General features: G+C 36.0%; 1 protein-coding gene across 1 annotated transcript; it reads right to left on the bottom strand.

Moving 5' to 3' along the window:
• Positions 1-26,108: 26,108 nt before the first annotated feature.
• Positions 26,109-65,051, bottom strand: LOC132363375 (dual specificity protein phosphatase 3-like). The gene is made up of 2 exons (XM_059919090.1): positions 64,961-65,051; positions 26,109-26,677 (listed from the first exon to the last, which is right to left on the bottom strand). The coding sequence occupies exons 1-2, from the start codon at positions 65,049-65,051 to the stop codon at positions 26,109-26,111; spliced, it is 660 nt and encodes a 219-aa protein (XP_059775073.1).
• Between the last annotated feature and the right edge of the window lie 7,038 nt (positions 65,052-72,089).

Raw genomic sequence — 72,089 nt, 5'->3', positions numbered from 1 at the left:
ACTTTATATTTCTGTCTTCATGGTGACTTTTCTCATCACCTCATAGCTTTTGGATCACTTTTAATTCATGAGAATAGCCTTTTTTTTAAATTTAATAATGATGACTCATTTTTCAGATATATAAAATTTAGTCCGTTCTAAATCCAAACCACATCTAATGCAACACATCTTCATTCCCCACATCAGTGGTTGGTTGTGGCTTGGAGTCATGCAGTGGGGATGCTATGATGTGTCTCTCCTTCCACTCCCCTTCCTTGTTCTATTATATTCTCCTCCTCCTCCATCCCCTCTCACTCTGCTGCTTCTGGGTGTCCCACACTGTCAGAGGTGAGGTTGGAAGAAAGGAGGCTCAAGTCTCTTATGTGACTGATGTAATCTGGCCATACCTACTGTCAGGAGAGCAGGCAGCCAAGTGCTGGATGTAATTTAGGGTGGATTGTGGCTCTTCCAAGAAAACCTCCATACTACATAATCCCTGATGCCATCCCAGATGAGTTCCTGTGAAACATCAGGGATTATTTGCTGCCCCCTACTGATATACCCCAAAGCCTTCCATTACTAGAGTCCTCTCACCACCATCCTTAGTTGACATTTTGGGAGAAGTTTATCCAGACAATTCAAGCCAAGTTCCCTTCATTAGTGTCCATTTGGCTTGTGATAAACACACCTCTTCTCATACCACGTGGTAGTAATACAGGTAGGCTCTGCTACTGCCTTCTCTCCTTACTCTGCCTTGAGGATGCTTCAGGTAAGAAGCAGGCTTTTGTGTCTATGTTTGTGAGCTCCCTCTCCAAGGGATGCAAGGAAATTTGCTCCATCAGCATTCCCACCAAATTAACCTTGGTGCCATGGCTGACCTAGGTCCCAGCTAGAGGAGTGAAATGCTGACCTCTTCTTCTTGAAGACTCCCTCTAGTAACTATGAGAGGTGCTATAGAGATACATTTGGCTTAGGTTGAGAAAAGTTGGGTGCCTTTATCTCTCCTCTAATGTAGGGAACAGAGAAAAGACATATCACTCCACACAAGACCTAAATCTCTCTACTCTGTCATACAGACTTTCTTTATCACCTATCAAAGTCTAGTTTCCTTTTATATATCCTTAAGGTGGGGGGTTGCAATTAATAGTTGCTAGACTAGTAATCTAGCATATAAATTATAGTATATCTCTTCAGAAACTAAATATATTTTATTTCAGTTTATTTTCAGTTTATTGAAAATTCAGAAACCACAGGAAAAACAATTCAACACCCAAATATGTGTATGTGTGTGTGTGTGTGTGTGTGTGTGTAGAAAAGCTCTTACAAAATAAAATGCTTTGGGGAGGGAGGTCAGAATCTAGGGTGGAAATGATACTCATTTTTCATTGTAAATTCTTTTATTGTGTTACTTTTTATTTAAAAAGACAGCTTTTTAAAAATAAATGAAATTAGGACTTCACTCGAACTACTTTTTACTGGGTTATAAGAAATGTCCTTAGCCATTTTATCCAAAGAAATTGAACATTTAGAAAATTATTGCTAGATCCAAGGCTTTATTTGATGGCAGATTTTTTCCACCAAAACTGGGTGTGAAACTGTGGTAGGGACTGCTAAGTACCAGAGCAGTCCTCTAAAATTGTGAAAAATATCAAAAAGGCCTTTGGGGTTCTGTTCTCCAGAAAATCTGCCAACTGCATTCTCCACCACTGCCAAAGTAGTGCACGCAGTTTCTGAAGGTAATTGTTACTGTTTTCATTCCCTTCTACCAATCGTGCCAGGCCACAGAATGATAAAGTGGCACTAACAATTCCCTTATCTGGTGCCAACAAAGAACTCACACCTTAAGCTGTCACTAATTTTGAACAACACATGTGACTGACTTTTTCAGCTAGAAATACCTTATACTTCACTCAAATTTGGAAAGTAGTAAAATTTTATTAATAAAATAAGACTTTGCCATCAACTCTACCAGGAGATTCAATTATTTTCTTAGTTTCTTTTATATTTACTGTGTTACTGAAATTTATCCTAAAATCTATGAGGAAGTATTTGTATAAACATGTGCATAAGTATACATATATACATATACACACACCATAATTTAATTTATGCATCTATAATAGTGAAAGAGCTCCATGACAGAACTTTCAGTTCTCAATAGAATATAATTAATAACCAGCAGGCCCTAGGCATGCCTCAAAAATAATTATAAAGATTCAAGAGAAAGGCTTAAAAATAACACCAAACACTAAATCCAAAAGTTAATCCATTGCTCTAATCTGGGTGGCCAATGGAGCTGAAAATTAAGAAAGAAAATGTAGACTATACAAACTTAAGAAAGCAGGAAAACACATTTTTTGATAGCTCTTCACACCTGGTAACTCCCAAAAAATAACAGTGTAGGAAGGTGAACCCAGGTTGCTGGTAGTTGACCACTGTGTCTTAGGAGAGAGAGTCTATACCAGGCAAGAGCTGGGGGCAGGGCAGAGAGGAGACTCACAGCCCTAGTTCAGACTGATGATTGTAATTATTTTGCTATTCCACAGGGTACATATTTTAGCCAGCAAGCCAGATGTGTTTGGCCCACACAGTGTGTGTTTGTGTATTTGTTGTTTGGCTGATTTAACTGACATCTAAACATCAAAAGTTCCCGTAAAAAATTGGCTTCCCCATAATAAAAGAACTGCAAGACCTTTTAACTTTGACCCCACAATTCCACATGGCCATAATAGACTGAAACAGACTAGCTATGGCACCCCTCAGCCTTCCTGATGTGGAGACTGAACACTTGTGTAAATTCCTCAGCTTTTATCAGCGCCTGAGTTGGAGAACTCTGATGAAAATCTAATGGTTTGAAGCAGTATTTCATAAAACTTCACAATGATGTTACATCTGTTGGGGGTTTCATAATGTAAACAGGCAAAAATGGCACATACCATTGACTACTGCATTTTATTTGGCTGAAATAATACATGGGAAACAGTAAAGTAAGGAAAAACGTGTTGCTCTGTCAATTTATATTATTAGAAGACATGAAAAGACAGTGCCAAAGATGTAAAAGTATCAGTATTCGAAGAAGTTGTATGCTGTGGGAAATTGATATGCAGTTGAATAAAAATATAGTCATTTCTAACACCTCGGCTTCTAACATTTGCAGATTCTGTCTCCACTATACTTGGAGAACTTCTTTTGTGAACAACTATCATAAAGATGTACAGGAGAAGATGTGCTCAACAACAAAAAAATATTTTTAATAGAAAATAAACAATGCTTATGAAAAAACTATAAATATAACCAATGATGAGGTGACTGCTCTGATATACATACTTACATTAATTAAAATATATCCGCGGTAAGTTTAAAGAAAAGTGCTTACAGACAAAATTCATTACTGCATCAGGCATAACTAAACTATTAAAATAAAAATATGAAATCCAGGAGTGTCCAAAATCTTATGGGAGGACATCAATTGGTTAATTTCATATATATAAACATTAGCCATAAGACTAGTTTTAGAGTTGGATAAATTCTGTGACTCACTCCATTCCCCTGAGGTTTCCTCCACTCAACCTTTCTGCAGATGTTGCTAGCAAGGTAGATGCAGAAATATTGGACATTAAGCCAAACAAATGACAATATTCAGAGACCTTAGAGACCAAATATTTCAATGGCTTTCTCTATAAAGTGAAGAATTCTTACAAAAGTATGTAGCAACTTCCTCTTTGGTCCCATGTTTTAAACCAGATCATGTGTCCATTCTTTTTTTTTTTTTTTTTTTTTTTTTAAACATCTTTATTGAAGTATAATTGCCTTACAATAGTGTGTTAGCTTCTGCTTTATAACAAAGTGAATCAGTTATACATATACAATATGTTCCCATTTCTCTTCCCTCTTGCATGTGTCCATTCTTGACCTGTCTCTGTGGTCAGGACAATGCTGTCACTAAGTACTTAGGCCGGAGAGCTTGATCCAGAGGAGGATGAGAGTAATAGTTGCCTGAAATCAATTGCTCTCAACTCTGGCTGCACTTCAGACTCACCCGTGGAGCTTTGAAAACAATATCCCAATAATCAGGACTTATCCCTTTGAGTGGTGCTCAGGTATCTGTAATTTGTAGAAAATCCTCAGGTGATTCTAATTTGCATCTGGGACTGAGAACCACTGGCTTGTACTAATTAGAACTCACCACTGGATGTGGAATTAACTCCCAAACTGCATATACTAAACAGTGTCTGAAAATTAACCTCAGTATCCAACAAAATGCACATAAACACAAAGAAAACCTTAACACATTTTAAAAGCAAAACTATAGATCAGATTAAATATAAGATTGCCAAATTATGTATGGTTTAGGATAAACTGTGTTACATCAGTGTCCTAGATAACTAGTCAAGAAAGAAAACAAAAATGCAATTATATATAGACCCTCAGGAAAATAATGAGTATCAAAGAGAATTACCTATCAAATGAATATAATAAATCTGAACTTGATATTGGTGGATGTGTATTTAAAGTTCTAAACTGATTACTTTGCCAAAAAGGCTGATATTTTCCAACATGGCATAGCATTCACATTGTATTCTCCTTTCCTTTCCCCTCCCTTCTGGTAGAAGCTCTATAGAATTTTTGTGTTTTACATTTAGGACACTTTCTTTTTTCTTCCCATTTTAGAGTAATTAAAGTTCATTACTTCTATTTTTGATAGACTGTCATTTTCTATTCCCATTCTGTGCTATATCTATAGCTATTAGACATTAATTATTGTGGAAGAGAGGAAAGGAGAGAGGGAAGGAAAAGAAATAAAAAGAAGGAGGGGTGAAAAAGAAATCCTCAGTAATTACAGAATCACATGACATTGTCTGTTCTTTATGTTTTTTTAACACTTAGTAATCCTGCCATATTCAAACAGAAAACCAGTTTAAAAATACTTCTCAGAGCCTTCAGTTTTCAGACCTTTGTTCTCATTGGATAATGAGTGAAAATAACAAACAAGGGTCAAGAAAAAATGCAATTCAAATCTTTCCCAAGCTGATCTTTCCAGCAAACTTGATGACTGTGTAAAAATAGTATGTACTAAAGAGCAGACATCAAAAGAAAGTCATCAGAGATTTTAAAAAATGGGCATTCCCAAAAGACATAACAATTCTTAATGTGTATGAACCTAATAACAGAGTATCAAACTCTATGAGGCAAACACTGATAGAACGACAAGGACAAATAAATGAATCTACTATTATAGTTGAAGACTTCAACAATCCTCTATCAAAAATGGACAGATCCAGCAGGAAGAAAATCAGTAAGGATACAGTTGAACAGAACAACACCATGAATCAACTGGATATACTAGACATCTATAGATTGCTTCATCCAAAACAGCAGAATACACATTTTTTGCAAGCCCCCATGAAACATTCTCCAAGATAGACCACTTTTGGGCCATAAAACACACCTTAAATTTAAAATTATAGAAATCATAAACAAAACCTGCTCTCAGACCACAATGGAGTTAAACTAGAAATCAATAACGGAAAGATAACTGGATAATTCCAAAATGTGGGCAATTAAACAACATACTTTTAAATAACACATGAGTCAAAGAAGAAATCTCAAGAGAAATTTAAAACCATTTTGAACTAAGTGAAACTGAAACACAAGGTATTGGTGGGTGACATCAGCATCATGGTAGCATCTCTCGTGTTTTCCCCCACCCAACAACAAAAATTCAGCATCAATCCATGGATTGAAGTGCCTTTGAGGGAGATTTGAGTTCCAGTGACATATGCCAAGGAACCTGGAAGTACTGTAACCCACCCATGTGGCAGGTGATAGACAGACCTCAATCCTGGCTGTGGACCATGAACCAGATTCAGCCCCTCTTGGCTGTGGTCCCAGGAGCCGCTGGAGAACACTGACTTAGACAATCATCCATGAATAAAAGAGCCTTTGTGGAAGTCTAATTTTCTAGAGAAGAGTTTCTGCACACTACTGGAACAAAATAAATATGACTTTGGACACACTGATGTAGGTATGAGAAACAACTTGACTTACCTGCATCACCCCTCACTCAAGGCAGCATAGCTTAGGGCTAACAGAAGTCTTCCTCAGCCTGTGACTTCTCCTGTGGGGAAATGGGAGAGCATGTTATCAAGCCTCTGACTTCCCCAGCTATGCAAGATGCTGCCACAGAGACTCATTCCTCTCTCACCCCATTCATAGTACTAAATCATAAGCTACATGACTGGGAGGAGCAGAAGGCAGAACACTTGGGGGACAGTAAAGGAACACAGATCCTACTAATTGTATGATGGACTCCATCAAGAAGCCCATAAATGGACTACTGGGAACACCTCACTCATGGGTCCCCTCAATTGATCCAGGAGCACCCTCAGCACTCCATGTGCCTTACCCACATACACCTGCACACTTTTGCCATCTTCTTGTGCATGTTTCTGATGGTAGCAGTAAGAGCAGTCCTTGGAAAATGGCTAGAGAGTGAGCAAAGTCAGACAAATCTGTGAGAGATGAAAGATACCATGAACTTGGGCTCTAGCACCATGTTTGAGAAAACAGAAGAGAGGCTGTCAGCACTTAGCCATGGACATTGCAGTGTTCATAGATAGCATACAAGCTTAAGAACTCTCCACAAGATAAAGCAAAAAGCGTGGAGCAGGTGTACCCATAGAAGGTCTGAAATATCCTCAGAACATCTACCAAGACTGACAGAAGGCATTTCTCTCCCGGAGGCAGATAGTGAAAACTGGAGGAAGTGACTGCTACTTCAAATGCAAAGACATCCACACAAAACTTCAAGGAACATGAAAAATTAAGGTAACATGACACAACTAAAGAATCGCAATATCTTCCAGTAACCTAATCCAAAGACATGGACATCTACAACTACCAGATAAAGAATAGAAGATTGCTGTTTTAAGGAACTCAATGAGCTACAAGAAAACACAGAAAGATAATTCCATGAGCTCATAAAAATAATACACTAAAAAATGAAAAGTTTAACAAAGAGATAGAAACCATAAAAATGAAGCAAACAGAAATCTGGAGCTGAAGAAAACAATGAATGGAATGAAAATATAATAGAGAGCATCAACAGAATTCTTAAGTAGGAGAATCAATGAGATTGAAGACAGAAACTTTGAAACTATCCATTCAGAGGGGAACAAAGGAAAAATAAGGAAAAACAATGGAGAAAATAGATGTTAAGCCAAAAACAATAACTAGAGACAAATGAGGTCATTATATAATGATAAAGGGGTCAAATCAGTAAGAAGATGTATCATAAATATATAAGCACCCAATATGAGAGAACAAAAAATATATTAAGCAAATACAGATCTGAAGAGAAAAAGAGATAGTACAATAAGAGTAGGGGATTTCAATAACCTACATTCAACACTGCAAAAATCACACAGTCAATGAAGCAACAAGGAAACATTAAGCTTAAACCTTACTTTAGACTGAATGGGCTTTATAGATATGTACACAATATTCCATCCAACAACAGCAGAATACAGGAGTTCCCCACTGTCCAAAGTTTTGCTTTTCATGGTTTCAGTTACCCACAATCAATCACTGTCCAAAATTACTAAATGTAAAATTCCAGAAATGAACAATTTATAAGTTTTAAATTATGTGCTATTTTTGGTACCATAGTGAAATCTCCCACCTTCCTGCTCTGTCCCACCTAAGATGTGAATCATCCCTTTGTCCAGTGTATCCTACCCAATTAGTCTCTTAGTAGCCATCTTGGTTACCAGATTGACTGTTGCAGTATCATAGTGCTTGTGTTCAAGTAACTCTTATTTTACTTAGTAATAACCCTAAAGTATAAGAGGAGTACTGCTGGCAATTTGGATATCCTGAAGAGACGCTGTAAAATGCTTCCTTTATGTGAAAAGGTGAAAGTTCTCAACTTAATAAGGAAGGAAAAAAATCATACGCTGAAGTTGCTAAGATCCACAGTAAGAACAAATCTATCAGTGAAATTGTGAAAAAGGAAAAATAAATTCATGATAGTTTTGCGTCTGCACCTCAAACTGCAAAAGTTACAGCCACAGTAAGTGATAAGGCCTTAGTTAAGATGGAAAAAGCATTAAATTTGTATAAGATATTTTGAGAAAGAGAAATAGAGACTACATTCACATAATTTTTACTGCAGTTTATGTTATAATTGTCCTATTTTATTATTAGTTTTTTTTGTGAATCTCTTACAGCACCTAATTTATAAATTAAACTTCATCATGTTTTTGTATGTATGTATGGAAAAAACATAGTATATATAGGATTCAGTACTATTCACAGTCGCAGGCACCCACAGAGGGTCTTGGAACATAGCCACCATGGATGGGGGGGACTATTATATACATTCTCTGAAGGGCATATGAAACACTCTCTATCATATGGTAGGCCACAAAGCAATTCTGAGCAAATTAAAGAATACTGAAATCATACCAAGTATCTTTTCAACCACACTGGTATAAAACTAGAAATCAGTAACAGAAGAAATGTTGGAAAATTAACAAATACATGCAATTTTAAAAACACTATCCTGTACAACCAATGGGTCAAAGAAAGAATTGCAAAAGAGAAAAAAAATACCTTGAAGCAAATGAAAATGGAAACACACACATCCATACCTATGGGATGCTGCAAAAGCAATTCTAAGATGAAAGTTTATAGTAATAAACACTTACATTAAGAAAAAAGAAATATCTCAAACAACCTAACCAACCTAATTTTTCACCTCCAAGAACTAAAAAAAAGAACAAATTAAGTCAAAAGTTAGTAGAAGAAAGGATATAACAATGATCAGAGCAGAAACAAATGATATAGATCTGAAAACCAATAGAAAATATCATAGAAACTAAGAGATGATTCTTTGAAAAGATAAAGGAAACTGACAAATCTTTAGCTAGACTGACTAAGAGAAAGAAAAGAGTAAAATAAATAAAATCAGAAATAGAAGAGGAGACATTAGAACTGATACCAGAGAAATACAAAGAAACATGAGAGAATACTAGGGACAAGTGTAAACCAAAATAAAATTATATAACCCAGAAGAAATGGATAAATTTCTATAACCATACAAACTACCAAGAAGGACTCACATAAAAATAGAAAATTTGAACACATAAATAACAGGAAGACTGAATCAGTAGTCAAAAATTTCCCAACAAAGAAAAACTGAGGACCAGATTGTTTCACTGGTGAATTATACAAAACATTTTTAAAAGAATTAATGCCAATCCTTCTTCAAGTTTTCCAAAAAATTTAAGGGGAGGGAACCCTCCCAAACTCATTTTACAAGGCCAGCATTACCCTGATATCAAAGCAAGATAAAGGCATTACAAGAAAGGAAAACTAAAGACCAGTATTCCTGAAAAATATCGATGTGCAACTTGTTAAGCAAATATTAGCAAACAGAATTAAACACACTAAAATGATCATTCACCATGATCAATTGGGATTTATCCCTGGAATAGAGGATGATCCAACATACACACATTAATAAATGTTATACACTACATTAATAGAATAAAAGGTAAAAAATGATCTGATCATCTAAATCGGTGCAGAAAAAGCATTTGACAAAATACAACATCCTTTCATGATAGAAATGCTCAACCAATTGGGAATAGAAGAAATATACCTCCAAATAATAAAGTCTACATATGACAGATCCACAGCTATCATCATACTCAACAATGAAAGGTTGAGAGCTTTTTCTCTGAGATCAGGAAAAACACAGGTTGCTCACTCTTATTCAATACAGTACTGTTCTAGCCAGAGCAATCAGACAAGAAAAAGAAATAAAATGAATACAAATCAGAAGGAAAGAAAGAAGTAAAACTGTCTTTGTTTCCAAATGATACGACCTTATATGTAGAAAACCCTAAGAGTCCATGAAAAATGTTAGAACAATCAATAAATTAAGTAAATTTGCAGGATACAAAATCAACACGCAGAAATCAGTTGCATTTCTATACACTAATAACAAAATATCTGAAACAGAAATTAAGCAAATAACCCCCTTATAATAGTATCAAAAACAGTAAAATACTTAGGAATAAATTTAACCAAGGAGGTGAAGGATTAGTACACTTGAAACTATAAGACCTTGATGAAAGATATTGAAGAGGAGCACAAACAAAAGGAAAAATATCCAGTGTTCATGAATTAAAAGAATTAATACTGTAAAAATTTCCACTCTAGCCAAATCAATCTACAGATTCAACACAACTCTTTTCAAAATTCTAATGGTATCTACCAAAGAAATAAAACAAATATTTCTGAAATTTGTATGGAACCACAAAAGAATCCAAATAGTCAAAACAATACTGAGAAAAAAAGAGCAAACCTGAAGGCATCACATTTTCTGACTTCAAACTATACTGCAAAGCTATAGTAATCAAAAGAGTATGGCACTGGCATAAAAATAGCACAGAGATCAATGGAACAGAATCAAGAGCCCAGGAATAAATCCCCACATGTGCAATCAACTAATATTTGACAAGGGAGCCAAGATTACTCAACAGAGAAAGCATAGTACCTTTATAAATGGTGCTGGGAAAACTGGGTAATCACATGCAGAAGAATATAACTGGACCCCTATCTTACACCACTCACAAAAATTAACACAGAACGGATTAAAGATTTAAACATAAGGTATGAAGCAATAAAACTCCTAGACAATAAAACTCCAACAAAAAAAAAACTCCTAGATATTGGGGAAAATCTTGACATTGGTCTTGGCAACAATTTTTTGGATATGACACCAAAAGTGAAAGCAACAAAAGTAAAAATTAATACATTAAACTAAAAAGCACAAAAAAAGAAATAATCAACAAAATTAAAAGGCACCCTAGGGATGAGAGCAAATATTTGCAAATCATATATCTAGTAAGGGGTTAATATCCAAAATATATAAGGAATTTACACAACTCAATATCAAAAAACAAGCAATCAATCAATCTGATTAAAAAACAGGCAGAGGACATTTTTCCAAAGAAGACAAACAAAGGGCCAACTGGTATATGAAAAGGTGCTCAACATCACTAATAATCAGGGTAATACAAATCAAAACCACAATGAGATATCACCTCACACCTGTTAGAATAACTATTATCAAAAAGTCATGATGTAACCAATGTTGGTGAAGAAAATGGATTTTTTGCAATATTTTTAGGAAAGTAAATTGGTACAGCCACTATGGAAAACAGTATGGAGATTCCTCAAAAAATTAAAAACATATCCAGCAATCTCACTTCTGGGTATATATTCAAAGGAAATGAAAACAGAATATAGAAGCGATATCTGCAATCCTATATTAGTTGCAGCATTATTCACAATAGCCAATACATGGAAACAACCCAAGTGTCCAAAACAGATAAATGGATAAAAATAGATGTGGGTTGTATGTGTGTGCATATAGTATAAATAATATAAAAATACTACTCAGCCATGAGAAAGAACATCCCGCCACTTGCAACAACATGGATAGACCTTAAGGAATTATGCTAAGTGAAATAAGCTAGGCAGAAAAAGACAAATACTGTATAATATCACTTAAACATGAAATCTAAAAAATTTGCTCTCATAGAGACAGAGTAAAATGGGGTTTTCCAGGGGTTGGTGGGTGGGGGAAATGGGGAGATGTTGATCAAAGGGTACAAACTTCCAGTTTTAAGACAAATAATTTCTGGGGAGCTAATGTACAACATGGTGGGATTATAGTTAATAATACTGTAGTGTATAGGTGACATCATGGAGGTGTTAGCTAACACTATGACAGTACTTATTTTACAATATATAAGTGTATCAAATCAACATGTTGTATACCCTGAAATTATGCAATGTTATATGTCAATTATATCTCAAAGCAGAGGAAAAAGAAAACACAACTTATCAAGATTTATGAGATACAGTGAAAGCAGTGCTAAGAGGGAAATTTATAGCATTCAATGCATGTATTAGAAAAGAAGAAAGATTTAAAATCAATGATCTAAGTTTCCACCTTAAGAACTGAATAAAAGAAGAGCAAAGTAGACCCAAAGTTAGCAAAAGAAAAGAAATAATAATTAGAAACAAATAAAACTGAAAGCAAGAAATCAATAAATAAAATCAATGAAACCCAATAGCTGGTTCTTTCTCAAGGTCAATGAAACTGATAAACCTCCAGCCAGGCTAAGAAAAGAAGAGAGGGGACACAAATTACTAATAAAGTAAAAGAAGGAGGATCATACTGATGACACAGACATTCAAAGAATAATAAAGATATACTATTAACAGCTCTATGCCCACAAATTTAATAAACTAGAAAATGGACCAATTATTGATAGATATGATCTGTCAAAACTTAAAAAAGGAGAAATAGATGATATGAATAGGACTATATTTATTAAAGGAATTCAATCAATAATTAACGTTCTTCCAAAACAAAAAGCACCAGGCCTAGGTGGGTTCACTGGTCAATTCTACCAAACATTTAAGAAAGAAATTATACCAATTCTCTAACATCTCTCAGAGAATAGCAGAGAGAATACTTACTAATTTGTTCTATGAGGTCAGCTTTACCCTAATACCAAAACCAGACAAAGACATACAAACAAGTAAAACTACAGACCAATATCTCTCATGATCATAGATATAAAAATCCTCAATTAAATACTAATAAGTCAAATCAAAACAAGTATAAAAAAATTATACAGCACAACCAAGTGAGATTTATCCCAGTTATGCAAAGCAGATTCAACATTCAAAAGTCAATTAATGTAATCCATCACATAAACAGAAAAATTACATGATATCAATAGATGCAGAAAAAATATGGGACAAAAACTAGCACGCTTTCATGATAAAACCTCTCAGTAAACTAGGAATCAAGTCCTCAACTTGACAGACTGTCTACAAAAACCCTATAGCTAACACCATACTTACTGGTGAGAAACTCAATTTTCCTATGAAGATGAGGCAGAAGGCACAGATGTTCCCTCTCATCACTCCTTTGCAGTATCATACTGGAAGTCGTTACTAATACAACAGGCAAGAAAAGGAAATAAAGATATACAGATTAGAGAGAAAGACATAAAAGTATCTTTATTTGCAGATGACAAGATTGTTTATGTAGAAAATATGAAAGAATCAACAAAACAACTCCTGAAACTAATAAGTGATTATAGCAGGTTGCAGGATACAAGGTTAATATATAAAAGTTAGTTGATTTTCTATGTAACAATGAACAAGTAGATTTTGAATTTAAAAACATAATTCCACTTACATTAGCACCCCCAAAAATGAACGACTTAGATATAAATCTAACAAAACATGTACAAGATCTACACGAGGAAAACTAAAAAATTCTGATCAACAGCAACAAAGAATTAAATACATGGAGTTATATTCCATGTTAATGGATGGTAAAACTGTACTGTCAAGATGTCCATCTTCCCAACTTGACCTATAAATTCAATGTAATCTCAATAAAAGTCCCAATTATTTTATGGCTTTCAATAAAATCCTTCTAAAGTTTATATGGAGAGGTGAAAGACTCAGGATAGCCAACACAATATTAAGAACAAAGTTGGAAAACTGACACTATCCTACTTCAAGACTTACTATAAAGCTACAACAATTGAGACAATGTGTTTAATGAAAGAATAAGCAAATAGATCACTGAAATAGAACAAAGAGTCCATAAATAGGCCCCATGTATATAGTCAATTTATCTTTTACAGGAGAAAAGGCAATACAATGGAGCAAAGATAGTCTCTTCATCAAATACTGCTAAAAAAATCTGGGAATCCACATGCAAAAACTTGAATGTAGACACTACCTTACACCTTTCACAAAAATTAACTCAAAATGGATCACAGACTTAAATGTAAAATCCCAAACTATAAAACTCCTAGAAGATAACACAGAAGAAAACTTAGATGATCTTGGGCATGATGATGCCTCTTTAAATACAACACCAAAGATATTATCCTTGAAATAAATAACTGGTAAGCTGGACTTCATTAAGATTAAATGTTTCTTCTTTATGAAAGAAAGACAATTTTAAGAGACTGAGAAGACAAGATACAGAAGAAGAAAATATTTGCATAAGGCACATGTGATAAAGAACTGTTATCCAAAAATACAAAGAATTCTTAAAACTCAACAATAGGAAAACAAACAACCCAATTAAAAACTGGGCAAAAGATCTTAACAGAGACCTCATCAAAGAATATATACAGATGGCAAATAAGCATAGGAAAAGATGTTTCACATCATATATCATCAGGCAAATGCAAATTAAAAAATAATAGGATACCTCCACACACCCATTAGAATGGTCAAATCTAGGACACTGACAACACCAGATGCTGCTGAAGTTGTGGAACAACAGGAATTCTCATCCATTGCTGGTGGGAATGCAAAATGGGCCAGCCACTTTGGAAGGCAAGTTGACATTTCTTATAAAGCTAGACATACTCTTACTATATGATCCAGCAAACATACCCCTTGGCATTTATCCAAAGGAGTTGAAATTTTCTATCCACACCAAAACCTGCATATAATGTTAACAGCAGCTTTATTCACAATGGACAGAACTTGGAAGCAACCAAGGTGTCCTTCACTAGGTGAATGGATAAATAAACCACAGTACATTCAGAAAATGGAGTACTACTCAGTGCAAAAAAGAAATGAGCTGTCAAGTCATGAAAGGATGTGGAGAAATCATAAATGCATATTACCAAGTGAAAGAAGCCAGTCTGAAAAGGCTATCTTCTGTAGGATTCAAAATATATGATATTCTGGAAAAGGCAAAACTATGGATACAATAAAAAGATGAGGGGTTACTGGGGAGCAGGGTGGTAGATAGATTAATTGACAGAGCACAGTTTCACTGCCCTAAAGAGGATCTGAAATTGCTCCGTGTAATACCGTAACGGATATATGTCATTAAACATTTGTCCCAAGCCCATAGAATATACAATACCAAGAGTAAACCCTAAAGTAAACTCTTAACTTTGGATGATTATAATGTGATAATGTAGATTCACCCTTAGTAAGATCAGGTAAGTGATATTGATAATGGGGGTGACTACATATGTGTGGGGTAAGAGGGTATATGGGAGATCTGTACCTTCCTCTCAGTTTTGTTGCAAACTTAAAACTACTCTAAAAAATTGTCTGTAAAACAGTACTTATTTGATTTAGATAAGCCTCAAATAATGCTTTAGATAAGCCTCTCCCCCACCCCATTAGAAACAGTCTAAACTGAACTTATTTTGGCTCTGTCCAACTTTTACTATAATTTGAGCACTTCCTTTGCCAATTAATTTTTTCAGTAATTTTAGCTGTTCAAGTATGCAAAGATTATTCCCTGGTGTAAAACAAAAATCAGATTTAACCAATGTCGAATTATTTAGTAAGCAGAGTATTTTGTATTCAGCTTTTAACTACCTTTATCTATCATATTTATTATCGAACAAATTCATCAAGTTCCTTTGACAAGTATGTATCAAATGCTTGAATTTATTAATGGATGGAGTTTAGAAAGTTGAAATAAGATTGAGGAGGTGATTTAATCACATTGGGTCTGCATTTTCTCATTTATAAGGCAGCGGCTAGGACAAGGCATTGTCTAAGGTCATTATTTACACCTAATATTCTGTTAGGAATCTGTCTAATTTTGACAATGCTCAGTTATTAAGATGAAATCAACCAAGATCTGACCATTCTAGTCTTCTAGTTCAGACTTTTGCCTGAAATATAGAATATAATTTAAATGATTTAAAATATACCACACATGGAAAGAATATTACATTGCCTTGAAGGTAACCAGTCTAGGAATGATGGAACAAAATCTGCTAGGAACCATATTTAATAAAAATCTAACTCTATAAATGCAATAGGATAATGTGAGAAAATGAAGGGCTATCAGGTAAACAGTGCATAAAACTTTGAAGTAAACTGATTATCAATTTTTTATTTTGAGAATAAGCAAAAGACAAAATGCTTTTACACTTCTGATTATTTCAACTTAGAGGTAAATTTAGGTATGAAGTTACTCTAAACAAGTCCTGGACCCTGAAAATTTAGCGCTCCTATCTTCATATAGTAAATTCCTGTGTGCTCACTATAATTGATTTATATTTCTTTTCTAAAAATCATAACAGCAAAATTGTATACCTTTATCACAATGCTATATCATCCATTAAGTTGCATATCAAATGTGAATATTTTAACAATGATTTTAAGTTTCTTATACCAAGAAATGTGTATTTAAAAAAAGCAATGTGTATTAATCTACTAACAGATTATAATCCATTTTAAGAAATTTTGATTCTTCCTATATATCATAGTAGATATGCATGCAATTGTATTGCATATTGTGTTTTTTTAAATTGCATGTGATAAACTTTACAGATTTATAGGAAAATTAAATATTTTCACATTTAACAGAATTTTCTTGGTTCAAACTACTTTGTTTACTGAATAAAATTATCTTGATCACAAACAGTGGGCTCAGACATTTCACATAATCTTGTGAAATTCATAAATAAAATATAAGAGGCCAAACGTAGTATCACAAGCTTTAGAAGCTTATGAAAATGAACAACACCTAATACATAATTTTACACTGCAGTTTCCAGCAGAATATATTTTATTATATTTTAGACCATATGCCAATACAGATGGAGGAATCAGTGGTGAGAATTTTCTGGATAATGATTTATGTTTAGCCATCAGAATTTTCTAATTATAACTGAAGTAAGATTCAGTGTAACAATTATGAAATTTAAATTGTTGATAAAGGCTCTAGAAAGCTTTGAAAAATGATCCCTGCCTGGGTACTACTCATCATATTCTGATTTAATTGGTCTGAAAATGTAGGCTGGTAATCAGTATATTTCAAAACCTCCTCTGTATAACTATGGCTATGTAACTGCTTGAGTGCTATGAGGAATAAAAGAATAAGAGATACTGTAGTTTACAGGAAAATCCAGCAAACACTGGACCTCCTTATATGTCTGAAACAAACAAATGCTCAACAAGAGTCACACATCCCCTAAAATGCACTCTAACAACATAATTAATCACTGATTTTAATCTTTAGGTAAATTTTGTAAATTCTTTTGACTTTATTTTTTAAGGTATGTCTAGTTGTTCATAAGAATTTAAACCAAAGTTACTAAATTATTATTTCTTAACAGATAAAAGAAATTTGGAAGAATAAATAAAAACTAGCTTTGTTATTATCCTTCATTAAAAGGTTGCTTTGTATCAATTCTAAGCAAAGATAAGAGAAACTGGTTATTGCTACATTCAGCCTAATTCCTTTGACAAAATACCCAGAAATAGAAGCTCACATTCCATTTGTCCCAGATGGTCTTCTGGGTTGCTTAAAAATACCCTTATTATTCTTGGGCCTGGTATAAGACCTGTTCATTTTTCTCAGATTATTCTGAGATTAATTTTGGTGGTATGAAGACCTACTCATTGAAATCTATAAGTAAAATAGCATTACTAGGAAATGTACAATCGTCTTAATTTGAATAATATTAGTTCAAAATAAATAACTTGAAGATGTCATTCAGTTCTATAGAATTTGAAATTTCACCAGCTTTCACAATTTTTTCCAACATCTTATGTCTGAAAAATTTCAAAAACTTGATTTTATAAGACCACTGTTTTACTAACCTTGAATATTCTTAGAAAATTGAATATTCTGATATTTTTGTGCTTTTGTCTTGATTAAAATATTCTCAGGCAAGTTTGTATCCCTTGGGAAATTCCAGGCATATATATAGTCTTCTTCAGTGGAAAGACAGAAGCAGTGACAACACTCTGTTGTTTGTAAAAAAGAAGGAAGGGAATAAGGAAGGAAGGAAGGAAAGGGAAGGTGGAGAAAAAAGAATATCAGTAACAATATAATAATTTAGTCCCCTCAAGATAGCCAAAAAGTATACAAATGGATGACAAGTGTCTGAATTGACTAGCAGAAGGGTGAATGTCCAAAGAACTCGGCAAATGGAAGTTTTGGCCATAGACAGGCAGTATAACCCTAAGTGTCCTATAATCTTAAGAAGGCCTGGTACTCCACGACTTGGGATATCTGGACAGTGTGTCTGAATCCAATGCTGTGTAAACATATGCAGGAAACCCACAAAACTGCTTTTCCACGCCTTGTGGGGAAACTAACTTTCTTTGTAATCAAAAGGTTTGTAGGTTCTGTGATGCGTTAACATGACAAAAGAATATATGTTTACTGAGATGTACATGAAAAATGGAACAATGCAGCCCCTTATTTTCTATAAGTCATCTAATCTTCCTCAAGCTGGGAAGTGTGGGTAGAATTGAAGTTTGTTTGAACCAAAGTTATTGCAGTCCTCTCCAATTAAAACCATTTCTTTCGAGCTCTTTTGAATAAAGTCTAAATGGTTTAGACTGTCATTTCCTCCCTTGTCCTCTATAGAAAGGAGGCTATGGGGAACTTAGATAGCCTTGTGATGCCAGGAAAGGGAGCCCCATTTTCTGCTCCGACCAATTGTCTAATAACGATTATAAATAGTAAATGGTCTCAAATCTTAAACATTTTTTATAGCACCAGCATAGAGAACATTTACTGTAGGTTAAAGGGATTATAACTCGGGGGTATTTCTATTACTTCCTACATAAAGGCACATAAAAATGTCACCCACACACTCAAACAAGACACCACAGTTGTTGCATGCCATTGACCTAATGGCGCTTCGATTTGTTCTACCACAAATTTAGCAGTAGTAGCAGCAATCATCACCACTCTGAAAATGTTTTTATTTCTGCCATGTGGGGATGGATGACTAAAGTAAAATTTTCATTTGTATACAGAGAGTAAATCCCACAATCTCAGAGTTGTCATTGTGAAAAATAAGGTGCAGTTCCTCAGAACTGACTTTTTAAGCTTCATGGAAAAAAGTGTCCCTGTATAAAGTCACATGGTTATGAGCAAAAGATGTGCAATGCTGATTCTAATAAATCAGAAAGTCATCAGAGCCAGAAAAAGCTTTATCTCAAACTGTTTCAAAAGCATATGAAAGATAAAATAAATTTTTGACAAGCTGACAACTTATTATGTTGTTACAGAGAATTTCTAAATTCCACAACCTCAAAATGACAATCTCGTCGGAAGTTTCTACTTAAAGAAATATCTTAGCAAAAATGAACTGGCACAGACGAAGAACAGAAATGACATTTAATCGGTCATGTCAACATGCCCCTTGGGTCAGATTAAAATGTAAAGCTAAAAATAATGCTTTTAAAACATGTTTCACTCACAGGTTTGTTGCCTTAAGGGGTTGTCTTAAGGAAAGGAGGGCTGATGATACACTTATATTTATTTGAGATTGTAAGGATTTTCAGTGACTGGTGGAACAATACCAGCCAAAAAACTGGTATTAGTCCAAGCTCTCCCACCTGGAAACCAAGATTTTTACATGGCAAATATAGCAATTTCTAAAAGGAAATGACAATTTTATTAATATTTTAGTGTCAATTTCAAAGACTTTTCAGAAATGACATTGAAATCAGAGTGTCTCAAAATTCATTTCAACTTTTAAAAAGTATTGGGTTGGCCAAAAATTTCGTTCAGGTTTTTCCATAAACCCAAATGAACTTTTTGGCCAACCCAATATCATGTACATGAAATGTGTTTAATATTGAACTTCATATATAATCTTAACATGAAATTAAAAAATAATCCGTTTTTAGTTTCTGTATTTGTAAAAATAATATGAGTTCTATTTTTGCAGCAGCTATACTATATAACAAAAATCTGTTCTTTCACTGTGAAGAATAGCAGTGTATTGTCAGTTGTGTCTCTGTGGCTTTTACTAAAGAAAGTTATAAATTTAGCTTTGTATTGGGTCTGTTTACTATACCCCTGCACATTGTTTAGGAAGATGATTTGTGTGTTATAAGTCTAAATTGTATCTTTTACAATGTTTTTCTCTCTAATTAGGTATTTTATGTTTTGATTTTTTTGGTCTTTTTCTTTCTCAATCCCTCTGTTTATGTCTTTTTCTTTGCAGTAGAGATATACATGTGTATGTATATAAACACACACACACACGCAAACACTTCTGATTTCTAAAACATGGTCTATCTAGGGAAGTCATAGATCATATATAGAATTTGAAATTAAGATCCCATCTCACTTTCTCTATCCTAGTTCTTTGTGTACATTCTTCTAAAATGCTTTGGAAAACTTCAACCTTTGTCATATCTGGAAATTCCTATCATGTTAACTCTTTCAAGGAAAGTGTGGAGACAACTATAAATAAAGAACTTGGCCATGTAAATAGATGTGCACTGACTATATCTTATCATTTTAGGGAATGTTTTCTTTTCCTCCTAAATTTTTTAGTTCCACAGTAATCTCTCAATTATATTTGATTTAAAAATGGAAACATTATTGGTAAATCTCAAGTCCCCTATCCAGGAAAGAAGAAAGCACAGCTATTAGCCTATTGTGTATTTTTATAAATCTTATTATAATTGCTTTCTACATGTACTTAAATACTTTTAGGAATATAGGGTATTATTTTATATTTCTAAATCATAATTACACATTTTACACATTATTTTTCATACTGCTTTTTTCACTTCTCAATGTATTTTTAAAGATTATTACATGTTAGTACAAACAGATTTATCTCATCTTTTAACCTAATGCATTATCTTCCAGAATATGGAGGAACCATACTTTATTTAATCATTCCATCGCTGAAGAACATCTTTGTAGATTTCAAATTTCTGTTTGGAAATATTTATTTCCAACTTTGAGTGGAATAGCTAGTGGCCATTTCACAGAACAACTAAAAAAGTCTGATGAGATACAGAATTCATATTTTAAAGACAGCAGAGAGCTGAGGGAGCAATGAAAACCACAAAGCTAAGATTCTATACAGGGGAAAGAAAAATTTAAAAACTCAAAGCTAATTTTTACTGTGAGGATATTTGCCAATTTTGAGCATGAACAAGAAGCTAAGATTCCAGTACCAAAATCCCAGGAAAAGGCTGCTGCTAGGAGAGAGAGAAACTAGCAGTCTTTCAGCATTCCAGGTGGTTGGTAGAGACTTGGAGGAGCTCTAAGACATGCCAGCTTTCCCCTCAAGGCAATTACTGATTACAGAGATTCACAGGGCACAAAGGCAGAAATGTAAGCATATAAAACCTCTGAAAGCAGAGTTTTTCTGAAGTCTCCTGAAACAAAATTTAGAATTAAGGACAATCCAGAGTGTAGCACCCCACAAAATACATTTGGCCCTGAGTAGAAACCAAGAAAGACCAAAGATAAACCAGAAGTAGATGACTTTTTGCAGGCTGAAACTCAACTTCGAGCCAGCACAGTTCTTTGACTTGGAAAAAATTAATATACAAAAATCCCACACAGAGTCGGGAGACCAGCAGGGGGAGCTCTCATGCCCTGCAAGGATAGCAGAGCCCAAGAGGAAAAAGAGACTCCTCTTCTTTATTGGTATGGACTCAGCCAATGAAAAACCGTGGACGCATTCTTTACTATAGCCACCCAACTTCCTTTTCCTCTCTATAAAACTGTTCTCCTTCCCTTGCCATTGGGGGACTCGTACATGGCTCGCTAGGGTGGCAGACCCTGAAATGCAATTCTCTGCTAATCCTGAATAAAGCCATCTTTGCTGAAGAAATATCTGGCAAATGTTTTGTTTCACATCAACAGGCTAAAGTGATAACTGCCACACTATCTTTCCTGCAGAGGGAAGAATAAACTTCTGCAGAGGAAGATAATATTATCTGGAGCATTTGTAACTTTTTGTTCATATATGCAATCCAAATTACCAGAATGGTATAAAACACAATCGCATGACCAAAAATGAAGAGGAAAAAAAAAAATAGAAACTGAGTTGCAGATACATGAGGTATTAGAATTAGCTGAATATGATTTTAAAATAACTATGATTCGTATACTCAAGGAAATTAAAAAATATAGAAAAACATGTTAAATGATTAAAATTTTCAGAGAATTTTTTTAAAGCCAGTGGAAACCTGGAAGTGAAAAATTAAGAATTCAAATGATAGATTTTAACGAGACTATCCAAAGAAGATAAGAAAGGAGATAAAAAGAGAAATGAAACAGATAAAACAAATAGAATACAAGATTTACCCAAACACATACAGACTAAAATACATAAATTATAAAAGGACTAAATGTATCAAAGAACTGTTTTCCAGATGACATTAAACAAACCTCAACAATATAATGCTTACAAGAAACATGCCTTAACTTAAAGTATAAATACCCAGATTTGAAAGGAAAAGGAAAAGGAGAAAAATTATACTGTAGAACACTAACCAAAAGAATGAAGATATAGTTACATTAATATATGACAGAAAAACTTAAGGGCAAAAAGCACTATATAAAATAAAAAGGACATTTCAATATATACAGGTTCCACCTACAAGGAATATATTATAATTCTAAATCTGTATGCACTCATTAACAGAGTTTTAAAATGGCTAAAGCAAATAACAACAGAACTAAAAGGAGAAATAAATCTATAATCATAGGCATAAAAACATTTCTCTCAATAGGTTACAGAACAAAGATACCAAAAAAATACAAAAATATACAGAAAGGAAATATCCAACACATCAGAATTCACATTCTTTAAAGCACATAAAATTGACTATATTGTATATAAACTTCAACATTTTTCAGAGGTTGACATTTTTCTTTTCTTTTTTTTTTTTTTTGTAATGTAAGACATTTATTTTGGTTACAGTTTTAGTGTTTTAACACTGATTTGTGACATAACAGACATTAAACTTCCTTTTTTTAAACCAATTTAATACCTTCCCCTTTTCTGTCCAGAAAATTCATACTTTCACAATCAAATTACCCTAAAAGCTGACAGGAGGTAAGTAAAGCTTCCAACCAGTCTGCTCTCCCAACCGGAGATGGCCTCTCTTTCCAATCAGGATAAAATCTTGACTTGGAAGGACCAAGTTTGTTGGCTCTTCAGTGATTTTTGTGCAGTTTCTATGACAGAAAATTTCCTGCAAGAAAAGCTAATATCTTCACATTTTAAGATCAGTGCTTACTTCGATTAAAAGATTAGCATCTTATCATTAACTTGCGACACAAGAGGCACCAACATTCCTTTTCCAAGCATCCATCACCACGGGTGGAACACATTGCCACCTGCTGGTCATCATATTATTACACACCCTATAACTTCCAGGTGGCGGTCAATGTCAATGGGGATTCTTAAAGAACCCTATGGTGTCAGATCCAAAAGGGACCTTAGAGGTCTTCAGGTTGCTTGAGAGATTGTGATTTCTGCTCTCCAGCTAACTCAGAGTGGCAGGGAAACAGACCAGCCTGCGGAAGGTGTACTGCTTTAGAATTTAGAAGAAAACCATTTGGTGCTCTCATCTGGCCTAGATGGGGGTTTGCTAGTCAAAGAAAGAGATCGGGTCAGAGGAGGGGGTAGAGGCACCCTGAGTTCCTATTCCATCACTTCCCAGCGGTAGAAAGCTATCCAGAAACAGCTTTCCACTCACAGCTGGGCATGTGTTGGCTCTTAAACAATAGAATTTGATTTTGAGGAGCTACATCTTGTGAAGTAAATATGGGGTTTCTGGGACTAAAGACTATCAAGAAAACCCAAGTTATCAGCAAAAAAATAGCTCCAAAGTAAAGGCACTAATTCTCCCCATGGCCTTTTCTCCGACATACCCCTAACAAAGAGCCCTTCAAGAGATCTTGGTCAGCCAGCCTAAGTAGCTGTGGCTGTCCTGGGCAGGGACCACTGCCTGGGCGTGGGAGGGGGACCCCCGCCCCAGCTCCTGGGCCTCTTCCGGAAGTGGAGCAGAAAGCTCTGACTTAGGGATGCTACATGTTTCTTAGAAGAAGAGCCATACATTCTAACCCAGTTGGGGACCACGCTTTTTACTTCCTTGTCCTGGAGCAGAGCCCCGCCTGGACACCACAGCTTGAACAGTTGTCCTCTGGCCACAAAGCTAACTGGCTCTTGTGCACACAGGCTGGGTCATGGACATGCCCGGGGGCTCATTTCTTGAGGAGGAGTGTCGTATGAGAGAAAGAATTCAGCTTCAGGGAGCAGCCAACCTGAAATCTCGCCTCAGTTCTGCCTTCGAGCTGGGAAGCCCTGAGCACCACACCCCTACTCACTCTGAACCCCAGTTCCTTTTCTTAAAGGTAGCAATACATGAATAAGCCCTACCAAGTTAATAGGGTTATTGTGAGGATCAAGATAGATTAAGCGGGAGAGTTATCTGAGCACTGTGAGGGACACGGTGGAGAGGATGGCCATTTCACTTAGGTGGGTCTATTGGGGCAGCTTCGTGTCTGAAAACGAAGACTGATTCTAGTTTGTTCAGGGCTGCTGAGGTCACAAAGCAAAGAGGACATTCAGGCTGCGGAGGTGCTGCTTCTACTTCTGCCAAGATAGAGACCATTACACCTGGGTGTGAAGCCGGAGGCACACCTGCTTCTCCTCAACCTAGCTGGAAGCTTCTGGTCAACTCTGGAAAAGGCACATTCCCCACCTCCATACAGTAATAACGCTGCCGGAATTGAAACTTAAAACTGAATTTTAAATATTTAACAAAAGTCCCTGATATTTCCTTTCAGGTAAGACTCCTCTGCAAATCCTTGCAAGTGATCCTACCACCAAGTCAGGCTTCTGGGAGCTTGATACAACCACCAGAACAACACCCTGCATATTTTGGTGCTCAAAAAAAAGAAAAGTTTAATTCCACAAACTTTTATCAGACATCTATGTGCTAAGCACTGGGGGCAGAGCTGAGGACCACTTCTCTGCCATTAGGGAACCTGAAGATGACAGCACTGCACCGCTTGCCCCTTTTTGTTTGCTCTACCACGAGTAAAGGCTCCATTTGGACGTTACACCATGTTTCCTTTCTGCCTGGCTGAGTCATTTTTGCTGCCAAGCCTCCAGGACATTTTCTGGCAGCAGAGAGCTGTAAGAACTACCTGTGAGTGGGCAGGATGTGAGCTTGGGCCCGTTCATCCCCCTGCTTGTCCAGCCACTGGCTGTGTTGCTCTCTCTCTCTCTCTCTCACACACACACACACACACACACACACACACACGTGCGCACCCGCGCTATAATTGGCCAGCTTCCTCCTCCTGTTCTTGGAATAGCACCGAGACAAAAAGCAGTGAGCATGAGTGGCTTGGGCTCGCCAGCACTGTAATTCAGGACAAAACCCTTGTAATTCTCCAAATGGTGGGGTTTTTAAATAGGCTGGATTTCAACACCCTGTTTTCTAAAAAAGAAAAATAAAACCCTGCCCAAGGCATTGCTCTTCTAACTGACCAAGTGACGCCTGAGAGCTGGGTACCCCAAAGACGCGGATTCTGAACTCAAGCCTTCCAAGGAGTCACATTTTTCAAACGATTGATTTAGGAGAGTCCTCCAGGGGCATGTATTTGCCCACTCAAGGGTCTCTTTGTTTCAGTATCTTTAATCCTAAGGAAATCATTAAAATGCAGTCTCTTCATGGGGATTTCTACCCAAGGACAACTGACCCTGAGCCAACTTCAGATCTCATGACGTGCCTCTGTCTAGGAGCAGGGTGTGGACGGCTGTGAGGAGACAGGGGAGACAGGCACTGTTCGGGGGAGAGGGACCCGCATTTGCATAGTTCCTTTACAGGGTCGGGGTCCCCACTCAGGAGAGGGCCCAGGGGTGGGCAGTGGGGAGGTCAGGAGGGGCCCCTGTGAGCATCTCAGGCCTTACACTTCCACAGACCTCTTGCCCTGGGTCATCCAGAAGAAGCACGCCCATCACAGGCCTTCCCCCCCCTCTGCTCCCCCTCCTCAGGGTGAGGACATCATAAATTGCAGGCACCAGGGAGCAGGAATGCCCTCCTCAGCAAGCTTCTTTATATGCTCCCCAGGGGGAAAGTGGCCCAGGGCTGTGTTGGGACAGACTTGTGGGCAAGTGCCTGGTGATGCTGGGAGCAGGGTACACTGTGTTTCCTAAACACAGCAGCTTGGGACACCACAACCAGGGCCGCCCCCCCAATCCGACCTCTAGAGAAGAGGCAGTGAGGGCGCCCTAGAGTTTCAATTTCCCCTCCTTGACTAGTCTGTCGTTGAGCTGGCAGAGCTGGGCCAGGAAACCATCCTTGGGGCCGATCTCACGGTTCTGCCTGACGGTGCTCAGGGCAGACTTGACATCCATCTTCTGACTCACCATAAGATGCGCGATGATGAGAGTCGGGGAGCGGCTGTAACCCTCATGGCAGTGGACAAGCACTTGGCCGTTCTTCTGAGCCAGGGCCTGGTCGATGAAGTCCGCCGCCTTTTCAAAGTAGGCGCTGAGGAACTCCTGTGCGTCGTTGGCCTTGATGCCCAGGTATGTGATGCCAGAGTCCTTGTAGAAGTTGGCATTGGTATTGACGTGCATGAAGGACCTGCCCTCAGCCTCATTCAGGACGTGGGTGATGCCCAGTTTCTGTAGCCTGGGGATGTCTTGAGCCACAGACGCGTTGCCCACATAGATCCTGGGGGTGACCTCGTTGCAGGGCTGGCTCGGGAGGCTGTAGCAGCCTCTGCCTTCCGAGAGCAGGTCGTTGAGATCCTGCACCGAGAGCTCGAACGGGCCCGACAGGCAGCAGCCGGGCCCTGCCGGTTGACATTTTTCCAATGCTAGAAAACTATGACCACAGGGGAACTATGCTAGAAATCAATAAGAAAAACTAACTTAAAATATACAATTGTTTGGAAGTTAAATAATACGTTTCTATACTGGAGAAATTAGAAAAATTGTAAACTAAATGACAATGATAATGCAACATATCAACACTTGGGGTATTCAGTTAAAATTATGATTAGAGGAAAATGTATAGCCCTAAATGCATATGTTAGAAAATAATAAAGGAAAAAAAAATCACAATGATTTATGCTTTCATATAAAGAACTTGGTAAGGAAAGAGCAAATCAACCCCAAAAAAGTAGTACAGAAACAATTAACATAAGAAAAAAATACATAATTAAAAAATTAATTAATTAAAATTTTAATTTAATTAAATTAAAAAATTTGACAAAGCCAAAAATTGATTATTTGAAAACACTAATAAAGACGAAAAATTCAAAAGACTTAACAAGAAAAAAAAAACCCAACATGTTACCACCAATTTAACGCACCAAAAGAAGATTTTGCTGTAGGCTTTACAGATATAAAAAGTTAATAAATTAAAATTATGGAAAGTTTCATACCAATAGATTTAATAATTTAGATAAAATGACAAACTACATAAAAAACACAAATTACCAAATGAAAGTAAAAGAAATTAAAGATATGAATAGTTCCTTATCTATTAAAGAATTTGAATCCAGCATTAAAGTCATTCCCATGATGAAAACTCCAGGCTTAGATGAATATACTGGTGAATTCTTCAAAACATTTTAGGAATAAATTAAACCAATCTTATACTAACACTTCCAGAAAATACAAAGAGAGCACATTTACCAACTTTTTGATTAGGTCAACAAAAATCTTGATACCAAAACTTAAAAGCGATGCTATAAAAAACAAAATTTGCAGGCTAAGTTTTCTCATAAATATAATAAATGCAAAAATCTTAAACAAGATTTAGCAAAACAAATCCAAGAATATATAAGAAAGATAATATACCTCAAATGAGTATGGATTTTCCATGAAAGCAAGAGTGATTTAACATTCAAAAAAATCAATGCAATTTACCCTATTAATAGAAAATAAGTGAGAAAAATAATACCATCATCACATTAGACGCACTTGAGAGAATTCAACATCCATTCATGATAACAATTCTCAAAAAATTAGGAATAGAAAGGAACTTCAATAACTTAATGAAAACCATCTTGGAAAGATCCTACAATAAATATCTTAATGATGAATTATTGAAAACTTTCTATTGCAATCAGGAATGAGCCAATGATGCCTGTTATCACCACTCGTATTGAACAGTTTTCGAGTTCCTAAGCAGTGAGATGAGACAGTTGAAAGAAATAAAAGGCATAAAGATTGAAAAAAAAGGAAAAAGGAAATAAAACTTCCATTATTGGCAGATGGCATGTTTTTTCATGTAGAAAATACAAAAGGACCAAGAGCCAAATTATTAGAATTACTAGGTGAATTTACTAAAGTCACTAAATTTAAGGTTAGTTTACAAATATTAATTGCATTTCAACATATCTGTCTCAAATAAATAGAAAATTAAATTTAAAAAATGATACCATTTACAAAATCACCAAAAAACTTGAAACACTTAAGAAAAAAAAACAACTAAGAGGTATGCAAGACTGCTACTCTGCAAACAAGAAATATATTGACAGAAACTTTTAAAAGACCATAGATAGAGGGAAATCCAAGTTCATGGACTGGAAGACTCAAAAAATCATGTATAGATTTGTTGCAATACCAACTAAAATCTTAAAAGGTTTGTTCATGAATTCAACATACTTGTTGTAAAATGTGTATGGAAAGCCAAAGGGCCAAGAATATGCAATGAACTCTTGAGAACTATCAAAACTGAAGGACTTATACTATGAGATATTAAGACCTATTATAAATCCATGCTGATTAATTCAATGTAGTTTTTGCACAATATAAACCAATTGACCAATGGAATAGAATAGTCCAGAAACAGACTCACATAGATGTGGTCACCTAACTCATGTCAAAAGTAACATTTCAGTGCAGTGAGTTGTGGCCAGCTGGATATCTTTATGGGAGAAAGAGAAGAATCTTTGCCTTTACTGTATTCCACACATATATAAATCCTAGCCAGATTGTAGATTTAAAAGTGAAAGGTAAAACAATAAGACTTTTAGAAGAAAACATAGGAGAATATCTTTATGACCTTGGAGTAAAGAGCACTTTCTTGATTTCTTAAACAGGACACAAACGATATTTAAAAATAAATAAAATGTAATAAATTAGATGACACTACAATTAAAGTATTCTATTCATCAAATGTTATCAATAGCTCCGAAGAATACATACAGATAGTCAAGTGGCACATGAAAAGATGCTCAACATCACTAATTATTAGAGAAATGCAAATCAAAACTACAATGAGGTATGACCTCACACCGGTCAGAATGGCTATCATCAAAAAATCTACAAACAATAAATGCTGGAGAGGGTGTGGAGAAAATGGAACCCTCCAACACTATTGGTGGGAATGTAAATTGGTACAGCCACTATGAAGAACAGTATGGAGGTTCCTTAAAAAACTAAAAATAGAGCTACCATATGATCCAGCAATCCCACTCCTGGGCATATATCTGGAGAAAACCATAACTTGAAAAGATACATGCACCCTAATATTCATTGCAGCACTGTTTACAATAGCCAGGACATGGAAGCAACCTAAATGCCCATCAGTGCAGGAATGGATAAAGAAAATGTGGTGTATATATATATATATATACACACACACACACACACACACACACACACACACACAATGAAATATTACTCAGCCATAAAAAAGAATGAAATAATGCCATTTGCAGTGACATGGATGGACCTAGAGATTGTCATACTGAGTGAATTAAGTCAAAGACAAATATCATATATCGCTTTCATGTGGAGTCTAAAAAAATGGTACAAATGAACCTACTTACAAAACAGAAATAGAGTCACAGATGTAGAAAACAAACTTATGGTTACCAAGGGGGAAAGGGGGGACAGGAGGGATAAATTGGGAGATTGGGACTGACATATACACACTACTATATATAAAATAGATAACTAATAAGAACCTACTGTATAGCACAGGGAACTCTACTCAATACTCTGTGATGACCTATATAGGAATAGAATCTAAAAAATAGTGGGTGTATGTGTATGTATAACTGATTCACTTTGCTATACAGCAGAAACTAACACAGAACTGTAAATCAATTACACTCCAATAAAAATTAATTTAAAAAACAATAGGATATTGCTAAGATGTTAAGTATGACATGTCATATAATAAAATGTATTTGAATTTTTCTGAAAAAATGTTATAGAGTGAAAAGGCAACACAGAGTTAAGTATTTTTATTGTGTGTATGTATATACGGGTATGTATCTGACAAAATAACTCATTCAAAATATGCAAAGAATTCCTACAAATTAATAAGGAAAATACTATCAAACTAGTATAAGATATATAAAAAACTTGAGTAGGCAGTTCACAACAGAAAATGTCCAAGTAACATACACATATGAAACAGAACTCAAGTAAAGCGCAAGGAAATACACACTAAAATCACAATGAGTTAACTTCACACCCATCAGAACATCTAAAACAAAGAGTGAGACAAAGCTAGGTACAGGCAAGATTATAAAGCAACTAGAATTCTGACACTTTGCTGGTTGGAGTATAAACTGGTATAACCCATTTGGAAAGCTACTTGTCAGTGTCTAAAAGAGCTGGAGACATGCATGTTCTGTGATGCAGATATTATGCTCCTAAGTGCAATACATAACGCAAATGGAAATGCATTTTTCATATAACAAAAGAAATGTACAGGATAGATAAATCCCACAAATATACAATTTTAATACTGAGAGGGAAAAAAAGACAAAAGAGTACATCCTATATGATTCTATTTTTAAAATTTCAAAAACTTTAAAAACTAATATACAGTATTAGAATTTGGGATAATGGTTAACTTGGGGGTTTCAGGAGTCCTGGTAATGCTCTATGTCTTGATCTCGGTGCTGTTTACATGGGTGTGTTTATTTTATAAAATTCATTAAACCCCACCCAAATTATTTATACATTTTATAAGTAATCCTTCAATATATTTTACAGGGAGGAACTTTTATTTATGGGGCAGGGGGAGAGATAGAGAGGGAGAGAGAGGAGGTGGTGGCGGGGGCAATGGGGGCTGGGGGAGGAGATTAATAATTTCAGGTATACTTGCCTTTAAAGTCATTACACACTAGCTGAAATATTGGGAAAATTCTTATGCGGGTATTTGAAAGGCAGATGCAGTTTCTCCTTGCCAAGATGAGGCTGTCACATTTGAGCTAACTTTCAAAACTGTATTTTGTACTGAAAAGTTGACCAGTTTGCCAATTTTCCTAGTTTCTGGCAGTTAGAAAATTCTCAAAAGTTATTAGTTATTTTAAATTTTGGGGTTTTGTTTCTGCTTTGGTTTTATTTTGTTTGTTTTGTTTTGTTTTAATATCCGGATATGTTGGTATACAAAATCCTCAAAAATGATCAACTTACAAAACACACATGATTAATGATAGGTACATATTCAATCAAATTGTTTTTGACTCCTGAGAACTTGACTTCTAAAGTCAAGGACCAGTGGGTTGCACAACTGTACTCTACAGACTTTGAACAATAATTATTTTTCTTTTACTTGAAATACTGTAATGAAATAGCCATTCCTCTGAAAGATACAATATAAACTTCTATACAGAGAAACTAAAACTCATCCACCTTCATTTTCTACCTCATGACAGATTTTCCATTACAGGAAAAGCTGGAGCAAAACATCTAAACTTATTTATCTCCTCCCACTTTTTTCAGTGACAACATATATTATTTTCCCTTTGTCTCTCAACAAACACAAAGGACTGTTGAATTTACTGGAAAATAATTAAGATGAATAACATTAAAAAGATATAAGAACATCTCCAAGTTATTCCTTTTACTAATAAAAATTACGATTCACAGAGTCTCACTTCCCATAATTTTTACTGCTTACTATCACCTAGGAGGATCAAATCTAAAAGCTGATTATAGAAAATTATTTACAACCTTTGAAACCCTAAAGGAATCTTTCATGCAATTCTACCACCTCAGTACCTGACAAACCTCTCTGAATGCAAAAAAAGAATAGAAAATTAACAACAAAAAAACTGTCTTTAAAGCTAATCTGTCACTTGATTTGACATGAGATTATTCTCTCAAGTCCAGGAATCCATGTAAATTCCCTCCAGGCATCTCTAGGCAAAGTTCCTCTTCATTTTACAACTTCTAGGCAATAAGTACTGAGGCATACATCAATTCTATCATTAAAGGCTCTGCAAAGTAGTGCTATACTAAGGAGGGAAAAGCAACATGTTGGGGTTATGTGTGCTCTGTACTATGGAAGTTGCATGCTCATCCCAGCCCACTGATGATAATGTTCTGCCCTAGGAACGCCTGCAGTACTCGCCTGGGCCCACGTTACGGGGAGAAAAGCCCACAGATATTTCCTTTCCGAGGTCAATGTTGTGGCTGGGCCAGCCCTTGTGGTTCTTATGATGGTCACAGAGTGCCCTTTAGCAAAATACTATCAGGGAAATTTGAGGAACAAGATTTATTATCCACAAATCCTGAAGGGTACACAGCATGCCTGAAGACCACACAAGGGGGAGGTTGAGTAGGGGGAGAAAAGGTGCGGGGGGGGGGCAGGGAGAGTGAGAGAGAGAGAGAGAAAATGAACCTGGGGCTCTACATTTATTTGGGTCTAAGAGCAAGGTGTTTAGGACTTCTCTAGGTCACTCGTTATTGGCTGATTTGAAGCATAAGAGGAGGAATGAGCACACAGGAGCCTGGAGATGGGGTCACTCAAGCAGCCAGTTACCTATGTCACCCAGGGCTTTCTGAAAGGGGAACTTCATGGAGTGGGTGTTCTAGTTCTTTATCTGGTTGTCTTGCTAGTAGCTGTGTCATACAGTTGGTAATACGTTTATTCAAGCTGGAAGTCTTTTGAACTGGATGCCTTGGCAATCAAAACTTAGTGTCAGGCACTTCCACCACAGAGATGAAGCCCAAAGGAGATACTGCTTGTGTACCTTGATGAGTATATTTCAGGTATTTCTATTTCTTTACCCGTAAAGTGGATATAATAACTTAAATATTGGTATACTGCGGGGGAGGTAAGATTACATATGAAATAACTTAGCAAAAATGACTGCAATGTATCTTACACAATAGGTGAATATTCAGTGTTAGCTTTTATCCTCATAATAAACTATTCCAGTATTTAGCAGCTTAAAACAACAAACACTGATTATCTTACAATCTCTCATGAGGATTGCAGTCAAGCTGTCGGCCAGAGCTGTAGTCAACTCACAGCCTGATGGGGCTGGAGAATCTGCTTCTAACTAACTCACGTGGCTGTTAGCAGGCCTTGGTTCCAGGATGGCTCCTGGACTAGGCCTGCTGTTGAACACAGAACATTCCATAAAGTTTTCACATGACAGATTGCTTCTCCCAGAGTGAGAGATCCAACAGAGTGAGAGAACCATCAAGACGGAGGCTGCAGGGTCTGATACACATGATCTCCTAAGGGACATATTATCACTTTCGCAGAATGCTAACAGTCACGCAGCAGAATCCTCATGTGCAATGAAGGAGGAGACTGCATGAGAAAGTGAATATCAGGAGGTGAGGATCATTGGAGGCCATTTTAGAAGCTGACTCATACAAACAATAATTGTTTATATTATACCTCATAGTTATTTATACTATTTAATGAGCATCTTAGTGTTGTGTTTTTAAATGTATTAATTCATTTAATTTTCACTCTAACCCTATTAGATAGTATTGTAATTTCATTTTTCAAGTAAGATAAAAGAAAATTTTAAAGGTATATTATAGCTAATAAGTGGTAGAACATTATGAAATGTAACAATCATCTAGCTAGTGTTTCACAATGATATAAGTTAAAAAAGCAAATTTTTCAAAAGTGATAAAGGATTTCAGAAATGGTAGGCCTGCCTTGTGTAATTAACTCTGATTAAAAGTATGATATTTTGCTAGTAACATAAGATTCAGCCACCATTTCAGCTATTACTTCAGCCAAAGAAATTATACTATGCATGAACTATTTTTTAAATATCTATGTATTGTGGAATACTTTTATGGATAGTATTTATAAATATTATATTTAAACATATTTATCTCTCACAATTAATATTTTATGTCTTTCCTCTGTCCCCTGAATTGAGAAATACTTGTATCCCTGTCCTCATTTTTATTCTTTTAAGTTTTCATTTTTTTAAATATATAAACCTATCCAATTACATAACATTCTTCCATTTCCTAATTACATATTATCACTATTTCAATGGTGTATAAAGAGCAGTAGTATTCTTCAGGGAAAATATCCAAACTCAGTTTTTATCTGTGTACAGAAAGAAAATAATTACCAGATATTAGACATTGTAAAAACCTCTATAATTCAAAGTCCTGAGTTTTATCTTATAATTCTACTGTTTTCTTTCGTGCAGCTAAAACCAAATTATTCTTCCCTAATTCACCAAAGAATTTTTAATACCAAAATAATTTTGAAAACGAATTCCTATTAAAATTTCTTTCTGAGTTTATACCACTAAGATGAGACACACAGGAATCCATAGAGCCTGTGAAAGAGGTAGGAATAAAGAGGAAATTAAGAAATTGGGTATCACAAGCTAATCACCACAACCTACCATTGCTCATATTGCTTTGCTACTGCTTTTATTTCATGTCATTTTTTTTTCATTTTTTTCCCTTTCAGAACTGAAGAACTTCTCTTTAAAGAATACATAAAATTTAAGTAACAACACTTGTATTTAAGTAACATTATTCTTTCCACATCTTGCTCACTCCAACTAAAACTATCAGAATTCATCCATATCTTTTAATATAAAGATTAGAAATTGCTCTGTCTCCTACTACTCTACATTAAAGTTAAATGTGAAGAAAACTAGGAGCACAGCCCAAAGAAAGCTGATCCAAGTTATAAAGCAGAACATATTTATCCAACTATGTTGCAAATACACGTGTCAATTATGAACATCAGTGTGCGTTTCCTAATTTTTTACATCATCTAAACTTCCCAGGACTAATTAAAACCACACTTATGAAGGGTTCTAAAACTTGAAGGGTTTTTGTTTTTAAAATGAGCTTGGAGTAAATATCTTAAGTCTTGGAGTGCATCAAATGTAGACAGTAAAGCTACTACAATCTAGACTGAAATAGACTGCCTCTGATATATTCCTGGTATACCAAAATTCCTCTCAGTGTCTCTTACTCTGCTATCTGTTACTTTGAAAGTAACATATCAGGATTATCCCCATCAGATTGTTCAAGATGGAAGCTATTAGAGTTTAGTCACCCTATTTCACTCATCAACTTTAAAGCATAAGGCCTAAATAAAAACCCAAAGTACCTCTGTGAACTCCCCCAAGATAACGGATCTTAAAACACACATCATTTAAATTTCTATGAAAGAGTTTCTTGAGTATAAGTTGAGTTAGCTGAGGAATAGTTCTTGGCCTTCTTTGGAAAAATACCTAAGAGTAAATAATAAAATTCATTGCCCAGATTTGAAATATTTCATAAAACCCTGAGTGGAAGTGTGAAATGGACAATTCTTCTGGAAGACAATTTGTCAATATCAAGGACCTTAAAATTTTACATCTACACCTCACCTAGTTTTAGAAATTGGTATAAAAATATGACTAACACTAATTCTACATAGTTTATTTTTATAATAATAACTAAAATAATCCATAAATTATGTTTCCATATGTTGGAATATTTTTGGTCATTAAAATTATGTTTCATCAATTAATATTTAATAACTTATTAAAATATTCATGAAAAGGGGATAAAAAGTTCATAAACAGTATATTTATGAACAGTAAGTTCATAAACAGTAAATTCTGTTTTAAAATATTAGTGGTATTTTGTGTATACACACACACATATATATTTATAAACATTAGTAAATGATAAAATATTTTGTCCAGATTTGAAATATTTTGTAAAACATTGAGTGGAAATGTGAAATGGACTAATCATCTGGAAGACAATTTGTCAATAATATGAAGGACCTTAAAATTTTATATCCACATCTCACCTAGTTTTAGAAATGTATGTATATATTATGTACATATATATTAGGTATGAACATATGTATGTATGTATACATTTCTTTCTCTCTCTCTCTCTCTCACACACACACACACACACACACACACACACACACACACACACACATACACACACACTGCTCATTCCATCACCCTAATGTTAGTAATTTGAGATTAGGGAATCATGTAACCCCAAATCTCAAATGGAAACAGCTGTATCCATTCTACTTAAAGGTCTTCACTACATTTTATAGTCAAATTGCAAGCAGCCAAACTGGGAAACAAATACAAATATTCTTAATCTCTAACATTTTTGTTTAATATACTTGGATACGAAAGCCAAATTAATTATGAGAAATGAATGCTCCCATTTTCTCAGCTTGAGGTCCATTTTAAATATAGATATCTAGCCACACATAACTGGGTAAGTTCAAGGTTGGCCTAGCTACTTTTGTTACAGTAATTCAACAAAGGATAAATGTTGGAGTACCATGGAAACAAGGATATATTTAATTCTATATCCTGATCAAACCAATTTTGAATCACTTGTTATGCTGACAAATTTCCTTCAGACATATGGAATTAACTTAATAGATTTTCAAATATCATTTGCCCTATAAATCCATTAGTCATTTCACAGAGGTTTAAACAGCAAAATTAGTAAACATTCCTTGGCGTCATTTATATAGAATCTGATTTGGAAAAACTGGTCCTACCTCGTCCATCTTGTAGTGATAAATTTCTAGTAAAGAAAATTTCCAGTAAAATTCATTTATAACAATGGCTTATAACGAAAAATGGCAGTCCTAGGAAAAAAGTTCCTGAAGAATGTGATTTCTGTAACTACAGAGCTACTTCTATGATATTTAACAATGCAACCTTTCATTACTTTTCTCTACCTAACCATTCTAAACTGAGTTAAAAGTGAGAATATCCATCATTAAACTTTCTTGGAACTAGTGTCATTGACCTTGACCACACGTACAGTTGAAATCCTGAACTATGTGGATAATAGGGACATTAAGGTGAAATAAATGTCTTCCTTTTCAGTTCTTTGGTTAACCTCTAGATGTCTAACAACATGGCAGCTGTTGATCCAAACAGAATTTCAGAACAAATCTTGCCCTTTAGCCACTTGACAGCAGAAAGTAATTAGACACAAACTAGGTATAACTGTCCCTTACCTCAGTGAAAAAGAGAGAGAGGAAGATTAAGATGGAGTTAGAAGTGAGGTGGCTCTCTAACTATCATAAATAACCACATTTATAAAGATAACGTATCAGGTTACTATTAACTGCAGTGATTCAATGTCTTATATAACTCAATACTTTGTCAAAAACTTTAAATAGATTATGAAAAATTTTCAATTTCCCAAAAGACAATAAGCCACAAGTATGTTATTTACAAAGGTATTGCTCCATTAAATAATCACTATAAATGATGACTGAATCTCCAGTGCATTCAATACAAGCCTATTTGAACCTCAATGTATAGAAATCTATTAGGAAAAACACTCTGCAAGCTATTCATCATGTGTAAGCACATTTCTCTTTAGGAAGTACATTAAAAATTTAATCTTGGACAACCAGAAATGGTCTTTCTCCACCTCCCTAACCCAGTCAACACCTGAGGCAAATCAGAATGGCTGCTAAGCAATGTGGCTCACATTTTTAGGGTAATTTAAAGAGGTCATTTACCTGCACACAGTCCAGAGGTGAGGAGTAGAATGAATACTTTGGCTGGATAGATGAAGAGGAGAAAGAGCTGATAAGACAGTTTGAAAGAGATGAGACTGCTGCTACAGTGGAAGAGTTTAAACAGCACAGAAGAGATGAACCATTCTTCTCCATTCCTTCTCTTGCTCTCTTTATCATAAGTTGGCCACACACATACAGTAGATTCCGATGGACGATTTTAGATTCATCTATGTTTGAAACATGATATCTATAGTATTATAATATTACAAAACTTTTCTGCAGTTTACCCAGAGATAAATTATATTAAATATTTGATATATGTCATTCAGTACTGTTTCTATTAATGTACAGAATGTGTATCTAATGGTTCACAGGTTTGGAATCATGTCCTATATACAATTTTGTATTCACTGTGAGAAATAATGAGCATTTTCCTATGGGATAGTCTCCTAATTTTAATTTGTGTACAGTATTCTATAATATTTCTTTACTGGGCATTTAGGTCATTCCCCACTTGCACTATTAAAACATTACCGAACATTCTTTTGTGAACTAATTTTATTCTGTTTCTATTTTATTTATTTTACTTATTCTAGCTTTATTCTTATATTATAAGAAAGAAATAATGAGTCAATATATTTTAAAATTGTTTATATATTAGTGTTTTTCAATCCTGGCTGCACATTGAAATTATTTTGAGGAGCTTTCAAAAAATATTGGCAGAGTTTCTCTTGCTTTTTAAAGTTCCCCAGGTGATTCAGGTGTGCAGTCAAAGCAGAGGCTGTGATGTATATTACCAAACTGACATCCTTAATCTTAATACTAATTCACATTCCTCCAGCATTATAAACAATTGTCCACTCTGTCCAACACTGTATTGTCCTTATTTGAATCTTTGTCAAATGGGTGACAATGGTTTCTCATTATCATCTTAATTTGCATTTTTGATTTCTAGTGAGAGTGAACATTTTTCAAATATACTCCCCATTTATAATTTTTTTTTATGAATTGGCTTTTAATATTTTCTGCCCATTTGTTCAATTGCAATATTCAAGTTTTATTATTATAAATAATCATCCATGAGAATTAAATAATTATTTTGCCCAATAGAGCAAATTTGTCATTTAGCTTTTAATTTTGTTGATGTAGTAGATTATATAAAGATGTAAAATCACTAATCTATTTTTATAGTTTTCTATTATTCTTATCCTCATTTAAACTAAATGTCAAATGATATCACTACACTTCTTAAAACTAAGATAAAACCACGCATTGAATTCATTTTCTTAGTCACCTCAGGCTCCAGTTTCCACTGAATTAGTTCAATTTAATGATCATCTTACCATCTCACTCGGGCTACTGTTGTTCTGAACTATATTTACCCAGACCAAGTACCCAGCCTCTTTCTTCAATTTATTACAAATTATTCACACATGGTAATTTTGTGTACAAATTTGGGGAAAACCATGGGACAAAATTCAATGTTAGATGTTCCTCTTCTTAAAACACTCTTGGCTTTTTGATGGATTACAACTCCTACCCGGATCTAACTCTTCGCTCTCCTCTAATCCACAGATCTTTTTCTACAAACACCAAATTAATATTAATGCAGAATGGCTTAAATACTTCTTTTGTTGTCTTAGACCTGACTAAGTCCTACAACTTTGTTTTGGTCAGAGTGGACTACCTAATGTAACAAACACTTCCCAAATCTCAGTGGCTTAAGGCAACAGGTTTTTTTAGCTATGATCAGTACTATGGTAGATGTAAAATGGAGGCTAAGTTCAATTGTTTGGGAACCCTGAATTCTTCCATCTTGTGTTTCTACTATCTTCTTTGCTTTCAAACCGCAGCGGTCAAAAGAGAGAAAGAGAGCTTATGAAAGGCATAAATGCTCTTAACTGCTTTGGTCTTAAAATAACATACATCACTGACACACATATTCAATTAACAGGAAATAGTGATATGGCCCTGTCTAGATACAGTGGGGCCTGGATATGCGGTCTAAGTGTGCTCAAGTAAAAGAAGAGACATGAACATTGGTGGACAGTAGCAAATCTCACAGGCATATTAAAGCATTTTCCTAAATAAGTAGGGTTTCCTCTAGAAATAAATTCTCATCTCAGATGTTAAGAAAACTAATTGTTTGTATGCTGCATTGAAAGACATTCAACACTCTGAGATCAGAAAAATATTCAACAATATTTTATCTATTTACTTCATGATTTCATTATCTGTATTTAAATACTTATACTCCTGGAATATATTTTGGAGTGCAATATGGATCAAACTTTATTCCAAAATGCTCACCAATTAACCAATGCTATTTAATGGTTAATATTAACACTTGACATGCTATCTTTATCATACAGAGAGAGAGAGAGTTTCTTAGATATCACTTCTATTTCTATATCTATATCTATATTACCCCTGGACAAACTATAGTTGACTCTTGAACAGTGTGGGAGTTAATCCGAGTATAATTTATCAAAAGCCCTCCATAATTAGGGTTCCTCTGCATCTGTGGATTCAACCAACTACTGACAGTGTAGTATTGCAGTATTTCCTCTTGAAAAGTATATGTTTATAAAGTGGACCCATGCAGTTCAAACCCACATAGTTCAAGGGTCTACTGTACAATTGTTATTACTGTAGCTTTATAATTTAATATATACCATTAAAACAACCCTTTATCATACTCATAAAATTTTCCCTCCTCTGCTTATTTTTCATGTATAGTTTATATAGATCAAATTTTCTGTCTGGAGTCATATTCCTTCTGCCTGAAGAACTTCTTTTAATATTTCTTGTAGCATAGATCAGCTGGTTATAAATTCTCTCCACTTTTATATGTTTGGCCTTTATTCTCCTTCATTTTTTAATGCATTTGCTTTTGTTATTTTGGGGGGATGATTTTGTTGTTTTCTTATTTTAGTTGAAATTGTGATTGAAGATATTTATAGATTCACTTGCAGTTATAATAAGTAATACAGAGAGAACCATTGTACACAATGCCCAGTTTCCCCCAATGGTAACATTTTACAAACTATAGTATAGTATCACACCAGGATATTGACATGAATACAATGCACTGATCTTATTCAGATTGCCTCAGTTTTACTTGTACTCATTTGGGTGTGTGTGAGTGTATGTGTGTATTAAGGTCTATACAATTTTATCAGTTGTGTAGGTTTGTGGATTTCTTTTCCATTTTTGAGAAGTATTTTTTCTGGATATAACTGACTTCAAAAAAAAAAAAATCTCTTTAAAGATGTCACTCCTGGCTTGTCTGGTTTCTGATTAGAAGTCAGCTAGTACTCTTATATTTTTCCTCCGTGTATAGTGTGTCTTTCTTTCTCTGTCTGCCTTGAAGTTATCCTTAATGTTTGATTTTCAACACTTTGAACGTGACATGTAGAGGTGTGTGTATATGTGTATGTGTATATGTGTGTGTGTAGGTGTATGTGTGTGTTTATAGAGAAGGATCAAATCCAGCCCATGGACTTTGGAAAGGAATAGAAATTCCTAAGTAGATTTAAGTTGCTCAGAGGAATAGAAAACATCAAAATTTCCCCTGTGAGAAGACTGTCATTCTTTGACCAAATTGCAAATGGGGGCTGTAATAGAGGAAGTCGTATATTTTGTGACTGGGGATTTATTGCACTTCATTCTGCTTTACTTCACCTTCATCACTATCACATACATATTCTTTGGGGATTTCCTTTCACCTGATCAGGACTACCTTCACCATAAGAGGTCCACCCTGGAGATATTATAAATTTCCTTCTTGTCTTGAGAGACTAAGCAACAGCCTATAAGTAACGACGTTTTTACATTCTTTCTCGTTGACATTCCACAATTGTACAGAGAGTACAATTATAGGCTGACGAGTGCATTATGTTGTGATTAATGTTTACCTGAACAAACTGATACTTGTCACTTTCATCAAATATCCACAGTTGCATTCTAAAGCAGTTCATAATGACTATGAACCAAAGAAATACAAAAACATTCTAGTATAAGTATTGCTAGGTCTATAGTCAAAGAAAAATAAAACTTAGCAGTATCTGACACAAGTGACAATTTCAAGAGAATCATAATGAAGCCCTAAATCCTAATCCACCCACACTCTCATAGAGATTACAGGAGATACCGTTACATATAACATTCCTTTTGAGGGAATAGTGATCCAATATCTGCACCTACACTTACATGAAAGAGAACCACTGAGCCCTAACATTCATTCACTCATTCAACAAATATTTATTGATGTGTTCATCAATGTATTTATGAGTTAGGTATTGAGTGAGATGATTCTTAATAGGCACTGGACTGCAGAGCCAAGTGTGTACTCTCAATTGATTGTAGATCTACTAAGAAGTTTTCATAAAATTATGAAGCAAATACATAAGTATGTACATTTTAATGACTCTGTTTCTCTGCTCTTCTAGTCCAGAGCAACAACACAACCCAGTTGTTCTAACTCCCAGTATTTCCCTTCTAAAAAAATAGACAATCTTTCTTCACCATTTCCTCCCATCTGATCAACACATATATAGCGATCCCTACACTGCAGTGGCCCAGTAGGCAGGATGGTGGAAGAGTGCCCATATCTTTCTTTTTGATGTCTGCTTTAGTGTATGTTCTGTGGCTACGTATTTGCTGACAAGGGTGTAAGAGGTACACAGATGAGCCAAGATGAGAACCACAAAACTGCTGCCTTGGGAAGAGCTTGATGTTATAGAACAAATTCAAATGAAGCATTTTAGACCCACCACATTGCATACAATTTCAAATGTTCTTAAGAACTTGAGTTTACAAACCAGGAAAAAAAACTGTTCTCCAAGGACCCACACACATTGTAAATGGAAGAAGCTAACTAGAGAAGTACTCGCAAATTTACCTTTTTGTCAGCAATGCCTAAGAAGCAGTTTCCATAGACATACCTACTGGGGACACATCTAATTTTTAGGGCCCTTTCTTTGAATCGTCTTCCTCCTCAGGAAGTCTATGCAGAAAGGAATTAAAATAGCATAATGGAAAATGCCTTAGTTGTAATTTTGCAACAAATAGTGCAAATCACATTTGATTAATATATTATTTTTAAAACTCTTTTACATATATCATTGTCTCGGTTAATTATTACAATAATCCTGTGAAGAATTATCAACTTTCTTTTTAGTTATGAGAAATGAGCTCAGATTAGTGCAGCAATTTGACCAAGTTTACATGGTTAATAAATAGATAAAAAAGATTTAAACTCATGTCTAATTTACAACCAAACCTCTGAGTTCTTTGTACCACATGAAACTGGATAGGCTTTATGCCATTATTTGTAAACAGTAACAGCAAAAAAAAAAATCTAACTCTAAATAATTATTTATATTGTTCATCCATATAAAGCACAGTTCAGCAAATTTTAAGAAATACTCAGATTAGAAGGAAAGATTTAGTTGGTTCATCAAAATGTGAGATTAAGGAAACTGTGGTCTGGAGGAATGACCTGAGAAAAGGGGCTGTCATAGGCTAAATAATGACTCCCAAAGATACCAAGTTCCTAATCTCTGGAACCTGAGGTTGTTAATTTATTACAGCACCAGAGACTCTGCAGATATAACTAAGTTAAGGATCTTGATATATGGAGATTATTTTGCATTATCTGGATGAGCCATAAATGCAATTACAAGTGTTCTTATAAATGAGAGGCAGGGATATTTGAATAGAGAGGAGAAGGCAATCTGACAAGAGCAGGGAAGGATTTGAAGATGTTATACTGCTGACTTTAAAGATTGAGGAAGGGGCCATGAGCCAAGGAATACAGCCTTAGAATCTAGAAAAGTTAAGGAAACTATACAGGAAGAGTTATTTAGGTGCAAAGCCAGGTGAAGAATCCATGCTATATTTTCAGTCATGTAACCTCCTTGAGCACTGTATTAATCTCATTAGTTTGTATTCAATTGTGCCTCAGATAAGTTATATAAAGATGAAATAGTATTAATATAATCACATATAAATATAATTAATGGACATAATTACCTAAAGGATAATTGTATTTTAAAATAATTATATAAAATGGTAATAAGGCATAAGAAAATAAATCTTCCAAATAAATATCAACATAATATCTTTTATATAATATACAAAAATTATTCTTGGATTTTTACAAGTTCTTTTATTCATTCATTGTGGCAGAAGCAACTCACTGTCCAAAAATACATATTGCTTCCCATTCTTTAGTGTAGAGTTGTTAGCAGGGAAATAGCTGCCCAGCAAGGGACTGTATTTCTCAGTTGCCCTTACAGTCAAGTGTGTCCTTGTGACTGAGTTCTAACTAATGGAATATAAGAGGAAGGTATCACTTCCAGGCCCAGCTCATTAAAAACATGGCATATTCTCCTCCATGCTTTTCTCCTTCTCCCAGCAGGATGGATGATCATCAGTAGTTCTGGATACCTTCAGTGAGAGATGGTGGAGCTACAAGTTAGAGGGAGCCCGAGTCCATAAATTGTCACTAATTGATAGTTATACATGTTTTCAAGTACATGAGCAAGAAGGAATTTTATTTTGAGCCATTATATATATTTGTTATGATTTGTTTGTTAAAGTTGTTATTCTTACCCTAACAATACACTCACCACTTATTTATTTATTCAACAAATATTGAGTAAATACTATGGACCACATATGCCTCTGGATCTTGAAGACAAGTCAATAAACAAAGGCTTTTCCCTCATGGAGCTTATATCTACTGTCAGAAAAACAAACAAGTGGGTCAATCAATAATTTCAGGTAAAGACTACAAAAAATTATAGTGGGATATAGGTACAGAGAAAAATGTAGTATATTTAAACAGGATGGTCAGGAAAGTTTCTCCGGAGGTGACAATTAAATAAGAGCTGAAATAAATGACAGAGAGAGCATATGAATATTGTCAAAAGGGTATTTCAGTAGGAGGGAAGCAGTAAGGCAAAGGCCCTGAGGTAGGAATGAGCTTGGTGTGCTCACACAACATCAGTGAAACCAATATGGTGGAGTTCCAGGAGTAAGAGAGAAAATTAGATCACCAAAAGAAAGATCGTGTAGGATCTAGTGGGATTCTCATCCCAAGTGTATTTGGAAGCAGGAAGTCAAGAGGGAAAGGAAGAAAGTGATATAAAATACTATACGTTGTAAACACCTCACTCTGGCTACACTGTGGAGAATACCCTGTGGGATTAAGAGTTTAGGTAGGAAACAAATGAAACAGCACACACAAAAGTAACAATGGATTAATCTGTGATAGCACATATTCAGATTGTGAGTGTAGAAAAAAATGAGAAATTGAAGAGGTGAGGTATAAAAGAAAGATATAAATAAAGGATGATTTCAAGGTTTTTGCCTACAGTAACTGGATATTATGGTGGTGCCATTTCAGAGATGGGGAAAACTATTGGAAGAGAATGTTTGGGGAAAGAAATCAATAGTTTGATTTTGGATTTGTTAATATTGTCATGCCAGTTAAAGATCTGTCAGTTGTAGATCTCCAGTGAGCAGCTGGATATTTTAATCTGGCATTCAAGGGACAGATGAGAGCTGGAAATACTAATTTTAGAGTCATCAGCATGAGAGCTATGGGTTTTAACTAAGGACATAGCATCCCTTGGGGACTTTGGAAAATTTGTGGAGGAGTTTTAGGCCCTCTCACAATTTAGAAGGTGCTTCTAAAATTTAGCAGGTGGGGTCAAAATTGCCAGACTTTTAAATGTCATGTAAGTAGAAAACCTGTTTATAATTATTTGTTCCTAGATCCTAACTACTGATATAATTACATAAACACAAAAGTATATCATATGATTTGTATGATTCTACTATATAAACTCACACATATACAGTCAACTAATATTTGATAATGGAGGCAAGGATATAGAATGGGGAAAAGACAATCTCTTTAATAAATGGTGCTGGGAAAACTGGTTATTTATGTTCAAAAGAATGAAACTGGAGGTCTATATTACACCACTCACAAAATTAATTCAAAATGGATTAGAGACTTAAATTTAAGACCTAGAGGATCTCGTAGAAGAAAACATAAGGAAAAAACTCCTTGACACTTGGCTTGACAAGAATTTTATGGATATGACACCCAAACCACAAGCAACAAAAGCAAAAACAAACAAGTGGGAATACATCAGACTAAAAGTCTTCTTCACAGCAAAGCAAGCAATTAACAAAATGAAAAGGCAACATAGGGAATATGTTGAAAATATTTGTAAACCACATGTCTAATAAGGTGTTAATATCCAAAATATATAAAGAATTCATACAATTCAACAGCAACAAAAACAAACAATTTGATTTAAAAAATGGGTGGAATACTGAAATACACATTTTTTTCAAAGAAGATACTCAAATAGCCAACAGGTACATGGAAAGGTATTCAGCATCACTAATCATCAGGGAAATGCAAATCAAAACCACAATAAGATATCACCACACACCTGTGAGAATAGCTATTATCAAAAGGGTAAGAGATAAGGGCTGAAGAGAATGTGGAGAAACAGAACCCTGTATACAATCGGTGGTAATATAAATTAGTGCAGCCACTATGGAAAACAGTATGGAGGTCCCTCAAAATATTAAAAACAAAACTATCATATGATCCTGCAATGCCACTTTTGGATATATATCTGAAGAAAATGAAATCCCACTATCTCAAAGAAACATCTGAACTCCTATGTTCATTTCAGCATTATTTACAAAAACAAAGAAATAGAAACAACCCAAGTGGCCATCGATGATGAACAGATAAAGAAAATGTGGTGTATATACAATGGAATATTATTCAACCATAAAAAAGGAAATCCTGCCTTTTGTGACAACATGGGTGAATCTGTCATGCTAAGTGAAATAAGCGAGACAAAGACAGTTACTGTATGAACTCACTTATATGTGAAACCAAAAAAAAATCCCACAACAACAACAACCTAATAGGAATAGAGAATAGACTGGTGGTTGCCTGGGGGTCAGAGGGAGGGGGAGAGTGAAGGTGGTCACAGGGTACAAACTTCCAGTTATGTCCTGGGGTTGTAATGTTCAGCATGGTGACTGTATTTAACAATACTATATTGTATCGTATATTTGAGAGTTGCTAAAAGTAGATTTGAAAAGTTCTCACCACACACCAAAAAAATGTAATGATGTGAGGTGACGGATGTGTTAACTAACCCTATTGTGACAAGCATTTTGCAAGATAGATAAAGTCACTACATTGTACATCTTAAAAAGAACGTGTAATTTTATGACTAATTATTTTTATGCTTGGTTACTTATACAGAGTTCATATTTGAAAGAGAAAACATGTAATTGATTGGGACAACAGGTTAACTGTGGAAACCCACGTATTTGGAGCCTACCCAGCAGGTAATTGGGACACTGGTGTGGACTTCACCCTGTGGTAGTCAACACAACAAGGCCCCATTAGAGCTGTGGTCACCTTCCAAGCCAGTGATAAGTACAGCCTCTTTAAACCTGTAAGTCACAGCCTGAACATCACCAACTTACCCAAATTTCAGGGTAGCCAATTACCCAAATTGTAGGTCACGATCCTTCAAATAAACAAACAGCCTCAGTAGCATAATTCAGTAAACACAAATGTAGAAAATGACAGGAAATTACACTAGTAATATTGGGTTGTTTTACATAATTTGCAAACTTACTGAGTGCCTCATGGGAGTAAACCCCAAAAAAGGAGAGCCCTGATCTTCTAATGGCCAGGCTGCAACCTCCTGGGGAGGAGTGCCAAACCCTCCTTTCTGCTCTGAAGCAGGATTTCAAGCATGTTTAGACTCTGATGAAGCATCAGTCATTCCGTTTAACAAAGAGGAAAGCCTGGTCACAAACCCAGAGCATATAATGATTTTAAGAGTAGATGACTAGGCAAAAGAATGATGGTAAATGACAATAAATGAGAGTTAAAAAGTTGAGATTTGGACTTCCCTGGTGGTGCCATAGTTAAGAATCCACCTGACAATGCAGGGGACACAGGTTTGATCCCTGGTCTGGGAGGATCCCACACGCCGCGGAGCAACTAAGCCCGTACACCACAACTACTGAGCCTGTGTGCCTAGAGCCTGTGCTCTGCAACAAGAGAAGCCACCACAGTGAGAAGCCCACTCACCACAACTAGAGAAAGCCCGTGTGCAACAACGAAGACCCAATGCAGCCAAAAATAAATTAAAAAAAAAAAAAAATTTGAGAATTGACTAACCCAGGAACAAGGCTGGGTTGTTTATACTATTACAAAGACTGCCCCCTAAATTGAAGAGAGGTACTGATCTGTTAAGGATTAAAGAAATATCTTTTCTCTATGTCTTTTTTCCCCCCCAGACAATCATTTCCTGCCCAGATTAACTCAACAACCTCCTACTATTCTTGCCTCCAGTCCTGTCCTGCTGTAATATATTCTCCACACTTCAGACAGTGAACTTTCTGAAATGTAAATCAGATCACATCTTTCCACTGCTTTAAAATTCATAATTGGCTCCCTGTAGCCTAGAGGATCAACTCTACACTTTTTTATTGTGTCTCAGTTTGAAACAAGTATCTGGGTACAATTTGGTTTTTTGGAGGTAAGCCCAAGATGCACAAATGATGGAATGAAAAAAGTGAGACAGGGAATGGAGAAAATTCTATAAAGGATGTGTTAACAAGTAGGTTAGCTCTGAAGGTACCTGGGGCTCAGTTCCACCGCAGACTCTCTGTGTGTGGACCACATCTTAAAACTGTATAGGGACTGGGGCATTTAGTCATTGTCTAACCCCCCCCCCCCCATTTGCTGAGAGTGCTCCAAGACACAGTAACACCCTTCCCAATCTGTACTGCTTGAAAGGGAGCCATCTTCCCTGGCCATATAGACAAAGATCTCAGGCACAAAAGAGAGAAGCAGATACTTCTGTGATGGAAAGGCATCAGTGTTCCAGACACTGTCTCATCCTTCAGCTGCAGGTGAACTCAGGAAGGCTGAGGGAAGATGGGTGGGGCATTCATGAGTTTGCTTCACACGGCATAGCAGACCCTTGTGGTTTGGCATGGAACTCAGCAAACTTATCTCCGCCTATTTGATCCTATAATTCACCCACACCAAACTGCCTGCAGTTTCTTGAATGGACTACACCTTTCCAAAATTCCAAATCCCCAATTGTACAATCTGCTTCTCTTCTCTCTGTGCCCACTGCAGCTGGTTCATATTTTATGAGGGTGCTTATCTAGCGTTATGCAACAATAACAATTTACATACTGAGTCTATCACAGAGAGTGGCATAGAAGGAGCACTCATATGTTTGTTGAATAAAGACAAAAAGAACAGAACAATCCCTTGGATGGTGGTGAGATTGCTGACAGAACAAATAAACACACTTAGCCTGCTGGGATCACGTAGAATAATCCCATCTGCAAGGGAGGCAGAGAAAGTACTTTGCCAGTGTATTGAAACACAGTGTTCCAATACTTCTGGACAACACTGTGACAGGTAGACAAACTAAATCCTTAAATATGGCTAAGAGAAACACGGGTGAAGAAACTGAGCTCAAGTTTGGGGTCTGCCCTGAGTCTGAGGTTCTTAGAAGGACCCAAATGATACGTTGCTTTTATTTTATGTCTAAGAGATATTGCTAAATACCTACCAAACTGGATGTATTCTCCACCAGTAGATTTGGAGAGAGCTCCAGGGAGCCCCACTGCTCCTGCTACTTGGCAAAGTTTTCACTTCTGCCTCCATAAACATACAATGGATTTTTCCCCCCTAATTCAATTGAGAGACTCAAATGTTCAGATTCATTGAAATGCTACAGAGACAGGATGTTGTGTGAGATTTATAGGGTGGCTCATGAACCTATTAACCTTGCTTCTAAATCTAGGAAGCAGAGTTTCTTTGAGCTCATCTGAGTCTTATAATTGGCCTGATCTCTTTAGGCTGGTGCTAGGTCTTGGCAGGATACTCATCTGGGCACCAATAGTTGTCACAGGACTCTTCTATTTCCCTGGGACCTATTCAGAAGGCATGCTGTAAATTTGTAGCAATAAGATATACCGATACTGGAGTTTTGTGAGGGTAAAGACAGATTTTAGAATTGATGTATCTTAAATACACCTTTAGCAGAAGTGAAAGCAAGCTGCCAAAGCCAGTCTTTGTAGCCAATAAACTGGAATTTCTTTTTTTAATTTTCTATTTGGAACTAAAACATCCTTTTGCCACATAGGCAGCAGTGTGTTCACAAGTTGGTGATTTGGGGTCAGGGTCCTAAGCTATGCATTGGAGGGTGTATCCAAGGTTTCTTTGAGCAAACAGAAGAACAGCACCTGTACTTTTTTTTGCAATGGTACATATGAAACAAGAGCTGCCTAATGATTCTGTGAAACACTTTGCTGAAAATAAACTCCCTATACTAAGTGCTCAAAAGCAAAACATAGCCAATGAAGGTGACAAGGACATCTATAGATGACACTGAAGAACCAGGCCAAGATCTTCACACAAAATTAAATTTTTTGTTCAGAGACAGCCTAGCTCAGATAGAACACGATAAAAAAATGAACACAAATGATTGCTTTTCCAGCTATGGAATATTTGGGAGTTATAGTACAGAAGCCCAACAGAGAAAATTGTTTTACCAATATGCCTCTTAACAGTCAAGGGAATGTTAATCCTCCTCATTTATAGAGTCTCATAAATACATATGACCGAAAAGAACAGAATGTGTTAATGACTAAACTCTGACTCATTTCTCTCACTCTGTACATGGAGTCTATTGCCAAAATCTATCACTTCTTAAATGCCTCTTATAATTATAACTTTCCTATTTACTATCTATGTGGTTTACAGCACACATACACAATGTCCGTGGGGTCACAACAGCACCGGGATACCATTTCACAGATTAATAAAACTGGCCGTCAGCAGCATTAGGAAACTGGTTCAACGTGACTCAGATAGTAAAAGGTATAATCTCAGTTTCTCATCTGGAAGGTTGCCTTTAAGGCACCATCTAACTCTAAAATGCTATGGTTTGATAATTCCACACCCTCCTTTTCTTCATCAGTCTGCCACTGTCTCAGCATTAGACTTGACCATTTCTCACCTAGACCACTACAATTTCCCCTTTATCTGCCAGCAGTAACTTCAGAGAGCAAATCCTTCTTCTTCATTTTGGCCTCCTACAGTGTCACACTCTACTCTAGACATGAAAATAACTCTCTTGGCTCTTGTGTTCATAGCCAAGATGCTCAGCCTATTTTCTCAAGTCTCCCAACAAAGACTGAATTGTATGTCTGATGCCACGTCATTTGGGCCTGGCCACTTCTCCACAGTTTATCATGGGTTCATTCACAGCTTGCCCTCTTCCTGATCTCCCACCCTGAGGTTCCACAAAGCTGTCTTATGTGCAAACATACGCATTTTATTTCACTCCACCTAGCTGCCTACAGCTTCCTCTGCTTCTGTTTTCATTTAAACAATTTTTAAAGTTCCCCTCAAAAAAGCAGTTTTCCCAGCTCCCAACTTGGCGTGGTCTAGTCCTGTGTGAAAATGGAAATGGCACATTAACACTATCTGCTGCAGACAGCAAACTCCTGCAGGGCAACGACAAAGCTTAATTATCCGTACTTTGTAGAAAACAGAAAATTAGCACTCAATATGTGTTAAATAAAGGAAAACAAACACTTTTATTTTTGTTGCCATTTGATATTTTTATGGGTCATGTTTTGAAATCATTTTGCTCAAAATACAAACTGGAACAAATTTCGGGAGGCTTTTACAACAGTTACCTTAAAAATCATCCCCACCCCCAGAAAATGAAGCCTCTGGATATTTGACTTTGATGACTTGACATTTAAGGGAAATTTATGGAAAGTCACGTTATTTTTAACATGTTCATATATGTTCTTTCCATTTTGCACTGTGGGTCTGTGTGTCACAAAGTACAAAGAATCTTCCAAAGTAAAAGTAAAGGTACACGATTTTTATTTTTTTGCCACCATTGTATCCCTGGCACCTCATTGACTTAGAATAAGCCCACAATGAATATTAAATTGAACTTTAATAAAAAAATGCATTTTTTATTTCTAAGTCATGAGCAGGATATGAGTTTTAATTGTATAATTTCAACTCTGTGCATGATACATTTCACAGGGAGGGAGGGCGGCTGCTAATTTAAAGGTGTTTGGTCCAGGCAACTAGGTTCAGTCCTGCCTAAGAGTTCATGAACCTCCTGGAAACAGAATTGAAGGCCCTAGTGATTAAAAACTATATCCAGGTCACACAAAAGATTCCCCAGTTGTCTTAGGTACACGCTTCTGATTCATTTCTCATTTCCAATAAGCTTCAAAAGACAAAAATCTTCCATAACAATATCCTTCATGGCTATGTTTTCTTTTCTAATCCCATGGCCATTAGCTTAACCCAAGCCCCTAGCTTTTCACAGAAGATTCACTGTAGCAGACATCACACAGACTTTCCTGATTCTCAGATTTTGCAATTCTGGTACAGTATTCCCTGTAACATAACACATCTTTTTTAAACAAGCATATTCTATCACACTTCCCAAAATTATTGTGTTCCTTGATTTTCCTGTTTATCAACACAGACCCTCGCTATCTGACATTTAATACTTTCTGTAACCCAGCTTAAGAAATCTGGCACCATTCTTGACTTCTCCCTTTCTGTTGCCAACTCCCCTCCTAAATTAAGCTCTAACCTATCACCAAGTCCTATCTGTTTTACTCTCATGTCCAAGATACCAGCACCTCTCTCTCAGACTACAGCAAGCCTGTATAGGTAGTAGCTTGATGATGACGGTGATGATGATGAGTGATCCACCCAATTTACTGTATACACAAGAACCAGAACAATCTTATAAAAAATAGGTCATATTTGATGATCTTGCTTAAAAGCCTCCAAAGAAGTTCTATTAATTACCTAAGAACAAAATCCAAATTCTCTACTCTGCTCTTCAATGTCCAGCATTAGCTGGGTCCTGTCTATCTGTCTAATTCATCCTGAGCCACTTGCCCCCTTCCTTACTTGGCTTCAGGCTTTAACTTTCTGTTAGTTTTTAGAACCCATCAATCTCTTTCTGTGTTATCTGTTCTCTCCTCACCCCCTCACCTACTTGGCTCCTTTTCAACTTTTAGATCTTGGCTTGAAGGTCAACTCCTTGGAGATATTTTCCCTTACTCCCCCACCTAAAAAATCCTCCCATCTCCAATATTCACTGTTGTAGCATCTTGCTCATATTGTCTTCATCACATTAGTAGCATTACTACTACCATTACTTACCACAAACTTGCTTCTTATATGTATTTGCTTACTTGTTTGTTTGCTGCACTCAACTAGAATGTAAGTCATACAAGGGCAGTATATCACATCTGTCTTGTCTACCACTGACTCACCAGAACTGGATAGAGCCTAGTGCATGGTGTGCATGCCATCATTATTTGTGGAACATTCTATCAGTGGTTTTAATTTTACTCAACTAATTATTTGTCTCTACTCCCAGATTCTTGCTCTCCACTGTGTTCACAACAATTGCCTCGTCTTTGCATCAAGGTACACTATTCCCATCTCTGAGATTTCACTCATCCCCTTTGATTGGAATATTCAACCCTTCCAGCTTGGCCTGCCAAAATTCTGATGAAGTCATCTTGCCCTCACTGATCTTTTGCTCCTTAGCATTTCTCTATCACTTAAAAATTCTCCACAAAATTCTAATTCTTATATATACAACATTATATACACAATACAATATCCCAATTCCTTAATATAAATTGCCATCATTTCCTCAACTAAACTCTGAATACATATGTTTGTATATATATTTACTTATTCCTAGAGTTACTATGTCAAAGAACACAACATTGGTTTAGAATCAATTGATTAGAATCAGATAACTTCATATGTATTAGATATATTTATTAGATATCTTAGATAACTTCATAAGAAGGATCTTAAAGAAAGCTAAGACCCATGTGTTTATACTAAAATTCTAAATATCCACCCCAGCAAAGCTTTCATCTTTCACATCTTAACATCTATTTTTTAAAGAATAAATTCCTTTCTCTAGTCCAAAAGACACTTTTGTAAGTTTTATAAGAATTGGGTTTTGCTTGGGTGGTGATGACACCTAAGCTTCCCAAAGTATTCCATACTCTAAAAATTGCAGGAACACAGCATACTGGAGACCATATGGAAACAAGTTCTGCAAGAATTCTGTATAGTTAGCATCTGCTTCTGTCATAACTGGTACAGAAACTGAAACTTGGCTTTTGGTTTCTTCTCTCAGGCTAATGCTTCAAGGACAGTTTAATCAAGGAATACTACTAGGAAGTGTTTTGCCAAGATCTTAATAGCTGAGTTACTTTTCAGTACAAACACCTGTAATTCTGAGTATCAGTGCTACTGACTCATGCATCTTTATATAACAAACTCAGACTACAAGTGTAAGAGTAACTTTTATAAACATTCTTGACCCTCAAAGCCAAAGGAAGATTTAAATTTGGGACCAGGGCTGTTTCTGAAGCTCTGCATAGCCTCAACTTCTCCCATATACCAATTCTGCTCTAGGGACCACTTATTCTCTCACTCAACAAAAAATTATGGGCAGCCAGCTCTTTGCCAGGTTTTGTTCTGGGTGCTAGAGACATTGAGGTAAAAGACGGGCAAGGTCAGTGTTCTTCAAGGGGCTTTGTAGCATTCCACTGGTAATCTTAGTGCATTCTTTTCTGACTGGCAAACGTACTTCAAGATCTCTATTTTCCTCATCCTTTCCCTCTCTCAATGCTGGAAGGCAATATAAAATCTTTTTTTGCCATAATTTACCTCCTAATTCTCTTTTTAATTCTTAATATTTCTTCTAAATTCTCAAAAATTTCTCATCATACTTAATAATACCATGTTTATAAATCTAAGATGCCATAAATTATAAGAACTCACTATTTTATGTACCACTAAGAGCAAAAAAATATATCTTTGATAATTAAATTATGTTACAATACTTTTTATCACTTGCAATTTTTTAAAAAAATTTTTATTGAGGTATATTTGATTTATGATATTATTCACTTTATTCATTATTACTATGATTCATTTTATATTACAAAAAGAACCCATTTGAATTTATTTAGACATAAATGTTTACTAAATCACTGGTGTTTATATGAAAAGAAATATAGACATAATAAATTATTTCTAAAATTTCTTCACATTTAGAATCCAAATTACTGATCAATTCAGAATCATTAAAGTCCATAATTTTCCATATAAAATATCCCTTTGTGCCATCAAGAGCCTTGGTGAAACAGCGTTTTTTAATTGTGCCTCATTTCTGTCTTCAGGATTCTCTTGCAAGCTGCAGATTATATATCGATATTTATATATTTATTGATATAAGTTTGTACGCCCAAATATGAGCAGTAAGAAATACATCACAATTGCTGCCTACACGACAGCAGTTGCATGACACCTTTTGATCTCACACATGTTAAAATGTACAAAGAAACATGGTTCTTAGAAATGATGAAATATATCACACCAAAAATGTAAGCCAATTTTTTTAAAACGTGCATTATAGCTACAAATTTTAAAAGAAAAATACTCTTGATTCTATCCACAAGTATCTTCAAGGGCAATGTTAGTCTCACGCAGATAAGCAATGAATGTATGGCAAGTTCCAAAACTGTGAAAAACTGCCCAAATATGATTGTTCTCATCACCTCCTAAGGTAGAAACAAGAAATGTGTTCCCATTCAAAATTACCAGTGTCTGCTGTTTGCTCTGTCTGAGGAAATGTCTTGAAAGTGAAACGAAGATCCAAGACTGCCTACAGAATCAGCTTTGCCAAGAACCTTAATTTAGCGCTGTAAAATCCTAGAGCCAGTAGAGAATTTGTAGGATGTCTAGTTCCAATATCCTCTTCTAGCACTGAGGAAACCCAGGCCTGCAGTCACAGAGATAGACACTAGACCTCAAGCTCTCTGAGTCTTGTGCCATAGCTCTTTCTCCCATACACTGCAGCCCTTCTTCTCTGGGAGTCATTCCAGCACTTCCAGAAGAGAAGTAGTACCCCATTCATGCTCCCAATGTGATACTGTTTGGCAATGAAAGGACACACTGCAATACGGTTCTTCTGGGTTTGATTGAAAAGGACTGAAAAATGTCTTTTCAAAACATTCTTAAAGCAGAATTTGAAATGATCTAAGGAACTCTAGGAAAGACAGAGCTGACTAATGGGTAGGAATCACCAATCTGTAACAAAGGTCGGTGAACTATACTTCTTGGGCACAAACCCCACCTGCCACCTGTTTTTAAAAATAAAGTTTTGTTGGAACACATTCATGCCCATTTGTCTCTGTATTGTCTACGGCTGTTTTCAAGCTATAACAATGGTTGAGTAGTTACAATGGAAACCACGTGGCCCATAAAGCTGAAAATATTTACTATCTGGCTTTTTACAGAAAAAGTTGTCCATCTCCTTACCTAGAAGATAGGCTTTTAAGGACAGAGGCCAGGAATAATAACAAGCTGCAGCTTCAGGCTCCAGAATAGATTTTATGGGTTGATGGTACAGAAAAAACTATTCTTTTTAAATATCCATTTAACCAGGGCACTCATTATCCCTACCTCATATTCATGCTTCATCATCCCATAGAATAGAACACGAACACACAGAACATACACAGAAACATACATGCACACTTCCAGAAAAAAGGGAGTGGCTTTTGTCCAGTTATCTGCCAGGGCTAACCTTGTTGTCACAATCTAATTAAGTGATACATTTATTTCTTCAGCTATGAAGAATTCTTCAATTACCCTCTTGATTCATTCATGTTTCCCAAAACCCTTGTCCAGTGTATTTGAGCCCTGACTCCAAACTTTCAACACTCCCACTCCTGAGTCATCCAAACCAGTAACCTATTCCTCTGCATTACTCCTACAATAAAATTCTTATCTGATAAACACTGATACTGTACTGAATACATCCTGCAAGTAGTAAATCTCCATAAACATAATTGGGCTACAGAAGTTCTTTTAATAAAAATATTATAAATGAAAATACTGCTTTTATTTTTATCCAAAAATTAATGAATATATATGACTTTTTTAGAATATAATCTTATAGTTATCAGGAGCAGAGACTTTGGAAATAACTGTGCTCTTCACTTAGCACAAAATTATCCACTTATGCTAAACAAATCAAGCGACTGTCTTGATGGTGAAAACTCAACAGGACTCTTTTAGCATTATCCATATAAATAAATCAAGAATTTAGCTCACAAAAGAAGAATCACTGGATTTATTTGTAAATCAATTTATAGATAGTGATTCTAGATAAGAAGTAAAGATTCTCCTTTAGAAAATGTTGTAGAACTTATAAAGTTAGGATTTGGGAAAGAGTACAACCCCTAAACTGAGGTGGTAATCTACTAGATGGAAAATATACACCCAAATAAATGCCTATTTAAGTGCACAATCTCCTATGGCCTTAATGTGCCACCTGCTAATTTTTTACAGGCAGTCCCTACAAGAATAGAAACATCTTGAAATGCAATTCATTAAATGAGTCCCTCAACCATACTTAAAAAAAAAAAAATATTGGGAACTCTAATTGACTCTGTAAACTTTCCAACAGAGAGCTTTATGTATCCTAATAGTGTTGGCCAGAGATCATCCCCAACAATTTTGCCTGGGTAAGTAAACCTAAGAGAGAGGTTGGCAGTCATCCCCACTGAGGTTCTCCTAAGCCTGCAAGAATACCTTTACATGCTGGAAATGGTGAAAATACTTCTTTAGATATTCACACTTTCCAATCCCTCCTTTTCCTCCCAGCTTGATTTGTAGTATTTTGGTTCATTTGCTCTCAATCCAAAAGAAAATAAAATAAGCTTACTGAGGATTTAGGAGAAAATATAAAAGATCTGGGGATGCTGAGAAGAAATACAAGAGAAACAAATATGGCACTGGGACATTAGACAAAACCTGGCATAGAGTTGCAGAAAGAAGGAAAACAGATTTACTTGAAGAAAGAAAAACAGTATCCAAAATATAAGAAGCTGGATGGAGTGGGAGTGGAGAAGGCAGGGAACAGAGGAATGAGGGTAAATACAGCAATCAGATGGAGAACTCCTAGTTTTGAGAGCTTATAAACATTGGAATGATTTAACAATCTCCTTGAGAGAGTTGTGAAATGTTTTGTTCCTGGAAATGTTTAAACAAAATGTAGGTAAATTGATGCAGAGAAGTAATTTAGTTGACATCTCTAGATGTCCTTCCAACTCTGATTCTATGATTTTGTAACTTAAGAATGACTGAGGTAATGCCAAAAAAATAATAAGAACCCAAGCTTATGTTAAGCATACACACAAGATTTATGGTCTGCCTCAGAACTTTTTTCCAGAGTAACATGGAGTGAATTTCAAATGCATCATTCTCTGCCGGTAATCATTTGTTTAAGTGCTAAGAGTGACAGTACAATTGTGTAACAATATTCAGTCTATATATGTAATTGCCCTTCTGGCTTTCTTTGTATTCTTGGTCCAATTTTCTTAAACTCCAAATCAGATAAATGTCTCATCAGCTTTCCAGTAGTCTTCCTAAAGATAACACAGTTTCTTCAGATTCTACTAGATTATTTCTATATTCTTAATGACAGGCCCAGCCTCAGTTAAACAAGCTAAAGAACTTTTTTTTTTTTCAAATTTCACAAAATGTTGATCCATTCTAATGCAATTTTATTCTACATTATGAGGTATGCCTTCCTGGGAAGCAGCAGCATACTTATGTTTTCATTTAGATATGATATAATGGGTTTGATTTGGGGGATGTGAGTTAATTCTGCATTTTCTCTCATTTATCTGAGTTTTCAATGGTATTCTATATATTCTCCTTTTGGTCCATCACACAAAAAAATGTTCTTGTTAATTTACCACCATGCAAATCAAAGGGAGGCTCTAACAACAATCAAGCTTCATGGTAGCAGCATTCTTCAGAATGTTATCCTTTATTACTCCCTAATGTATAGGCCCATTTTTTTAGGGGTAACATTGTATCTGAAGGCCGACTTTCAATTACATATGGTATTCAAAAGCTGTGCAGTATTCAAACCTGGCTGAAATTTCCACCAGGATTATATTTAGACTATTTCCCACTATCATTTTAAGTGAGCATTTTTTTTTTTTACCCACTCTGAATAATACTGAACTACCCAGTCATTATTCCTTTGGCCAACCTCTGCTATTTTCTGTTCCCCTTTTCCTTTTACTCCAGTAATTGCTTGCTTTCAGTTCTTTTTATAGGCCAACCAATTCATCACATGTATTCAGTATTTTCTCATAATTTTCACTCTAAATACTGTTTCTGACATCTCGCCAATATCCTATTGGGTCTCCCTATTTCTGCTTTTATTTAAATGCTAATTATTTCAGTCTTGGGCATTTTGGAAGAATTAATGAGTACATGAGAAAACTGATGTTCCTAAAATTTTAAGGTCATTAACCCAGCTAGTTATTAACTCTCAAAAAAGGTCCTTATAGGAAAGAAGGTGATTATTGTTCCTGTAGCATCTTTAATTTAAAAAAAAAAAAGAAAAAAAAGGAACTTTTTTCTTTGGTACAACTGGTTTTCAGACATAATAGGATTCATGAATTTAAAACAAATTTAGGAAATGTCAAAGAATAATTTTAAGACATTATCTGTCAGTGAGCCATTTTATTTTTATACAAGGGAAAACAATAAATAGATTAATTTCTTTAATTACAGACAAAAGCAGAAGAGGAGAGAACAAAACTGTTTGAGAAGAGTAAACCATTTTTTTTTTGCCCCCTTGGGTAAACGACAGCTAGCAAAGAGCCAATCAAGATATTCACAAGGAGACAATTTCACCCATTTACAGATTCTCTGAAAAGCACAGCGAGTTTTGCAGTGAGGCGCAAGCAAGCCCACCCCTGAGCAATGGCTCTGGGCCCTTTCTCCTATGAGAATTTCTCAACGCCCCCCAGTTTGATCAAACTCAGCTCCCTAGTCTATCTGGCTGTCAGGGCATCAGTTCCCTCTGACACAGAACAATGACCTGAAGATTACTTGGGGGAAAGTGGCTTTGTATTAGCATGTAAGTATGTGAATATAAACAGCAAAGTTGGACAAAAAGCTTATGGATTTTACTTCTTGTGTCATCTTGATATGACCCCTTTCGTCTTGGAGCACTTTCTTGCATCTGGCACAAGATGTGACAGGATCTCCTTGTACTTTTCTTCCCCCGACCTGGCTCAGCCATTTCTCTAGAGACCCTCATTTCTTTCTCTTGGTGAGTGTATTTAGAAAACAAATTCTGAGCACTAGGTGTGTTCATTGCTATAAGGGTATTCTTATATCTAGACCTTTCCAGTTCATAGAGCAAGAAAATACACCTATGCTTTCAAGTCCAAGTCAACACCACCAGATCAGTTAAAGGTTCACTGTGAAGCTAATGAGCTCCTTCTAATGTTCTATACCTAATTTTGTTATTTCTAATTTTTCTTAAAGAGATTCTCCACAATTGTATAAGCTTCAAGGCTCAAAAAAACTGTATACCTATATCCTCATACCCTAACACAGGGTCGCCTTCATATTCTACAATACCATTCTTGCAATCTGCCTTCTTTAAAGGTGAAAACCCTGATTCCTAAAAAGATCAATATATAAACTCACCTTCTTTATCTTCTAATATACATAAAATAGTTTTGGAATTATAATACCAATAGCAATACCTACAGCAAACCTGCTAGGTAAAGTTGAAGATTTGATTGCCATTCTGCCCTTTGAATGCATTCTACAAAGGGTTGTTTAAAGTTATTTGAATTTTTACTTTGTGTAGTTATCAATTTCATAACACATTAGGCTCATTTATATGTGTTTCTATTTAATTTTAGGGATTTTTACTAATTATATAATAATTTAATCTTAGTTTCATTAAATATTTACATGACTCAAAACTCAAAATGATAAAACTAGAGATAGCATTCCTATCCTTAACCTCTCCAATCTTTTCCTACCCATCTTAAGTCCTGCTCTGAAATCTCATATTATCCCTGACTCTTATGGGGAAGAGTAGCCATACTCCCTTAATTTTATCATACTTAACTTGCTTTATTGTCCTTAATATTACCTATCACTACAGGACATAATTTTATTTATTCATTCATTCATTTATTTATTTATTATCTGCTTCTACTAGAATATAAATTCCCTGAGAATACTTTGTTTCATTCACTGCTATACCCCAAGAACCTAGAATAATCCCATGCATAGTAGGTACTCAATACATATTTGTTGCAGGAATTTCACGAATGAGTAACATATTTATTTATACAAATTGGACCCACCCTATAAAGACTGTTCCAAAACTTGTCTTTTTTACACAATATTTCCTGGAGACCATTCCACATAAATTTTTCCCTTATTTGTGGAAGACTACATAATATTCCATGGTAAGGCTATAGTATATTTAATCTGTCCTCTGTTGAATGGCATCCAGGTTGTTTCCAGTCTTTCACTGCTGCAGACCCTGCTGTAATGAACATCCATTTACTCATAGTTGAGTTCATTTTTATATTTAATATATTTAAAATATTAATCTTCAACAAAAGTTGGTGTATAATAGAGAAGAAAGAAAAATTTAGATCTATTGTACAAGATAAATATGATTTCAAAGACATTTCCTACTTATGGTAGCTTCAGATTAAGCTGCAGACTTATAGATGATATATATTGGTTTTACGCATTCTAAATGGTATTTGGGTGCAAATGCTTGAGAAGAATAGAATAAAATGACTTCTAAGATCCTATGTAACCCCAGGATTACTCCAGGGTATCCTATGCTCTTTTGGTTCTATAGAATATACCAGATTTATTTTAACCCATTTTTCCCAGATCTTTTAAGATATTAATGTGTAAAATGATAGAAGTCTTTTGAAATAGAGTATTTACATCTACAGGTAGTATTAGGGTTCTTTAATTCACTCAGATGTTTACAGCAAAAATAATGACAGTAATGGACAACGTACTGAATTTAAGAAAAAAAAACTGAGTTCATAATGATACTGTGAGAAAATAAGAGAAAGAGGACAAGCTGTACATGTGTAAAGTGAAAGTCCAAAATGTGAACAATTTGGAAATCTAGGAGAAAGGTATTCAAGTGTACTTTAAAATGTTTCAAAAATTTTAAAAATTGGGGGAAAGGAAACAAATAATGAAGATGAGTCTGAAAGGCAAGGAGCAGGTACATGGTGAGATGCAGAGACATCTACGTCTCTCTCACCCTTCTGTTCCTCACCCTACCTTCCCTCTAAAAAAAAATAAGTTGCACTAAACTACCTGCTCTGACAAAAGCAAACATAATTCCATATACAGTTTGCTATGAATAATGCATTCTCAAGAACTACTTTATTTTAAAATACTAAATTTTACATTTGAGGATTTCCTGGGAAGTGGAAGTGACATTTGAAACTAATACAAAAATAAATGTAAATACTGTAACAGCAGGATATTTTATGTGTCTATTTGATAGGCAAACTGCAACACAATCCTAATTAAATGTAGTCTCTTTAGAAATACATACTGATGACAAAGGAGGCAAGGATATACAGTGCAGAAAAGACAGTCTCTTCAATAAGTGGTGCTGGGAAAACTGGACAGCTACATGTAAAAGCATGAAATTAGAACACTCCCTAACACCATACAAAAAATAAACTCAAAATGGATTAGAGACCTAAATGTAAGGCCAGACACTATAAAACTCTTAGAGGAAAACATAGGCAGAACACTCTATGACATAAATCACAGCAAGATCCTTTTTGACCCACCTCCTAGAGAAATGGAAATAAAAACAAAAATAAACAAATGGGACCTAATTAAACTTAAAACCTTTTGCACAGCAAAGGAAACCATAAACAAGACGAAAAGACAACCCTCAGAATGGGAGAAAACATTTGCAAACGAATCATCAGACAAAGGATTAATCTCCAAAATATATAAACAGCTCATGCAGCTCAATATTAAAAACACAAGCAATCCAATCCAAAAATGGGCAGAAGACCTAAATAGACATTTCTCCAAAGAAGACATACAGACGGCCAAGAAGCACATGAAAAGCTGTTCAACATCACTAATTATTAGAGAAATGCAAATCAAAACTACAATGAGGTATCACCTCACACCAGTTAGAATGGGCATCATAGAAAATCTACAAACAACAAATGCTGGAGAGGGTGTGGAGAAAAGGGAACCCTCTTGCACTGTTGGTGGGAATGTAACTTGATACAGCCACTATGGAGAACAGTATGGAGGTTCCTTAAAGAACTAAAAATAGAATTACCATATGACCCAGCAATCCCACTACTGGGCATCTACCCAGAGAAAACCGTAATTCAAAAAGACACATGCACCCCAATGTTCATTGCAGCACTATTTACAATTGCCAGGTCATAGAAGCAACCTAAATGCCCATCGACAGACGAATGGATAAAGAAGATGTGGTACATATATACAATGGAATATTACTCAGCCATAAAAAGGAATGAAATTGGGTCATTTGTAGAGACGTGGATGGACCTAGAGACTGTCATACAGAGTGAAGTAAGTCAGAAAGAGAAAAAACAATATCGTATATTAACGCATATATGTGGAACCTAGAAAATGGTACAGATGAACTGGTTTGCAGAGCAGAAATTGAGACACAGATGTAGAGAACAAACGTATGGACACCAAGGGGGGAAAGCAGCTGGGGGTGGGGGTGGTGGTGTGATGAATTGGGAGATTGGGATTGACATGTATACACTAATGTGTATAAAATGGATGACTAATAAGAAAATAAATAAATAAATAAATAAACATTAAAAAAAAAGAATGTGTCTTGGTTTAACAACAACAACAACAAAAAAGACATACTGAACACACATTACTTTAACATTAGCACTTATTCTAAATCCAAAGGTGATTTAGGTAATATAACATACATTTCAGGGAAGTGTCATATTAAACTAAGCAGGGCTGGCCTGTCTACCCTTCATTCCCAGGCTTCTCTCCTCCCTTTTAGAAGATTCCCACGTCTTCAGGGGTTCGCCATCCAAAGCACGTGTTATTTATTCATTCACTTTGTTTCTCCTCACCACCGAAATCTTACCTGTGCCTTGTATCTGCTCTACTCGACCCTCTGCTCCCTGATTCTTAAGCACTGCACGGAAATTCACCTTCTGTATCCCTTTCCTTCATGGTCCACAGTATTTGCTAGCTAGCATTATAAATCATTCCTGCTTAGCATGCTAATTAGGAGAACAAGCTGACTGCTCCATAAGTATGTGAACTGTAGCCTTCTGACAATACCACGGCTTTCTAATGCCTCAATTACATCAAAGTTATTCCTCAGCTTCCTCTGTAAACCTACAGCCCTGTGCATATCTCTGTAAAACATATTACTTAACAGTGAAATTATTTCTCTAGGTCTTTATCGTATCCCAATCAGACCAAGTTCCTTAAGAGTGCAGATCATATCTTGAACATTTTAGTATCCCTATACATAACCCAACACTTAGCACATTATAAATGCTCAGTAAAAGACTATGTGACTTACTTATCAAATTGAAAACAATTTATTTCTGGAAACACTTCAGCCTGGAAGTAGACAGTGCATTTCAGAGAGAATTCTTTAAGAAAAACCAAACTAATGTGAGGAGTAACAAGCAGGGAGACCAAAGACCAGAGCCTTTTCCAGTTGCCAGAAAAACTCCCTGTTGTTGAAAGCAGGTAGATTCAAAATAGCCTTTTGGTTGAAACAAGGGTAGCCTTATGGGAGAAGCGTGCTTAGTGCCCAATCTTGAGATAATCCAACAAAGAACCCATTTCAAAAGAACAGAATTTGAGCCGTTTCTGTTAAGCCTTCACTTTTACCCAGGTGATTCTTGTTACAGTCAGAAAGCGGGGGGAAAGAAACAACTTTACCCAAAACAATTTTCAAGAAAAAGAGTACAATAGATTATATATGACCACGAATCTCCTCCTGGAACTTAAAACCTCAGTCTATTTAATATCCTGGTCCTACAAAAAGCAACAGTGCCTCTCAAAAATAAGCGGGAAAGAAGAAATTGTCTTGGGAGGCAAACACAATCACGGAGTTGACATCTATTGTATACTGCAGTAAAGATTAAATGCTAAAACTTTCAACTATGGGAAACAACTTACAATATTATAGTTCTCTAGACCTGACAGATTATAAGAGTGAAAGAAAACTGGGGTGAAGGCAGAGAACCAGAACTCTAAACCCAGCATCTGTATCTTCTGTTCACCCAAGCAAAGCACTTGACTTACCTGCACCTCCGATTCTTAATCTGAAAACTGAGTACGTTGAACTTGCTGTGATTTTAAGGTTCTTTCGAGGCATATTATTAAATAATTCCATGTTTGATTTGTTTTTTTCTGAGAATAAAAGTAAAATGGGGGTGAAACTGCCCATAAACTGTATTAGTATATATGAGTTTTGAGCGATTCCTGGGCTGCACTGCCCAGAGCTTGCTCTCAAGACCAAAGCTGGGCTCTCACGGCGTTATTCTCGGGCGGTGGGAGTGCTGGCTGCAGATAGCTTACAGCTGAGTCTCTCTCAAGGAATTAACCTCAGGTGCAGGAGGTTGACTGGCAACAAACACTTCTTCCCAAGGAAGAAGTAGCTACCAATCAATGCAGAGATACGAGGACTCAGCCCTCTTGCCTCAATTTGGGACAACTCTGAAAGACAATCCGAGGTCTAGAGCACCCCAAGGACTCAAATAAAGCCCATTACAACCACAGTGCAAATTCTCCCCCAACCCAATCCTGCTTCCCTCACTCCCTTTGAGGTATTGTGTCCAAGAGTATTCCCCAGTGTCCTCCTAACAACACATCTCCATCTCAAGTCTGTGTCCTGGGGAATCCGACAAGTGGTCCTAGAAAGCAAATTATAAAATGGAATTTGAGGGAGCTGATAATGAGGATTCCTTCATTGCTGGTAGATAGAATACTTATTCCTGGCATGCTAAAGTGGTACAATTATTAAAACTTTTACCTGTGGTAAACTGAAATGAGACAGTGTGTCAGAAAGCACTGACAGGTACAGCGTCTTAGGTATTTGAGAGAATTAGGGGAAAAATAATTATAAGAACTATAGAATCTGACAACTTTTGCTGGCTACTACTGATGCACTGTAAAAATTCAAGGATACTCTGAGAGGGATTAATCTCAAATTTAAAACTACCAAAATCAAAGGGCCTCCTTGGAAGCATATAAAGCATATAAAGTAGATGCTTATCTACTGCAGCCAGAGGGCAGAAAAAGCTTAAGATCAGGTGCAACAATGAATTATAAGGAAAGCAAAAGTCCAGAGAAGAGAAACTGAATTCTCAATCACAGCAGGTATGCCACTCAAGATAAAACCCTGAGACTTTGGAATGGGGACATCTGGGTTGAGACACTTGAGAATCTTGACCCCTCAGATCTGTCTAGCTCTGCAGAAGTAGCTTACCCTTCTCAAAGCTTAGTATTCTGCCCTGGCTCTTAGATGATGCAGAGCCTTGAAAGAGAACACACACCCTCCTCAGATTCTACCCTACTGACGCTCCTGGCTACAAGACTAATAACTAGGGTCAAATCACTACATAACCCAGCCAAGCACGTTCTCGGCCTGCTGAGGGAGAACAGGAATGCAGAAGGAGCTGCAGGACCTGGCGAATGTGAGTTGGGAGGAGCCAGGAGAATATGTATGGAGCTGGAGACTGAGCGTGCTGGATCAATGAGTGCGGAGTATGAAGTTAGGTAAGGGAGAGTTTATCCATACGAGGACACTATCCAGTGACACAGGAGTTCGTAATCTGGCAGGGCCCTGGGATATGGTGCTAAGACACTGTTATCCACATCTCGGATGCCTAGAAAAAGCAATGGCCCACACTGAAAGAACAAGAAGTGGGAGAACAGCTGTGCTACTGGAAAAGGGTGCAAAAAGATCAGGAGAGGTAATATGCCAGGGAGGACATTCTAATACAATGCGGGAAAAAAAAAAAAACTAGTCACTGACCAACTGTGTTCCATGGATGCACTTGAAGGGCAACACTGTTTCCTAAAGCAATAAGGAATGCGTTGGTGAAAGGAGCACCAGAAATGGTGAGAAACTTACTGGTACCTATTCTTTCTAATGCAGGGATAATTGTAGGAGATGCTGTATTGACCTACTGGATAGTAACCGGAATTTTATAATCCTAAAATAATACAGGACAGGATGCAATTGATGGAATTCAGAGTACGCCACCGCAAAATATGCCAGTCTGGCTTGTGGATTATTTTGAGCAGAAAACAAACAAAGCCCAGGAAGAACCTTTGAACTCCACCATAACTGCCTAAAAGAATTTAAGATAGAAGGCCTCTTCCAGGAAGGAGCTATCACTATAGTAAAGTATGGACTAGGTGTGGTAGACAGGGAGGAACCAAGCAAGACCCATTTGATCAAAGTCCTCTCTGTGTTCCATTGTCTCTAGATGGCTCAGCAGACATTTGTTTACCGAACATTAACTCTTTTCTTCTTCCTGTGAATCACCTCACCTCCCTTTGAAGTCCCAAACCCCTACCTTCTTCTCCTTAGTCAAAATGACATACATAATTCATCTTACCTTACTGTCTTTGGAATTCTTCATGCTTATGTGTGCTCCCCTACAAACATAATAGAATTTGATTTTCTCTTGTTAATCTGCCTTATGTCATTTTAATTATTTGACCGGCCATGAGGGGAAGGGGGAGAATATTCCCCCTTCAGAATACTTCAGAAACAAGGGGTATGCACTTATCAAAATGAGGGGCAAAGTGGAGTTGCAAATTTTATTTTATCTTAAGATGCCAGTGGAGTACTGGCATCTTAGGTGCCAGTACTTTTTAAAAGATTTCCAAATCTCTATTCTGGGATGCAATTAAATTGCTTTAAAATATTTGATCTTTGTAAGAATTTATTTTAAACTTTGTTAGAAGGGACCAAAGCAGTCTTTAGAGTTAATTTTGCCTCACTGATGAAGCAATAAATACTCTTCTGGGTACCCCACCCAACCCCCACCCCCATGTGGCTGATGGGAATTCCAATAATTTCTGGCCCTCTCTGTGCTCAGGGGATTGTTTTGATTGTTCCCTTTTGGTGGTTTTTTTTTCCCCTGCTTTGAGAAGTCAGCTGAAGATCCCAGACTCTCAAAGATGTTTGGAGTGCCCTCTCTCTCTCTCTCTCTCTCTCAATCTCTCTCTGCAGCTCTCTCCTCTCCAGTATTTTTCCCTAAGAACTCTAACCACATCAGCCCTCCCAAACTCCCAAATCTGTCTCTTTAGCTAAAAATACTTACATGTGAGAATGCAAGACTGTATTAAGGAAATGAAGCATCGTGATCAAATTGACCAAGTTTATGCATCAATCCATACAATCTGTGTGAATTTTCTCCAATAATTACAAGTTGGTATGATCCCCTTTCCTAGAAATCCCAGACATTTCTGAAATACAGAACAAGTACACTTCCCAGGAAGTTTTATTAAGATGTTTAATTAGCAGAATATACTATAAAACACATATACTTATAACCATTGAGATTTCTGAGATAATTTCAATGTGCAAAACCCCATATTCTTACACCCCAGATAAACTGCCAATTCCTGAGTTCCCAGCATTCTTCCTGTGGCCTCTATATCGCATGCTTTTGTAGTAAACAAAGATGGAATTCCTGGCCAACAAATGCCCCTATTTTCAGAGAACTTGTTGCTCTCCCACAGTTGTGGGTCCTGCAGTCATGTTGGAATCACATACCCTTGTACCCACAGTAGTAGAGTTATACAAGTCAAGATAAGCTCAGAGAATTCTCCACCTACCAAAATTTGGAATGAAACCTAGAGATACCAGTTAATTTCTTTGGTGCCTGAACTGAAATGACCTTTATAATTACCTACAGCTGTTACATGGAAAAGCCAAGAAAGTTATCTAACGAGAGAAGAGAGTAAAGATGAGATGCAAAGAGAAACAGATGATTTGGGAGAGAGTAAATGAGGTTATAATAGCCTTACAGTCTTCAGTAATCTCTATGTGTGAGACACATCTATGTTTCCTGACACTGAGTTCCAATAAGAAATTATTTTAATAAATTCTCCTTTTTCATTTAAACTATTATAACAGAAAAATTGACCTAGCATGCCTTATGGGATGCAATCAAAGTGCAACTTTATTTATCTCCCCTTGTCCTTTAAACTTCATTCAGTGAAAGAAAATTTTTCTTTTCCCCTTGCACGAAAATTCTTTCTCTAGTAAACCCCATAAGTTTTTGTTCTCATTTAAAGTATAAAATGACCTCCAGTCACTTTAAAATCCAAAAACTGCCTCAGTTCTCTAATTATCAAGGCGTAGGTAATAATTCAAACTCAGTTTTCCTCTCAGGCTACTACTGATGGTTAGCAACTTACAAGTGGAAAGGAAGAGAAGCTGAGGGGGTGCCTCATCTTTCTTTCTCTACTCACCACATCTCCTCTGCTAACTGCAGCTTCTGACATCCCCAGGGTTGAATCCAGTTGGGAAAGAGGGCTTGGGGTCAAGAGCAGTCACACCGGAAGTGCAGGGACCATCTGGCAATAGGCCCCTCTCAATGACAGATGTACAGATGCTGACCTATTTCATCAGAACCTTTGTGAACTTTCTAGAGGAAGACCCTTCTCACCTCATGCTTAATCCCTTGGGCTGCCATACCTGCAGTGTGACAAATACACATATTCTTTTGGTAATCCTTTCCTCTTTGACCCCCAGATTCCCAGGAATCCAGGTAATTCATACCACACAGAACTCCGTCTTGGTATACTCAAGCTATCTGGGAAGTTCTCTTGGACAGAATTATAAATGGCTTCACCACTTCTGTCTTTCCTGTGAGGTCTACCCTTAGTGCATGGGAAGAACACATACTTTCCAGAGCTGCCACTAGGAGTGGGTTACATTTCAAACAGTCCTCTGTTCTCTTTCTTTGCCCTGCTGCCACCAGCTGACAGCAAGAGCCCCTCACCTAGACCAGCAGATACATCTTAGTTTCTGAGTTGTCCTACTGAGGTAGCACTACCCTCACTTTTTTCTCATGGAGGAGTGGAAATCAAGGCAAGAGTTCACAACTCCCTTCTTCCCTGGATCACTTTATGCAATTGGCCTGGCTCATGGTCCCTGAGAGAGGTCCAACAGTCTAAAAACAATCTGTCCATTTTTTAAAAATTTCAATATGGCACCTTTTCTTTGTGTGTAGCTCCCATTGCATCCTGGTGCCACAGGCAAAAGTTAAATTTTATCATGTATCATTAACATTAGTTGGTTTCTATTACTATCCCTCCCACCCCTGACAAAGAACCATTAATGAAGCACTCACAGTATTCATGGAAAATATCTACATTATAGGCTTTATGAACCTGAAGGTAAATCTCACTGTTGAATGACTGTGAATGTAACTATTTGCTGAATCAAGAATTTGAATCACATTAGCTAACAAATGATCTAGCAAACTATTCTACATCCTTATCCATATGTTATCTTGATTTTCTTTACCTTGAGTGAAATAGAAAGTAAATTCTGTGGAATGGTTTAAGGAAAAGATCATTCTTATTTAGAAAATAGAAGTTGTAGAAGTATCAAAGTATCAAAAAATCAAAGGCTGGGATTGTAGAATATGACTGTGGTTTAAATCTATGATTATTAGAACCCACCAGACAATTCATTCATTGAACAAATATTAATTGGGCAGCTAGCATCTGCAGTCCATTATGATGGGAGCTAAGTATAAATGCTGAATAAAATAAGCATGATTCCTGCTCCTTTGAAGCTTACTATCTATATTCACTCTAGTTAAAAACAAGAAAAAAACAAAGATTCATGAAATTATTTCCTCCAGTACCCTACTTACTCATCAAGAAAGAAAGAAAATTGTGATTAAAGGTAAAATCTGCTTAATTTATGGTGTGAAAATATGTACAGGAAACATGTGCCTTTAGTCAAAAATGTGAATCCTTAGAAAGCCATCTGCCGTACAAGTTCTTTTCATGAGGCAAACATAAAAGAACTGACCTTTAACAGAGTAAAGGTAGAGAAAGGCAAAGAAATATTTTTGCTGTGTATAATATGAAGTTAACAGGAAAAAGAATAAACATAAGGTAATCACATTTCTTCAGAATTGCTCTCCTCCAATCTGAAGAAACTAATGAAGGAGGAAGGTTGTAGCCTGGAACAAGTGCTCAGTGCCTGCTGAAGAAAATGCCTGCAAATACACATACACACACACACACACACACACACACACACACACACACACTTCATACGTAGTACACAGAACAGCCCTCCTCATTCATCAATGCTGCTTTCATTCTGTACACTCAAGGAGGATGAAGGTTGATATTATAATAATGATGACATGTAAGATACTATAAGGTTTATTTTGCCAGCAGAAATCTGACTTTAAATTTTATAAACTACCTTATTCCTCTATTTATGGGTTACTTGGACATTTCATTTATTTTTTGCTTTATTAGAGAGATATATAGGCTATGGATTCTGACGAATTACCCCTAAGATTGTCAAGAGACCTACCAGTTGCACCTAAAGTCAGCTGATATACCTGGCTTCCACCAGTGCTGATACCTAGGAACAGTCAGACAACCCATAAATCATGAATATTTAGAAACCTGCTTTAAAACACTTTATCAAAAATGAGTGTCGGTAACCTGCATTGTTATTTCTGGATATTTTGCATGTACTTTGCCAGGGTCTACTATGATTTAATACTAATTGGTGATTCTTTTCTAGATTTTGGAAACCAGAACAGCCTCTTGAGGAACAATTCCCCATTAGGGCTAATTTATAATCCAGCTCAGGACACTCTTGAGATCAAAAGGAGGAGCTATTACAAGATATGGAAACAACCCAAATGCCCATCGACAGATGAATGGATTAAGAAGATGTGGTACATGTATACAATGGAATGGTACTCAGCCATAAAAAAGAATAAAATAATGCCATTTGCAGCAACATGGATGGACCTAGAGATTATCATATTAAGTGAAGTAAGTCAAAGAAAGGCAAATACCATGACATCATTTATATGTGGAATCTAAAATATGACACAAATGAACTTATCTATGAAACAGAAACAGACTCACACACATAGAGAACAGACTTGTGGTTGCCAAGGGGGATGGAGGATAGGGGAGGGATGGATTGGGAGTTTGGCATTAGCAGATGCAAACTATTACATATAGAATGGATAAGCAACAAGGTCCTACTGTATAGCACAGGAAACTATATTCAGTATCCTCTGATAAACCATAATGGAAGCGAATATTTAAAAAGAACGTATATAGATGTACACCTGAATCACTTTGCTGTACAGCAGAAACTAACACAACATTGTAAATCAACTATATTTCAATAAAA

Source organism: Balaenoptera ricei, chromosome 3 (genome assembly GCF_028023285.1).
Source record: "Balaenoptera ricei isolate mBalRic1 chromosome 3, mBalRic1.hap2, whole genome shotgun sequence".
Taxonomy (NCBI): Eukaryota; Metazoa; Chordata; class Mammalia; order Artiodactyla; family Balaenopteridae; genus Balaenoptera; species Balaenoptera ricei.
The sequence above is the reverse complement of the archived record's forward strand: the minus strand, read 5'-3'. Positions and strand labels throughout refer to the sequence as shown.

Bases quoted from the DNA above. Each gene is read 5' to 3' on its own strand.
- LOC132363375 (XM_059919090.1), bottom strand. From the start codon at position 65,051: ATGGAATTATTTAATAATATGCCTCGAAAGAACCTTAAAATCACAGCA. The intron at 26,678-64,960 runs GTAAGTCAAGTG...GTCAACCGGCAG, and splicing joins ATTAAGAATCGGAGGTGCAG to GGCCCGGCTGCTGCCTGTCG.